This window comes from Coffea eugenioides, chromosome 3 (assembly GCF_003713205.1).
Source record: "Coffea eugenioides isolate CCC68of chromosome 3, Ceug_1.0, whole genome shotgun sequence".
Lineage (NCBI taxonomy): Eukaryota > Viridiplantae > Streptophyta > Magnoliopsida > Gentianales > Rubiaceae > Coffea > Coffea eugenioides.
The window spans coordinates 5,151,662-5,222,534 of record NC_040037.1 but is presented as its reverse complement, the minus strand read 5'-3'; the positions used below and the strand labels follow the sequence as shown (position 1 = coordinate 5,222,534).

Sequence of the window (70,873 nt, the reverse complement as noted above, 5' to 3'; positions counted from 1 at the left end):
GTACCTTGGTGATTCTATTTTTTCTTTTTTGTTTTTCTTTAAATAAACGTTATTGATTGACAAATGGACCAGAAGATTTTTTTTTTTAAAAATACTGTAGCACTTTTTCTTTGAAAAAAAATATTGTAGTATTTTTTTTATATGACGTATGTGAAAAAAAAAGTGATTGAAAAATATATTTATAATACAAATAAATAAATTTATGTAAATAATCCACTGTCTAAACACACTCTTTAATGATCTCCACTTCCAATTCTTTCATCCTCAAACTTAAAACGGTTTAGTCGCCCGCATACTTTTCTTTCTTTCTTCTTCTTCTTCTATCCGATCAAACAATGCATACTAGTAGTCAATGACTTAAATGTTCACTTTTATGGTTCGTTTTGCTAAATCAATGATAGAGAGAGAGGGGTATTAAATGAGAGCCAGAAGGCCCATGACCATGTCGAAATTTGATGCCAAAAAAATGAGGAACTTGCACGCAAAAAGGACTAGGAAAATATCAGAACCAATAGAACAACTTGATGAATAGGAAAGCAAACAATAATGACCAGTTAATTAGAGAAGACGAGTTCAAGTAAGAAAATTTAGGATCCTATCCAGTGAATTGCTTTTTTGCTTTTCTTCTTTTAGACTGATTCGAGTTTGCAGTAGATAAAAATCCGTGGCATTAGTCTAATGACAACACGAGGAATCGAGGATATACAAGTAAAGAATATTCGTCGATCTTTTGTGTGCTAGGCTGCTAAGAAAAATTTTCTTTTAGTCTTCAATCTTTTGTGTGCTAGGCTGCTAAGATAAATTTTCTTTTAGTTCTGCCCATTTTTCACCTCATAATTTCTACAGTGCAAAATTGGTTCTGGCCCTTTGTAGAAGGACCCTTCCACTAAGGTAAAGAAAATCTAGTAACCCAGCAAAATTTTCACAAATTTTTAGTTATTTATCCCACCTCATGCACAGGGGAGGAGACAAAGAATATACACAGTAGTTGTGAACCTCATAGCTTAAAAGTTTTCAAGAAAAAAAGCCCTCGAATTGATAGCGTCGGCTAGCTACACTAGACAACAAAATCAGTGGACGAGGAATAGTAAAAAAAAATGCTAATGAATATTGACAACGATCTTGGAATAGCAAAGAAAACCTTATTATGCTAAGAGAGGCGTGCTAAATCGATTGCCTTCTTAGTATTTTCAGAAAAAAGATAAAAAGACTTGATGATGCAATAAACTGTTAGGAAAATATGAATGTTACATGAAATTGAATGCGACGTGTAAAAATTATGCAGCACCCCTCAAGTTGCAGGTGTGTATACTTGCCTTGTCACTCCATCTCCTACTTGCGGAATATCTGTTGGTCCATTTTTTGGAATTTGATTGCTTTATTCGTGTTCAAATGACAAAGGAAAGAGCTATAACATGAGACAGAAAAGTTGGCATGGGATAATGTTCATCTATAGATTCCCAGTATCAGAGCATCTCCAAGCAACGAAAGGATAGTTTGAAGCCAGCAAATGGTTTTTGTATATGGCTTTCATCACTTAGATTTTAACAACTGAAACAAAAAGAACGGCATGGGCATGATTTGATTATTTTAGGTTGGGTAGCACATCAAAGGAATCTTAATGTTTGGGGTCACTTTGACAAGAGATGCTGTGGTAGGACAAGATAACCTTCAAAACTAATGAGATAAGATTAATTTGTGTGACATATAAATGTTGTTTAACATTGATTTAAAAACAATGATTAGTCACTAACCTGGCTAAGGCCCTCAAGCTGCTGCAGATTGAATTTTTCAAAGGGTGGTGGTGGTACGTGCTCTTTAAAGTCAATTAATTAATTGCCTTTTGTGTTTTGTTCTTTTCTCTTGGCATATATATATAAAGTTCCATGAGGAGGTGGCCATGCATGTTGGTCTGCATGAATCGCGTGGGGGGGGATGTCTTTGGACAATTGTTAATCCCTAAATTTCAATTTTTAGTTAGCTTAATTAGCCTCTTAATAAATGAATTTAGCTTTTCCACAATTCAAAAATAGAAAAAAAAAAGAACTGGGATTATTTGCAAATCAAATAAAATGCTGGGTAATTAATAAAGTATCTTCCATCATCATCATAGTCATAATGACTATAAAATTACAAAAGTTCTACAACATTCATGTGATCATAGCACTCAGCTGAGAAAGCCAAATGAGGATCCAATATGGTAAAACAGATTTGTCAAGACTTTTTTTTTTCTCAACACCCCTTTAAGTTGACGTAACCTAAGTCCTGCAATTTAAATGTGTACAAACTAAAATTCCTAATTCCAACTTTGGCTTTTCCCATGGCTGCTCACGTACAGTTTCCTAATTGGATCAAGATTCTGTGGTATGTAGGAGTTTCCTAATTGGATCCCACCTAGGAATTTGTTGTTTGTGCCCCCCATCCATGTTAGTGGTCAAAAACGTCACCTAGATAAAAAAGAATTCCAACTTCTCAATCTAAAATTATACTACACAACCAGAAGAGCCCTCTTACTTAAAACTCTGGTAAATCAGGTAATTCCCCAGCTCTAATGAATAGATCGTACCAAAAGTCCATGCCATCATCAAAATTTGAAATGTAGGCATTGACATCTTCATCACTAGCAGCCACAGGAGATAATGGAAATTGAAATTGCATGTCATTAGTGGCCAGGCCATCATGAATTTCTGATTGCACATTTGCATTGTCTACTGGGAATTCCTCTGACCAAAAGCTTTCATCAATTTGAGGAAAATACTCTGGTGAGTCCATTTTTTCTTGCTTGATGGCCGCCGAATCGTTCTCTGTCACTGTTGAGAGTTCACTAGAGGAATGTTGTGGTGACACCGGGGCACATCCGAGGCTGGTAGTAACTTTTCCATCTTGGTGATGATGATCATCAGTGAAATTGGATTCATCAGGCTGATCATCAATTGTCACTGGAGTTCTGGGATCTGATCTTTGAACTTGGGTGGACTGTTTCTTGATGTCCTGAGAAGTAGCCTGATGATTTTTGAGCCTTTTCTTCAAGTGGGTATGCCAGACATTTTTTATTTCATTGTCTGTTCTGCCCGGGAGTCTAGCTGCAATTGCAGACCATCTGAAAATAGGACAAAGAATTGTACATAAGATATTTGCACGAGCCCTGCAACTGTTCTTTGTTTATGTACTAGATGACAACCAAAAAGCTCGAGCCACAAGCTTTGATTATTAAGACACAAAAAAAAAATTAAAAAAAAGGACACAAAATCCTAAGAAGATAGGAGCCATTCATTTATTATCGTATACCATACACAGTTTGGATTTGTTTATAAATTCATATGGGTTTTACTAGATCCTATGTGAGTACAATACAAGTCCATTACCATTTATTACATGGGAAGGGAATCTTTCTATCTCAAAACTTTTGCTGAATTTTTTAAGTCTCCTCTTTAAATCAAATACAGGGTTAAACCAAAACGTGAAGCTGCAAGCTAGCTCTGATTACAAGACTGATTAATTATTGATTTAATAATAGTTACCAATGACCTCTATTTTGTAACCTTCAGCAATGCTTGGCTCTCTCAATCAGCCTCAAATATTCATCATGACTCAGTACAATGGAAGGAGGTGTTGTTGGTGCTTTCTTCTGTTAATCCACATGTATTTGTCTATTTATGATTAATCAGATAATGTGAAGGTGTTGTGATGCATGTGAAAGAAATAAAATGCATGTACACAGTACACTAGATGACTCCTGGAAATGACAGAAAAGTGGAATTCAATCCATTGCTTTCCATTCCTGTGTTGAATGCAATAATTTGCACTGAAGGGACACAAAAAGTGAAAAATATTTGACTAGGTGTTAACTCTTCACACCTGTTCCCAAGCGTTTCATGTAACTTGATGATGGTGTCTTCTTCCTCCTTGCTGAAATTCCCCCTCTTTATATCTGGCCTCAAGTAGTTTGTCCAACGAAGTCTGCAACTCTTCCCACATCTTAAGAGCCCTATAGAAGAATTGGAACAAATTAGCTATATCAGCGTTTAATATGAATACATCTCCAAAAAACAGTCTGTTCCCAAGAATGTTTAAATCCTCTTTGAAGTTCTACTCGCATTTTTATGTCTTCAACTGGGAAAATTCATCAATTAATCTACACACTGTGCGTGCCAGGATCAACAAGGGATGAATGAACACTGAGGATTGATGTGTTTTCACACGTTCTTGCATTCCACTTCTTTCTATATTGATGCTGTGAGTGGAAGAATACAACAAGAAACAGAAGAAGAATCTACAGGAAATTTGTGTTTACCAGCTTGTTTTGGAAGAGCCCTCCAATTTCCATGGCCATTTTTCTGAATGTGGGAGACCAGAACCTGGTCTTCTTCAGGTGTCCATGGCCCTTTCTTGAGTCCCATTTTTTCACAGCATGGAGCCCTCACCATCTCTGAAACTTTTATATACTTCTATTGATGAATCAGGAGGAGGAGGAGATGCTGGAATTCTTTCTTTCTCTGCTTTTCAATATAGTAATGCAGCTGCCGTCTCAGTCTCTGTTTCTCTCTCTCTCTGTCCCGTGCAAATGTAGTAGTCTCAGAGCTTAAGGGGCGAAAGTTGGGTATTTATCGTGAAAATATTCCACATATTACAAGACTAGCGAGAGAGTCCAACAAGAGCATCTACCCTGGAAAAGTCTTTACCTGTGACTTCCGCGAAATTGGATCCATCTTTTCTCTCCTAATGTGTGCACTTTGTGAATTCCATTTGAATATTTAGGAAACTTAAGGTCAATCTCTTTACATTTATCACTTCATTCTAAATATGATGATTTACTCGTGCTAAGTCTTAATTCGCTGAATCCATAGAGTTTAATTTGTTTGATGATAAACGGTTGATTTTAGCTAAACCCTTACTTTGGAAAGGAATTTTCCACCAAAAAATCTTTACATTTTTCATGAACACATTTCTCAATCACTTTTACTTCATATATATCAAATCACTACAGTACATTTTCTACAAAAACTCCAAAAAATTACAATCTAAACACAATGAAAGTCTAGTACTTAAAAAGTTTAGTAGAAGAATACATAGTACTTAAATTTTATGTGGTGTGCACGAGGTGACAAACACCCCGAATTTACATCCCTTGATTCGAAATTCACGTCTCTAATGCATTAATAACTTGTACTATTAGCACTGAAACTTGTACAAGATGAGATTTTAAGGTGTAGCGCATGAATTTAGCTCTTCCTTTTATATATATATATTTTTGAATTGAACATATAAAACAAAAATGATTCAACATATTTTCCAAAATATCTTCTTACAAAATTAACTAATTCAAGGGTTTCGCATATTTGCTCCCTTTTCTACAAAACACTGTGTATTGGCTGGCACAAGTAAATTGAGCTTGACGAAGTTTTTAAACAGAAGAACAAATTATCTGGGTAGCCACTGGCTTTTTGGAATAGTCGAGTTTTGACAACTCAACTATTAATAATATGTTTTTATCCACTGACCCCATTAAAAGTATAAATTTTGGACCATTCTGTTTGATTTTACTGTCAAATGTAACTATTAATAGTATGTCTTATGGATTGTCTGCAGACCATTAAATTCAGTAGAGTTAACAATAGAATGAAACGGAATGGCAAAAAATTTACACTTTTTATAATTTAATGAATAAAAATATAATATTATTAATAGTTGAGCGTCCAAATTTTTAGTATTCAAAAATTTCAATGACTACCTGGGTAATTTGGTCTAAATAGAAAAGAAAGCGTTGTTTTTTTGGGAAAAAAACAATAAGTGGGCGGGGCCACAAGCCGGAAGATTGAAGAAGACCATCACATGCACCTTATAAAATGGGTCCTTGATATAAGAGTGGGGTGAGGTGACCAATGAGCGTCAACGAATGACGACACCATTAGATCTCATATAAAAGTCCGCACCGTTTCATTTGTATTTTTTCATCCTTTTTTTTTTTTTTTTTTTTTTTTTTTTGGATAAAAAACATCATGCGCACCACCGATGGCGACAAGTACAAAACAAATACTACTTGATTGATACTACAGATCTAACAAAATAGCAAATCCATAGAAATATTATACTAACATACAAAATAATACTTTGTAAGCCGAATATCATCTAAACCACACTGCTTGCTTCCTCTCAAATCTGATAATAAATTGATTCAATTCCAAATGTTAAGGTGAGACCTGATGACAAGTTGGAAACTCTCATCTTAACAGACTAATGCAAGAAACAGACTAATTACTAATTATAAAAACAGATCAATTATAAAAACGCTAACTAGAGATCCCTAAGGGAGGAAGAAAGTTTCACTAGAGAAGAGGAGAAACCCTCGTTAAGAAACCTACGATAGACTTGACTGTAAACACAAATTTAAAAGGGAAAAAAAGGCATCGAGCCGGTCATTCTTTTTCATATATTTGGTAGGTCTATTCAATTGTTTTCATTCGTTGTAACTAGTAAAATGAGCCAGTCAATTTGGAACAAACAACACAAATTGACCTTTTTCATTTCTTTAATTTGTAGTCACCTATCGATCGAACCTCTAGCCAGTAATAATTTAAGGGTTTATTTGGATTACAATTTTTCAAAAAAAAAAAAAAATTGTTATGTTTTTCATAGACATATTTTTCAATCATATTTTTATCTCACATACATCAAATCATTACAGTAATTTTCTACAGAAAAAGTCTAGAAAAATGCAATTCAAACAAAGTCTAACTGTACACGAGAAATTTTGTGCAGTGGCTCCTTTTTAATAAATGCTGTTTCTTAATGTTCGATCTTAAGCCTCAAAACTTTGAATGTTCTGATTTGCTCAGCTAATGCAATTTTTGAAGTTTACTCTACTAGAAGGTTTTTTTTTTATTTATTTAATAAAAAAAGGTTATATTTAAATTACGTTTCTGGGATTAATACAACAAATTACAATCAACTCCTACACTTTGTGAGAAAAACCAACAAGAAGTTTCAATGTACCACAAGTTATGCATTTAATTTCCCCATTTTTTTTTCTTCTACACACCCTTTGATTTTCTTCTCGTTAATCTCTATAAAGATTTGTTTACCAGAGCAACTTGATGGGGTTGGAAAATCTTTCAAAATTGGGCTGCAATTAGAAATGTATGTAGCTCTAGAAATGCACATTGTCGTTCTTCCATGATTTGTGACAGATATACAGTTGGTTTCTTAACATAAATTAACCATTTGCAGACAATTAAAGCAGCCATACAATTTTATTAAATTGTGTAAAAACCATTATATTAAAATAACGACCAGGACTTCCCCAAATTTTCTGCACGTGATAGCTGTCTTGGACTGTTGAATTGTAGGCAGTTGATAGCATGCACTTGACAAAAACATGATAAGGAAAATACAGAAGAAAGAATGAGAAGGGAAAAAAAAAACACACACACACACACACAATTTTACCAATTCTACTAACTACTTCTTGCCCTAAAATTAAAAGGGCACTTTTCATTTTTTTCCCCATTATTACAATTTTTTTTTTACCTCTAATTGCCCCCTTATTATTATAAAAACTTTCTTGTGGTGGCCCTTTCAATATTTATTGCACGTGCGTTTTACGAATTCTAAGTCAGGAACAGTCAAACAACGTGCTCATAGACAGTAGTAGTAACTAACGAGTTTCATGTCTTTGAAAATTCTTATTTCCTTGTCTTTTTTTTTTTTTCCTCTCAATTGCCTTTTTCTTTGTCTTTTATTCTATATATATACACAACCATATAGCTGTTTCTGATGACTGATTTTTGAAACGTCAACCTGACTTTGTGATAGCTGGAAAGGGTTCCAGAAGACATGCATATACCATATAGGACTAGCTAGACAGTAGTGTGTGTGGTTCTTGGAAATTCACGTATGAATAAGGTTATTGACTGTTATGACACCATTCCCTTTTTAAACAGGCAAAATGGATTCACGTATTCCCTCCTTTACATATTGTACAAATTTGATCTTATATTTTATACATTACACATTTGGGAGTTGTTGTTTGGATTGCCAAATTATCCTAAATAATATTTCGTTTGCATCATAAACACATTTCTCAATTCACTTTTTTATATTTTCAATTATTTTTTGTCTCACGTACATCACATCACAAAAAGTATTACAGTAATTATTCCAAATAATATTTCAAATAATACTCTATCCAAACACTATTGTTAACATTATCCAAAATTTTCTTTTTCTTTTTTTTTTTAAAAAAGCAACATTTCTCTTCTTTGTACCAGTACTTTAGCAATATTACAGAAATTAACTACACTCAATCTTTTTGATTAAATTGATGCTAATGGTGTCAATTTTGCAAATACAGCCGAGGCGCACATTAAATGAAGAATTGTTCATCAGTATAGTACTAGAATTATTTATGGCATGTGGCCAGCCATTTTTGGGATCGCTTGCACCTCTTCCAAAAAGAAAAAAGAGTGCAAGTTGCAACTTTCTTGGGGAATTGTCTGTGGAAATTATTGTTGCAGAAAGAGAAAGAATTCACGCGCAATCTTCTTGTTGCTAAAGACCAAACTGCACTACAAAGGACAGTCCATTTATACTTGTGTGTGTGTGTGTGTGTTTTTTTTTTGGTGAAGAATCCGTCTACTTTGTTCTGATTCTTGGTCAAATCCGGCCTAATCATGAACTTGGGTTACGATAAAAATGAGTTTTCTTCCCAGAATATCATTGCACGCAGTTCATCTTAATTAGGTTTTATTCCATTTGCTGCACTAGAACTAGAAGATGTTGTATCCAGTGACTGCATCTGATTATGTGCCTCCGATCACTTCCATCCAAGTTCATTGCCTGCCAAAAATCTGTACATTGCATGTAGAGAAGTTTTGAAATCGCAAAATTTTTGACTTCTAATGAAAAGATTAAATAATTTGATCTTTCTTACTTTACCGGCTCCAAAAGAATGTCCAATTTTGCATTCTTAATTCTTTTTCATATGAGATGAAAATTTTAGACAGACAGTAAAAATTGAACCATTCTCGTATTTGAGGAGTAGCTTTTTATTTCCAAACACAAAATACCACATCCAGATTAATACTTGATCACCTTGAACTCCGTCATGTTGGTGATCGATTAGTTTAATTGAGAAGTTAACCCACGTTTGCCACAGTAAATAGTTGAAATAAAAGCAATTACCATAAGCAGATTTTAAAATCGAGAAAAAGTTAAGCCAGACAAAACATTTCTTACCTTTTCACTATTCTGGCGGAAAGTACTCATCAAATGACGATTGACGACATTATTGAGTACACTAAAGCAGCTGGTACTTTTTGACCTCTAAATTAGCTTTTGCTAATACATTACATTAAATCTGGATCCAATTATCCATAAAGCTTCGAGCAAAACAAAAACTCAAGGTCTCAAAACCGCACGCCAAAATCTGCAGCAACCAAAGATGCGTATAGATGAATCAGTTTTCAATTCAAGTACCATTTCTTGATGTTCGAGCATGGAAGCAAGTAACCCCGCCGTACCACAAGAGTCAAATGTTTATGACTTTTGTAAACTGCTAAGGATGTTGCCAAGAAAAACCACTTGATTTCGGCACTACTTGGACTTGGAGAATACTTCCTTAGATCCTTCTGGTTCACACCTGTTTAGACTACTTTATGATATCGTTTATTCTTAGTTTTCGTAAAGGTTTAAGTTTGACGACAACAATAATTGTTAATATTGCTCAATTAATGAGTACCAAACAACACGTCTACCTGTCTTCGTGCATTTATTTCGTCAATAGGAACCTGTTATAATGAATATTAGTAAAGAATAGTTAGCATTTAAGCTCGCGAAGTAGACTAAAAAAAAAAAAAAAAGGAAAATCCTTGTGGAATGAGAGGTATGTATTTCTTGCTTAAGTGCTGGTTATTGTTGAGAAAAAGTTTTAAAACATGGGGCGAATATCCTACCTAGAAACTTTGAAAATTTTCCCCATGAAAGCCAAGGGTAGGTTTTTGGTGTTGCAATGGCATTCCACCTGGATCAATTTCCTTCTTTCAGAAGTCAGTTTTTTCGGTGTTATATAGGTTCACATGATCCCAACTTAAAAGGGATCATCGGATCTCCCTTTTAATCTTTGGTCTCCCATTGGCATCCATAAATAATATATCGGTGCTGCTTCATGAGAATCATGAGTTGAAGTTCATGAGCTGGCCGACTAGCCCACTGTCCAGCATATATATATATATATCTTGAGCATGAAACATCAAGATGCATAAGAATTCTACGTCTTATTTATAAGAACAAGAAGATGCATAATAAGATTACAATGCCCAGCATGTGTTTATCTACATAAAACAGTTAATGAGTCTGAGCATTCAACTCAAATATCAAGCAGATTGTCGGAGATGGGAGAATTGGGCAAAAGCACATCTTTTTTGGACCTCCAATTCTCCCTTGATAGCCAAAAAAAGGAACTATATATGTTTGACAATAATTAAAATTTTGGTTTTCTTCCAATGAATATCTGTCTTAATTTTCAAACATTATTAGAACATTTTTTACATTCAAAACTTTTACGAAACTAATGATCCAAGCAGATAAGCAATTAAGCTTCCTGGCTGTGTATAACAACCAATGATATAGATACTTTAAAACTAAAAAAATAAAGGAAAACGGCATTAATATTTGCAAATGGTGTCCTAGCTGGTGAATATATTCTTTGGTCTAATTCAGCAGGTTGCATGGTTGTAACTAAACATCTTGACGTGAGCTGCAATGTTATTGCATGACAGTTTAGCACGAACTTGAGATAAAAACAGAAAACACATTATTATAATCAAAGCATTCTTTAAGTTGAGGTGCATGCAAACAAAAACATTTGTGGATTTTGGGGGAGAATTGATGTTGGTCAGAGTCAATGTTTTGGGCTGCTTTCGTTTCAACACCGCACGTTTTGCGGCTTGTACGTCTGTGCTTACCTAGTTTTGACTTCTTTTTTTTTTATATATATAATCAAATATCAATTATCTACAATTACACATATTCCTATTCCTACGTTCTTAGGAAGGGGATAGACTCGACTGAGTCATTGAGAATCGAAAGAGGCTAAATCATCTCTAAATTAGAAGGATTCCTTTTGGCACCCGCTGAATGTGAAAAATGTCACATATAAGTCACAATTGATGGAAGACAAAAATTCGACTTATTCGATTATGTGATCTTTATCTAACATTTTGTTGTCTCGCTTTTTTTTTTTTGTTAAGAAAAGATGTTTGGATAAATTCGGACTCAATTACCACCATAGATCAGATCATATTTTTGGGATCATAAGTCACTTACAGAAAAAAAAAAGAGAAGAGGTTACTTGTGTTTTATTAAGGTTACATATAATTTTCCTTTGCGAGGAGTTTCTTTTGGTAATACAGACGGAATGGAAAGAAATATACAATTCAATTTGTATCTACGATATATGTCATTGCGTCATAATGTTGTTGGAAAGGCTCAAGGTACTGAACACATTTTCCCATTCAAAAAAATGTGCTTAGAAATTTGGGTTCTACTTATCAGAGATTTTCTTGAAGAACTTCATTTATACTTAACAAAGAATTTCTTGACAAAAATCATGAGAACTTCATTTATAATTAGCAATTTTAGATGAAACTCGTAATACTTAGTGCTGGATATAAAACTAAACGGTATTGTATAATGGATCTACTTTTCTTCATTCTTGTGTTTAACTTTGAACTAGAAAATAAATCTGAAGGTTTAAAGTTCGTTGATGATTTTTACTGGTGAACTTTTGAGGCATAAAATATAAGCACAACCTGTTTATTTTCTAAGAACAATCCTGATATGATATATAAACGGTCATAATTGATCAATATTACATAAGAAAAATCTTTACATAATTGCAGTTGAATAAGATTAGATTAAAAACCAAAGTAAACTCCGGAGACTTCAGAAAGGAAGTTTAATTGAGTATTTATATAAATATTTCAAAGTAAACCCTTCTTAGTGCTCACCACATAAAAAAGAAAAACAAAGAGAAAAGTAATTACTGTAAGTTTATGAGCTTTATAGGAATTTTTTTTTTTTTAATAGCACGGGAAGGATGGAGTTTGAGAAATGGGAAGGGAGAAGGGAGATTAAAATTAACCCAAGACGTCTAAGTTTTGAAATCTTAGCCTTAGCCATTAGACTAAGGCCTCCTCTATAGCTTTATAGGAACTTAACAATTAAGAAAATAATCTGGTAATTGGAATGTTGATCTTTTTTATTTGACTTCATCTGAATGGTTTTAAAGGTGAATGGTCAGCTAAAAACTTTTGACGGTTTTGATAATTGATCGTTCAACGATGTTAATATAAAATCAACCTTGAGCCTAACTAATTATGTATGCCATTAATTAATGAGAGAGAGCATAAGTAAGTCAAATTTGATAGCTAGAATTGCCAAGAACATAATTAAGTTAAACTAATCTCCCTCAAATTTTTGACGAAAGTTTATAATTAAGCACAACTTGGTATCCTCCAAAATGACGAGAGGGATTAATTCCATGTTTTAGCCAAAATTAATAAGCAAGCTAAGCAAAGAATATAAACAATTACCATCACTTACACATAATACTATATGCTAATTAATCAAGCATATCCCGGTCGCTAATGTCATTGATTAATTTGTCCGACTTGGCATCTTTTCATTCTGTTTTTTTTTTTGGGGCTAACAAACAAACTAAGCACCACTTGGTATCCCTTCAATAATTTTTGCCAACTATACTTGGGGTACAAAATAAATGTAATTCTCTCTCTCTCTTTTGTATTTTTTTTTTGGATCATCAAACAAATGTAGTTTTCATAATTTTTTCTTTTTTAGCAAGAAAATGAGATTGAAGTTTTCTTTTTTAAATTCTCGCAGAGAAGGGTCGGAGAATTTAAGAAGCAGAGAAAGAGAAGGGAAAAATGAGACCGAAGTTGATGAACATAATGATTAATAAAACACAAATAAGAACTGCCAAAAACATAGATCGCTAAGGACAATTACTGCCGACGTAGTATGGGGTCAATTCATCACAAAGTCATAGTTTTGGTTTTTACTTTCAAAAAATATCAGCAAGAAAGCGACATCTTCAATGGGGATACCGTAACATAATGGAATACTAATGAAAGTGTTTTACAGGCAAATAATGAAAGTGATTTAGTGCAAACGTAGCTACTTGTTGACTAATGAGCAGCTGCGTTAATGCTTCTTTAGTGGAAAGCAGGAGGAAGATTTTTCCTACAGAAAAAGATTGTGTCATGACCTAAAAGTAAAAAATGGTAGAAGCCGTCAGCTGTCATTCACTAGAGAGAGATCATGAAAAAATAAATAAATAAATAAATAAATATTGGCACTGGTGTAAGCACCTTAGACCTAAGAATTAAAATGAATAAAAAAAAAAAATCTTGGACCTAAGAATACTTATGAAACTGAGATGACTGAGTCAACAGTATATTCAGTCGGAATTTCGACTAAATATATGTGGATTAGTCAATGACAATGAAAGCACCTTGTTGGGGACTTCTTTTTGATTGGTATGATGGAATCCAAGGAGAGGATTACAATTTGGATAATCAGCTGCGTTAACAAAAGTGATTAGGAAAAAACTATCACAAGTATGGTCAACTATTTCTTCTTTTTTTTTTTCTTAATTTTTGAAATTTGAAATTTTTTTTTTTTTTTATGATAAGGTTATGGAAGGAACCTTCGAGGTAGAAGTATTACAAACAAATTACAGCTCAACAATATTGCTAGTTAACCCGCAAATGATGACTTGAATATTAGCATAGATGGAGTAGTTAAAAAAGCTCGCACATGGTCAAGTTTGAATTCAATACTAATCTCTCAATAAACTATTTTTAGTAGTTACGGGGTGATTCTTTTTTTTTTTTTAAGGGTAATTCTTAGAGAAATTAGCTAACACTAAGTGCATAATCCTGGTAGAGTATTAGCAAACACAAAGTGCATAACAACATATTATAAAATCGGGCCCAAGACAAAAAATCGAAGAGTTGTCATGTAATTAGAGCACGTTTTCATTTGTTTTCCATTAATTGAAAAATTACCTGGAGGGAAGTTGAAGTTGATGTAAGACTTATCATTAATTAGAAAGTTCACTTTGAATGTACTATCTGAGTTTTGAGTGAGTCATTTATGGTGTTCGCCAAGTAGAATCGGTAAATGCTCTTATTCGTGTACTCGTTTTTATTAAAGTGTTTGAATTTATGTATTAGTACAAATTGGGGTAAGGTCGGGTTGGATGGTAAGGTGAAAGGGATCGTAAGTATAAAATTCTGAATTGAAAACCTCCTACTTATCAAATAATAATAATAATAAGCAACTAATGGCCAATCTATAATGTCACAGAAACGTCGTAGACCCTCTTTGGTAATCTGCTCAATAATAAACCTTGTAAACTCTTTTCCCTGATTAAGCAGCTGGGTTAACCTAGATTATCTGAAATTGGTAAAAGCCTTCCTTGTAAATGTGTTTGAATTTTCTCAACTCGTGTGGAGACCATGTCGAACGAGCCACGAGCATGACTGCATGAGAACTTACTAGGAACAGCAGACAAATGTATTTCATGAAAGGACGTCATTAGCATGGCATCATTCTCTTCTAGCCACAAAAAAGAAAAGCAATAAAAATTTGAACATGCAAAATCGAAGAGAATGAAGAGCAAGAAAGATCAAGCCCAGAAGACTAGAGTTGGTTTCCAAATCTACTGACTTGGTAATTGTTGTGCACAATTGGCGCGGCTGGTTCAACTTCTCTCATTTATGTCCTGGCTAGGACTACTTCCAACTTATGACTACTGCCAACTACTATATTGAAGACATTTTAAACTCTGGCACTGTGCACGATAAGCTAACTGATTTGGAAGCGGCATCTCTTTGAAATTTCAAAGAGTTTTGTACTCCGTACAACCAAATGATGAGGCTTGATATAACTCCTTGAAGTGACTAATTTAAATTGGCATTTGGTGAGGAGTTAAATGACCCAAGTATGACAATTATGATTAAACTTCTATGTAGTGACAGTGTCCATGCTATTATTATTGGATGCATGATAATTGATCTGAATTTGAAATCCAAAATTTGTCTGTGTGTCATGCAACTAACGATAACAGTGTATAGACTATCAGTGTATATAAGATTAATTTTAGCGATTAGGCGTGTTGATCGGTAAAATAGTTCTTCGACGCAAATGTTGATTGACTTTTAGGATTGACGTACGAAGGTTGTCTTTATAACAAGTACCATGTAAAAGATGGACTTCTTCAGAAAATGGTTCTAGTCAAAACTAATCCTCCAATATTTCTGTTCTTGGCAGTTAAAACTACTGAAAATCCCAATCAAACTCTGGTAGTTGATAAAGACACTTGCTCCACTGATTATTTAGTCAATTATGGACAACGAAACAATCCCATTCTCCACTTAATTTTTGCATTCGGTGCAATGATAATGCATCGTTATCTTTTCCTTTTCATGGCATTATCTGTTACTAAATGTCTGAGCTAACCATGGCCTCTTACGCTTCAAGTAGTTGAAACAGAAACATGCAGAGGACTGGTTCAGAACAAGTTTGAAAATGTAAAAGGAGAATGTTGGTTACTCAAGAGGCCAGCATTGCAATTTTCTGGAAGACAACAACGTTTCTGATGACTGCTTCTCCTACTGAAGTATCATAACGTCTCTTTAACAACTGCAACTTTCAAGCATTATCTTAAGAGAAACAGCTAATCTTAAGTATTCTCTTCTGGAAAACACCTAATCTACATTCAATAATTTTAGCATTAAAGTGTCCACACTCACCTTGTTTCCTAGGTAGTTGCTACATTTATTGTAACAATACCTGTTTTCAAGTCATCAAGATCAACAAAATTTGGCATACATGGCAGCCATAAGTCGCGATTCCGTTTTCCTTTAAGCATGATCAAATCAACTAGCAATATGGATCACTGTGCATAGAAAAATTCCAGTATCAAATTAAAAGCAGCAGCAAATCTCAAAGATGATTGGACAACTTTAGTTTAAACAAGCACAGCTTTTTATTATTCCTCTCATACTGTTACATGGTTTATGGAAACACTAAGATTATACATCTGGCTGAGTTGACAGAAAAACTCCACTTCAGCCATCACCTACTGAGACAATTAGTATTTAGTTATTAAGCAAATAATATTAGTACAATTCATACGTTTAACTTAGCTAAGGGTGATACTATGGAATCAAACTACTTCATGCTACGATTAAATTACAAAATCTCGGTAACCAATTAGCTATCTCAAATTCAGATCATGATCATCTTCGGCATCAACATCTGCATCATTTGAGAGCCTAATTTTCTTTCCATCTCTTTGTCCTGTTCTTCCCTTCTTTGGTTTTCTGCTGAAAGAAGAATTTCAATTTCACTTTGCCATAGATATAAAAAGGTTGGAAGATAACAAAAACGATAACCGCCTCATTTAACATTCAGCATTTGGTGAGATAAACCAACGAAATGATTATAAACCTTTCAAAGCTGTCCTGACACCAAACGAATAGAAAGGTCTCTAAACATGTACAGGAACAAAAAGTAAACTTACGGCCCATTAATGGCTTTGCCTCCACCCTTGGGCCGAACTTGACCAAGATCTGATTTCCCATCTGTGTCCAATGATAATCAAGCACATAACTGGACTACGTGAGTGACTATGAATGATAACACACTCAACATCATAGGAAGCAATTACCTTCTTGCCCAGTTCCAAGCTCTTCTGTCTGAACAAAGACAAAGACAAAGAGCATATTAGTCTCAGAACAATTGTCCTACTTAATTAAAATCCCAAGTAACATGGCATTCAATGTCTTAATTTGATAAGACAAGCAATATTACCATGGTAAACACAAAAAACTTAGAGAAGGAAACTAGCAATAGATAGGAGGTATACATGATGTAAAACTCTACCTCTAGTATAAAGACATGAAGGTTATAGCACTCCAAGTCCAAGACATGTTTGAATCTATGATGATTTTCATCTCCAGAGAGGGGCTTGAAGAAACAGTTTCATAGCACTATTGAAGTTAAATACTTGAGCACAAATTTCAGTAGAAAGCTAAGTTTTCTTGTTCTACACTAAGGCTCTTAGACTTTCCTCCTTGCCAAAATCACGATTACAAATCACTTCAAATTGCAAAAACCTTAAAAAAAAAAGAACCCTTCTTCTTCTAAATTCGCAAGCATGCAATTATAAAGTAAAAGGAGGAGCTTGGCAGCACAAAACTCTTACAGGAAATTAGCCATGAAGAAAATATCCCAGATGCATAAAGAGAAATATCATCAAACACAAAGTTAGCTAATCAGATAATTAAGAAGAAACCTGCTGGTAGATGCTACATCATACAGATTAGCCAAAAAAGTCTCAAATATTACCTGAAGCTAGAGCATATTCCTAATCTTAGTGCTTATGCAAATCAAGACATGCTCTCAGATGTATAACTAGATAACAAAATTGAGACACCTAACCTCAAAAATCGAACCCTAGAACTCAGAGAATCAGATTCGAATGAAACAATAAAAGAGTGCTATACACCTATATATACACAGCAAAAGCCACGTAAATGTGCAGAAAACATTCATGTGGTGATCACTTCTCCATTCTAGAATAAGTTACCAAGACGGTGAAGTAGGAATTTTACAACATACTTCAATATTGAACTATCTCACATACCACAGGTGAAGTCACAGAGGACAATGAAAACACCCTATCTTCAGGCTGAAACTTTTTGCTTCTCTTAAGGCTGTGACACAATACACAAAGAGGTTACATCAAAAGCACCAGCAATTAACCTAAAATGTCAACAGTAAGCAGTCCTTTCAAAAGATGCAAAAAGAATTAGAAAAAAAAAAAGATTCGGCAGATGTATAAATACTAAACAACAGGTCTATCCACACCACTTGAAGTAACAAGAATACAAACATGTGTAAATTGGGTGGGCAGGTCGGGAAGAGGTGCTAGCGGAGAGGAAAATAAGACTGATCAAACGAAAAGTGAAGACTGCATAGAAAGTTGCATACTTTGCTGTGTTTTTCGATGCTGAAAGGAACCCATCGAAACCTTTGAAGGCATTACCAAAATTGCTTGTTTCTTGCAAATAACTCGTCTCTAACTCATAAACCTACAAGAATCATTCTCCACAACCTTAAACTCTTAAAATACCAGAAATTTTACATCAAAAAGCAACCTGCGTTACAAGCAAGCAGCCCTCATAAAAGCAAAACAATCAAACCCCGTCACCTATACATAGTCACTCCCCAGTATGCAAACACATATACAGAAGTGCACAAAGTTTCAGCACAGCTGCCTCAGAGTAAACAACAGAGAATGTCTAAAAACAGAGCTCAGATGCAAAACCTAACCTGTGTAATTCTAACTTTTGCTCATCATATTCAATGCTTGGTTAATGCTACTAATTACCAGGTACTTATATAAAAATTCTTACTCTTTACTTCCGTTCTCAAGGATTTAAAACAAAAAGAACTGAGGGTCCGCATAGCCTGCTGTACAAGGGGTTCTGTTTCTGTCTTACAACACGGATTCAATTCTCACTGCCTACGTATCCTTACAAATCTTCCTTCCCTGTCCAATCCTTCTAAAAGGATGTAAGAACAAAAAAAACCAAAAGTGGCTTTACTTACTATCTTATTTTCACAGGCAATCAGTCTTACAGTACTTTCAGCAGGTATAATTTCTATTCTATACATCCAAAAATAAATAAATAGGTAAATGAAAGAACAAATTTTGACAGTAAAACAAGCCCTGAACGGATAACATATGAAGAATCACTTGAAGATGTAAACACCACATCAAATTTACCTGCTTTTCAACATTTCGGAGCTCTTCTTGAAGCTTTTCTCTCGTACTCAGTAGAGAAGTGAGCATGGCCTTAGGGTTATGGGAACCTCTATGCCCTAAATTATGGGGAAAATCATCAAATCCAATTCTTTAACAAAAACCGAATTAATTAAAAGGGAATAAAACACTTGTATTTAGGTTCAAGAAGTAATATCTTTTTATGCATAAGATTGAGTGGCCAATAAAATTGAAGTGAAGAGTGCAATTAGGGATTGCAAGAAAAATGAGCAGCAATATTCACCTTGAAATTCCATTTTGGCGCATTCAGTTGGGAATAGATAACGGTAATTTGAATATGGAGGGACGTTGAGCCGAATCGAGGAGGGAGTTTTCCGGCTTATCCTTTTAATTATTATGCCTCATTTACTCCACAACTTATTATTCTCTTCAGTGCGTGGCATTGGGTTGTTTCCCCTAATTTAGACTTTCCTCTACGAAATTTGAAAGTTTTCGTTTTTTGCCCCCCAAAAATTTTAAATTTGAGGGCATATACACTGTGCAAACAAGTCAAACTTAATCCAGTAGTTTGCAAACTTACTAGGTCAAAACTCGAGGTCGAGTTCAAACTCGCTTTAGCCAAATTCAAGCTCGAGTTTGAGTAGTTCAAGCTATTTGACAAGTCAAGTTTGAGATTAATATGTGAAGTTTAAAATTGCGTCAAGTTTAATCAAACTCAATCAACCTTCACACACACACACACACACATATATATATATATATATATATATTTTGAAATTTTTTTATTTATTAGTATGAAATGTTTATTTTGTCAATTGGTTAATGTTATATAAAATATAAATTTACATTTATTAAACTCGATTAGGTTTGATGAGCACACACTCAAGCTTGAGCTCTAGCTTAAGTAATGCAAAACAAAATCGAATTTGAGTTCGAGTTCGAATAGTGCACTACTCGAATTCGACTCGATTCAATTGCACCCTAATATACACCAAATTAGAAGTTGATATAGATCATGCCATAGTCGAAGATGACTAGGCTTCTTTCGAGAAAAAAAAAGATGATTAATTAGGCTCAATAGAAGCTTGGTTAGGATTAGTTTGACGGCTAATCAAATCAAGCTCAAAAAACATTGCCTTGTTTTGAATTAATTGGAAAATCTCAAAATCATCAAAAGATTTCTTAGTGAACATTTAAAATTTTGATAAATGTAGAACTTTTATTTCAGTAAAATTTCATTGAGCCTTATAGGCACCAAAATAAAAAAATCAAGGGAAGAATATTTAACACATAATATATATATATATATGGAAGAAGAGGAGATTATTATTAATTACTGAAATTTGAAACGCATCCAACTATGATATATTGACAAGGGCATAAAATTATGCATGTAATTGCCTCTACAAAAATCAAGACCCTCATTAATATCTTTTCACGTTTTTAAATGCAATAGAAAAACCACCCGATGTGTTACGCGCAACATTTGGTGAATAAGAAACAACCAGGGCAAATACTAATTAGTCTCACAAAGAACTATAAATTAATGGCAATGACTATGACTGTAAACAAATTAAACAGCACGTGAGCGCTTGTGAGTCTGGCTCGATCAAATCTCAATTCGAACTCGATCAACATCGAACTCGAGTCAAGTTTGAGCACAAAAAAATGCAGTTCATTAGCTTGCGAGTCGCTCAATGATATATATAATATAAATTAATTTTTATTTTAATAGTAAAATTACATATATATTTTTTTAATATTTTATTATTTGTTAAGGTCAATTACTATTTTATTCATTTTTTCAAAAAAAAAATTATTTTTTATTTTTTAAGGTCAAGTAGGCTCGACATCGAGCTTGTCGAGTTGGAATTCAAATTTGAACTTGGTAAAATTGAGTCAAGACTCAACTCAATCATGTCAAAGTTGGACTCTATTTGACCCGTTTGATGCCCTAACAATGACGACCAAGAACGGAACATTAGTGGCGCGAAACTAATTTTAGAAGAGGAGGGACAACCCGTGGCTTTTTAGGAGAAAAGTCACAATTTATTCTTCAGGACATGCACATGACTGTAAAACAATTATACTCTCCCAAATCACTCGTCCTATTCAGTCACTAGAGGTTTCCACATTCCACGGTAAAATATTGGATGTGCAAACCACTATAAAATAAGCAAACAACATAATACCATAGCAAATCTCCCCTCCAATCGTTAGAGGTTTCCAAAGTAAAATATTGGATGAGAGTTGCTTGGTGAAACTCTACCATTTAACTCAGAAAAAATGATAGATATGCCATGCAAGTTTTGGAGCTAGCTTTCCAACACGCAGAACTACAATATATATGAACATCATTTGTATAATTCCTTATCTTTATGCATTTTTTTTCAGACGTCTGCGGAACGCTGAAATTGAAAGAGAAAAACCCCCCGTGACGACTCAAATGAAAGGGGTGAGAGTTTAATTCTTCTCCATTTACTGGATTTTAAAGTAGTGTATCTTCATCTTTACATGACATTAATTGCAAACCATTATATGCAGCAAAAACGGCTTCTTAATACTAGCTAATTCTTGTGAAATATATGTGTTGTCACTTAGATAATATAAATTGCTCTTTCCCTTCGGCAACATGCATTGAATTCAAAACTTGTAATTCTAGACTAGAGATGCAAAAAACGATCGACTATATTGAATGGACACAAGAGATGAAGTAGCCATATACTTACTATTCAGATAATCTTGTGGCATTTGTCTGAATTTCGACCAAGTGATCGTATTGAATGGACACCACTTTCATGTTCAATGTGCTCAACATTACTACCATTTATTTGTGTTGAACCACGTCATCTATATGATATTGATTTCACTTTGGAGTCACTTAATTACAGGGCTAATCCTCCCGTTGTCTTTTGTACTGTCTCCTTTGCTTATGTTTTTATTACAAGAAAGCAAGAGAAGAAGAGGCCTTCGTAGTCTTTTGCATTGCCTCATTTGCTCGTGTTTTTGCAAGAAAGCAACAGAAGAAGAGGCTTTTGTAGTTTTGAACCGACCAGCGTCCAAAAACAACTGCAATAAAACACCCGCTATGAGGGGGTGCAAGCGATGAAACACTCCAAGAACCGTATAAATACAAAGTGATTGAAGATCCGTGAATGAGACCTAGCATGCGAATCAGCAAACTTGAGATTTATGCTAAGTCATTATGGACTTGAGTTTCTTGAATAGGATAGTCGTTCAGATCGCTTGAATTTAGTGGGCATCTCAAACTTCATTACTTAATATAAGCCACGTAACAAATTCAAAGACAAATTCAGGAACTCAAAACTATCTATTTATTGTAGGGTATTAATTTCCCAACTAACTTTTGAAGGTTTTAGAAGAAATTTTGCAAAAAGAATTGCAACATGTTCCCATCCATCCAAGCTTCGAGTCATACAAATCCCTGAGGTCATTTTTAACTTGATTTAGTTTTGGTTTCAACTTCCTCTTCTAATTCGTGCATTGATAGATTTAGTTTTGAGTTCAACTTCCTCTTCTAATTCGTGCACGAGTAAATTTGATCTTTAAATTCATCCATTGTTGATTTAATCTCTAATACTATACCATCTGGGGAGTACTCCGTTTGGATTAGCAGTTTTTGGGGGTGTTTTTGAAAAATTTTGCTGTAGCAGAGTTTTTAGATTATATTTTGGGATATTTTCAGAAAATATTTTGGGATATTTAAGAGTAGAAGAGTTTCTAGAATATATTTTGAGATATTTTTTAAAATTTTAAAAAAATTTAAACTAATTTTTAGATTACCTTTTAGAGTACTTTTTAAAAATTTTATTGTATTTAAAAAACTAATTTTTGAAAAACGCTCCCATCCAAAACAGTATGTTACTAAACACAAAAATAATTACCAACTTCATATCAAGTATAACTTTAATTTGTTCCACGTACAACTAAATACGATTTTTGGTCAAAGTTTAATGGTTTGTATCGTTGGTGGAATGCATAAGATCTTATTTCTTTTCAGGTACTAATATATATAGTATAAAATTGTGTTATGTGAGTCATGTGGATCATAAAGCATCTTGACTTCAATTGACATCTATTCATAAATGATAAAGAATAGGAGGAAACACATTACTAGAATTAATTGACAAATACCATAAGGCTAGGCTATTTAAAAACAGCTCCAGCATTTGTCTAGTGCAACAGAAGCAATAAACAAATGATTCAACGGTAGCGTTTTCTTTTACTGTTTACTGGACGCATGTTAAGATGGAGTTCAGTTTTCATATTTTGAAAAGCTAATTTGAACTCCCACTGTCCAATTTTCATATTGATGGGATCATATTACTTCTATCCTAATTTCTTCTCCTACCCTATCCTGTGTTCACATGCAAGGATGTTGGGCACAATTGTCGTACTACTCCAAAAGGTTAGCTTCTCTTTTTCTAAATCTACACGGCAGTTTTTTAATTTGTTTTTCATATTCTTATTTCAATTTCAATTTTTGCAGATTTTGATGAGCACAAGTGAGGTTTCATTGCATCATCTGAATGCTAGATGCTGTTATGCATTTGTTGAAATATACGAGAAAACTTTACTCCTTCTATGGTGGCTATATGAGCTATTTTTAGTAGACTTTTTGAAGTATTAGTGTCCTATTTATGAGACATTGTAGTTATATTCAATTTTTGATTATTTTTGAAGTTTGGGATTTATTTATTTATTTTGGATTTGAAGTTTGGAATCTGTTCATATTACACTGTTAAATTGATCTTTGGCATCATATAATTTCTTGAAATTTTGTAGAAAAATATATAATACATATTAGTGAAAATTTTTAAATTAACCATTTTGATGTGTAATGGAATAATTAATTGGTTTTAGAATATAAGAGAAAATCTAGTAAGGTTAACTCATTGGCAAGGAGAAGAAATTAAGGAGGGGATAATATAGTTTCATCAAAATAAAAATATAATAGTGGGAGTGCAAATAATAAATGAGGAGCACAAATAACATTACCCTTTTGAAAAAATAATATTAATTAAAAAAGTATAGAAATGTAACATAGTTAATAATTGTCAGTGTGCAAATTCATAAGATAAGTTAAGTGTGATTTAGGTATATTAATGGTCACCGTTTAAAAAACCTATTGTCAGCATGGTAGGCACTTGAACTATCATAGTAATTGGTTTCCTTTCTTGGGAGTTTTGCTTCTGAATGCTTCTGGCATTTTTGCAAGTAATACGTCTTCATCTCACCAAGAAAGGAAAGAAACGGCAAAGGGTATGGCAGTTAGATCCTGTGATGACTTGTTTTTGAGTGTTGTTTTCACTTTGAATAAAAAACTCCAAAAATTTTGTTAAAAGCATATTTTGGAGCACATATTTATATACACAATTGATTAAATTAAAGTATTCACCTACATTTGTTGTCTCGTTACCTTTAGTAAATTTTTTATTTAAAAGTGTTATTTTTAGTTCCGTCAAAAAATGTGTTATTTTTAGAAGAGTTTTTAAAATGGAACTGTTTTTCAAATATAATAAAAATTTTTAAAAAATACTCTAAAAGGTAATTTAAAAATTAGTTTAAAATTTTTAAAAATTTTTAAAAATTTTTAAAAATATCTCAAAATATATTCTAGAAACTCTTTTACTCTTAAATATCTCAAAATATTTTCTGAAAATATCTCAAAATATGATTTAAAAACTCTGCTACAGCAAAATTTTTCAAAAACACTCCAAAAAACAGCTAATCCAAACGGAGCTGTTTTTTGGAAAGTGCTATATTTGAATTTCTAATTTTTTATAGGATTTCTTAAAATGTGATATATGTGATAAAGAATGTGATTAAAACATGGGTTAAATAATTATTTTTTAAAAAAGAAAAACTTGTTAATTAGGGGTTTAATCGATAACTTTTCTAAAATATTTTTTAATAATAATAAAAAAGGTTGTTCAAGAGCCTCAATCAATTAGAAAGAGTTGTGAAAGAAAGGTAGACGGACAAAAGAAAGGGTAATTTGGACTTTCTATGCAATTAGATGAGAATTAATGTAAGGGAAAATCGTCCAAAACGTCTCTCACATTTTGTAAAATAACTTTTTTCGTCCCTCACTTTTAAAAGTGTAATTTTATGTCCCTTACATATTCACATCGGTCAAATTTAGTCCCTAACTAGGTTTCCGACCATTTTTTGGCCGGAATCCATCACGTACAAGGCACGTGATCATTTTTGAAGGGTAAATTTGTCAAATTATATTTTACAGATCTGATCTATAGTCCTCCACATTTTATAAAATAAATTTTTTTGTCCCTCACATTTTATAAAATGACTTTTTTCATCCCTCACATTTCACAAAATGAATTTCTCCATCTCTCACATTTCAAAAAATGAATTTTTCATTTCTCACTAATTATGTGTGTGAATACATTTTTTTAAAACATATGTATATGTCTATTTGATTTTGCTTAATAATAATAGCATAAACACATATATGTAATTGGGCCCAACTTATGGGCTATCTTCTCTTTTTGTATGGATTATGACTAATATTTACCAATAGAACCTTAATTTACATATTCTTATTGTATTTTGACCGAAAATAGTTTTATTGGCCAACTTGACAATGAATATAAGATTTTTTACTAACTAATACCAGATGAAGGTATAATATATGGTATTCGTATTGTTAAATGAAATCAAATAGACACATACATATATTTATGCTATTCGTATTATTAAGCAAAATCAAATAGACATATACACGTGTTTTAAACAAAATGTATTCGCGCGCGCGCGCCCACACACACACACACACATATATATATATATATATATTAGGATTTCCCTCACACACATAATTAGTGAGGGATGAAAATATTCATTTTTTGAAATGTGAGGGATGGAGAAATTCATTTTGTGAAGTATGAGAGATGAAAAAATAATTTTATAAAATGTAAAGGACGAAAAAATTTATTTTATAAATTGTGGAGAACTATAGATTAGATTATGTAAAATATAATTTGACAAATTTACCCTTAAAAAATGATCACGTGCCTTGCACGTGATGGATTCCGGCCAAAAAATGATCGGAAACCTAGTTAGGGACTAAATTTGACCGATGTAAATATGTAAGGGACATAAAATTACACTTTTAAAAGTGAGGGACGAAAAAAGTTATTTTACAAAATGTGAAAGACGTTTTGAACGATTTTCCCTTAACGTAAATAGCTGTTGTTTCCAGTGTCTGGGAAAAAAAATCCAAATTATACTTCCAAAAATCGAATAAAAGTCAAATCCCGTTTCGAAACGATTAAAATGTATGAATTGACTTATCTATTTAGTAATTTGAAAAGAAATTCACCACTTGTATGCATCATATTCATTCTCTAAGAAAAAACAATTCTTGGGTGGGTACTTTTTATTCTCTTTTTCTTCACAATACATGTAACTCTCACTTATTCTCTGGTCTGAAGCTACACAAATCCATCAGCGCATCTGCTCATCATCTTCTCTCTTCGGTAGCCATGTCTTTCAGCAGAGCCACGTCTTTCAGCAGGGGGGTAAGATCTCAATTTAGCTGATTTTCAGTTTTTTTTTGTTTCTTCTAACTTTTTATTCTACTGATCTTGTGTTCCGATTTGTTGCATGGATCAAATTCTTATGTTTATCTGATGTATAAAGTATTGCAGCTAAAGGTTTAATCTTTTTTTGATTTAATAGTTGGGCTTCCTTTGTTTTTTTTTTTTTTTTCCTTTTAAAGAAGAAATTGGGTCTGAGTATCTAGATTGGAACTTTTGAGCTTTGGTTTTGTGTGCTACTTAGTGGGTTTTTGCTAATTATTGAGTGAAGTAAATTCCTCCAAGATCTTTTTACCAAAAAAAAAAATCCTCCAAGGTCTCGGTTATTTGTGTTTATAGAGAAGAATATTTTTTTTATTGTATTTCTGTGCTTTATTCATCTGAGTGATGGCTTTAGAGTTTTCTGTGTGATGAATCTCTTGATCTTGGAAGTTTTTGATCTGATGTGTCTGTATGTGGGTGTGGTCAATATGTGAATATGCCATGTACCATGTATTATAGAAGCTCAGTTTTGATGGTACTCGTTATTAGTATTCATGAGGATTTATTGACTGGAATTCTTCTGTGATTTTGTATCATATGTTTTAGTTTGTGATTGAAGACATTGGCATGTTATTGGGGATGAAATGATCCCTCCATGTATGTGGAATTCCTGGAGCTGGGCCTTTAAGCCGAAGTTGTTGGAGAAAGATCACTAATCTAGTACATTTTATATGATTTTTGCTGTTTCTGGTTTCAAGGTTTCAATGTTTGGGATCCTAAAACTCAGTATGAGTTTCCTTGGTTAGTGCTATAGGGTCTTGAGAATATCTGGGCAATAATCTCTTTACTGTTGTTTTTGCTGTAGTTTATACTCTTCCAGTGGAAGGATAACTAACTCCATATGAATTGGGAACTTTCTGGAATTTTCAAACTGTTATCTTGATGAGTGCTTCAATCTGTAAGCGTTAACTTCTCACAAAAATGAAGTATCCAAAACAGTGTCAACATTTTTGGTTTTTCAGCTCTGTTGCGTGCTTTGTGAAGATGGAGATTACTTAAAGAAGCATTACCTTTGATTTCCCTTATTATTGCCTCTGTAATTTGCTACAACTTCTTGAGTTTTGTGTGGTGAAAGGATGAATCCTGCAAAAGGATGCAGCTGTTGGTTTTCCATTTGTGTTCACAAAATTACGTCCTAATGCTTGGGTTTCCAATTTACTTAAGTCTCATTTCTTCTTGGAGCAAAAACATGATTCTTATTTTACAATTTCAGCCCAATGCATCATCTGGCATGGGTGTTGCTGAACATTGCAAAAGCACATACCTCGAATTGCAGAGGAAAAAGGTGCACCGCTATGTGATTTTCAAGATTGATGAGATGAAAAAAGAAGTGGTGGTTGAAAAAACTGGGAGCCCATCTGAGAGCTATGAAGATTTCACTGCATCTCTACCTGAGAATGATTGCCGATATGCAGTATACGACTTTGATTATGTTACTGCTGAGAACTGTCAAAAGAGCAAGATCTTTTTCATTGCATGGTCAGTTTTAACTTATATGTGGTGTGTTCATTTTTTCTCGTCTGAAAGTTCTGTTGTTCATGTTGCCTTTAAAGAACGCTGAATCAAGAAACACCAGTCAGTTGATAATTTTAACATTAGCACATAAGAGTTCTCATCTTTCCGTCCTGTCCTTGCATTGATGATTTATGTTCTGTTTCTGTTTTTATGTAGCCCTGAAAAGTTGTGACACTGGATAAGGAATTGTCCACGCCTAAGCAATAAATAGAAGATGCTGACTTGTATTCTGCTGTCTGCTATCTGCTTTCACATAAAGATTTGTCAGATAGTGGATAATGAATTATTGACATCTAGGCTGCATGTTGATCAAGAATCTCTCTCTCTCTCTCTCTTGCGGTGACGAACAGACTCTCACACTTAATAAACATTCTGTATTCGTTTATCATTTTGTCGTCGTTGACATCATCTGCAAATTCTATGTACTCTATACTTCACTTGCTCTGTGTTTAGAACTGAGAGTATTGCTCCACACTGCTTCTGGATTCTAATTAGTGTTTCTGATTGGACCAATCATTTTTCTTGGACTGGATTGAGTCCTGCCTTAGTAGGAGAAAAGTCTTCTAATTGTCAAAGCTGTTTCTTATTTTTTTTCTTAAGCTGCAGCTATTATGCTGCAGAATGATTATTAGAGGCTTTTGAAGTTTGCTCATGAGTAGCTATTTCTTATTTCTTTTTCATGCTGCAACTAATATGCTGATGAATGATAAATAGAGCTTTTTAAGTTTGTTCATCAGTGTTCTCTACATGTGCTACGTTAGAAACTTAGCATACACCATCTAGTTACTAGAGAACACGATATGGTGCTTGACTTTTGTTTTCCAGGTCTCCATCTGTGTCCAGGATCCGTCCGAAAATGCTGTATGCTACATCTAAGGATAGGTTCCGAAGGGAGCTGCAGGGTATCCATTATGAGATCCAGGCCACTGATCCTACTGAAATGGAGCTTGATGTTCTCAGAGAACGAGCAAATTAAACCACACCCTTTCTATTTCTCAAGGGCTTCTTTCTACCTCTGGGAAAATTACTCATGTCATTTTAACTGTAAGACGGGTTGGGCTTTAATCATTAATGTTGTGCAGAACCTGTTTCTGACAACATATAGGCTCATCATAAATAATCGTTTCCCTGGGAAGGCTGATTAGGAGCTCTTGCATATTGTATCCCAACCTGTGGGGATTATTGGGGTTCCTCATTTTCATGATGCTTCTCAGATGGAAGATGGGTATGGTTACTGATTATATAATATTACTAGCATTACTTTGTATTTTATGAACGGCGTTGACTTGTTTAATTCTTTGTCGGGTGGTTCCTGGAAATTTACTTCACAAATGAAAATTGTGTGTTTTGATTTCACCGCAGTTTTGTATACAAAGCAATTGGGCTACTTCCAGTGGTTAAGAGCTAGCCTTGCATTATAACAGGCGTTGGTTTAACAATATATGCAGAACCACTGAAAGTCAAGTGGCTAATACAAGTTTTTTCCATCTTCAACACAGAGTACTGATTGCCTTTAAATGGGACCCAACCTTATCTACCCTTGTCTTATTTACCAAACAAAAGAGAGACTTCTTGATTCTGACATACGAGGAAGAAATGACTATGCAAAAAAGATATAAGCAGGCCAGATGCTGAACAGCATATTTCAATTTGCAAGACTATACGCTTGATAACAGAGAGAAATGACGGGGCCTGGTGTTGATCTTGCTCTTGGAACCCTCCGTGATTTACCAATGGGAGAAGTCAAGTTCTTATCTGGAGTCAGTAGCCAAGTTAAAGATGTGCAAGCAGAGCTCAAGCAAATGCAGTGTTTCCTAGAGGACGATGATAGGATAAAATATGAAAAGCAAAGCGTCCAAAATTTCGTTAAAGAAATCAAGAAGCTTTCTTATCGGATTGAGGATGTTGTGGAAACAAATGCAGCTGAGGTTATACTGAAAAGAAGAAAAATGGGAATTAAGGACTTTCTCAATCGAGTAGCTTGCTCATCCTGTGAATGCTATAGTATCCATGAAGTTGGAACAGAGATTAATGATATCAAAACAGACGTAGTAAATCTGATATCAAGGATGGCAACCTAAGGCATCAAAGAAAATGTGATATCACGAATGGAAACCTATGGCATCAAAGCAGTGTTGGAGAGGGGGGAATCTAGTTCTGGTGGGAAAAGTGAGAGCAAAAAATGGTTGAGAAAAACTTGTGCTCATGGAGTGGAGGAACGTTTTATCGGGATGGAAGAGGAGATAAGTGCATTGGTATCAATGTTGCTTGATGATAATAGGAAATTCGGAGTTGTTTCAATTTGTGGAATGGCCCGATTGGGTGCATGATTCGCGATCACAGTTAGCGGTCTGTGTCGTGGTCGCGGTTGTTCTACATTTGTTGTTGCAGTATATCGGTTGAATATCAGGTTATATACACGTTATAGCACATAAAAATTTTCAAAACAACGCGGCAGTACCATACATACTACTTGCTTTAATTTGTAGGAGTAATATTCTTTGATATGGATGACAATGGGGTGGACTTGGAGCGGGGAGCCATATATCTCCCCTTGCCCGGCATTGCCCCGCCCCCTGGCCCCATCGCTCCCCTTGCACGTTGTGGGCATCCGTCCCAATTGCCATCGAAGAACTAGTCAACAAAGTGCAGCTGAAGATTTAAAGCTCGTGTAACATGTAACTCTTCCCAAAAAAAAAAATAAATCAACTTTGTGATATCGATTGTTCCGCACTCAAGAAAACAATTAATGGCAGAAAATGTAGTCAATCTAGCTTTGGAAACCCTTCGGGAATTATAAGTTCAAGAATTGAGATTCTTATCAGGAGTTGGCAGAGAAGTGAAGGAAGTTCAATCCCTGCTGCAGCGGATGCAGTGTTTCCTGGAGGACGTGGATAAAAGGAAACATGAAGAGTCCAGCTTCCGTAATTATGTAAAACAGATCAGGGATCTGGCCTATCGGATTGAAAATGTTGTCGAGACTTATGCTGCTAAAGTTGCATCGAAAAGGGGAAGGAAGGACATCTGCAGCATGCTCAAAAGATTTGCTTGTATGCTGAGAGAATCCACAAGCCTTCACAAGGTTGGTTCCCAGATTGCAGATATCAAAACAGAGATCAGCAACCTCACAGCGAGCATGGAATCTTTTGGCATAAAAGCTGCAATGGATAATGAGAGTTCAGATGCAAGAAATGAAAGAAGAAAATGGTTGAGGCAAAGGTACGCCCACGAGGTTGAGGAAGACTTTGTTGGGATGAAAAAGGACATCAATCAACTGGTATCGCTAATGCTTGATCATGCCAAGAGGGATGCTCGAGTCGTTTCAATATATGGGATGGGTGGCTTAGGAAAGACAGCTCTTGCCCGAAAAATCTACCACCACCGGGAACGCAGTTTCAAAGGCTTTGCTTGGGTTTGTATATCCGAGGTTTTATAACCCAAGTTTGCAAAACCCATGAACTAACTTCAATATCCTGAAGCAGCTTGCTCCAGAAAAGAAGGACGAGATTTCTCGAATGGGAGAGAGGGAAGTTGTGGAGGAGCTTTACAAGGTGCAGAAAGTGAAAAGTTGTCTAGTTGTTGTTGATGACATATGGAGGGTGGATGATTGGAATAGCCTTAGACCTGCCTTCCCAATTGCTGAGGCAAGCCTCAGCAAGATTTTGCTCACAACTCGCAAAGAAAATGTAGCCAAGGTTGGCATCCTGTATCCACTTGGATTTCTAAATAAAGAGGAGAGTTGGGAATTGCTCCAGAAGAAGGCATTCTGCAGAAGAGATCCTGGAGGTTAGCCTATACCAGAAATTCCGGTTACTAGATAAGTTTTGAAATATCTGCATGGTACTATTTCAGATGTTAATGTTTTGATTGGCAAAATTTCCTCTGGGTATCAGAAAAGCTTTAGTTTTTTTGGAGGTCTGGATAAATTTCAATGCTTCAAGGCTTGTAGAACTAGGTAACGATACGTTAGTGAATGAGAATTGTCAGTTCATTAGCATTAATTTAGGCACTTTGATGCAGGTCATTTCTACACTAAGTAGTAATTCTGTCAACCACAAATCTGCCACTAGATAAAATACCTGTACAGTGGCAACAATTTGCTGCATTGTGGACGTCCCATCACGAAAACATTTCGCATTTAGCGATTCAATTAAATTAATTAATCTTTTAAACAACCTATTTTCAGACTCAAGAATTGAACCAAAGCTCGTGGAAGACTTGGGAAGAGAAATGGTGGCCAAATGTGGAGACGAACCTTTAGCAATCTCTGTCATTGGAGGCATTTTGCGTGAAAAGAATTGCTTAGATGGTTGGAAGAAGGTGCACAAAGTCATTGATTCGTACTTAAGGAGGAGCGAAAGCAGTGAAGGAGATCAAGCAATAGTGCAAGTATTGACCTTAAGTTATGATGACTTGCCTTATCATTTGAAACCATGCTTTCTTTATATGAGCCATTATCCAGAAGATAAAATGATACAAGCAGAAGAATTGTGTTTGTGTTGGATGGCAGAAGGCATAGTTTCATCAAGGGATCAAGGAAAAGAAGAAACACTGATGGATGTAGCAGAACGCTACTTCAATGAACTGGCGAGCAGATCTTTAGTGCAGGTGCAAGCGGATGAACAGTTTGCAGGATCAATGCAATTTTGCCGCCTACATGACCTTATGCGAGAGCTGTATCTGGCAAAGAGTGAAGAAGAAGAGTTCTTCCAGATGGAAAACCACATTCACAGAGGCCTCATTCTTTCAATTCTAATAATTACAAGGATCATTCATTTGATTATAATGTCATACAAGAATCTGCTCAACAACTTCGATCCCTTTTGTTATTCAGCTCAGGGTAGATGATCTTTTGTTGCCAAGTGAGTTGATGAAACTAAAGCTTCTTAGAGTTCTTTACCTTTCAGGTGTCCGTTTCAATAAACTACCTCAACGTTTTGGTAGCTTGATCCATTTGAGGTTTCTATGCATAAAAGACTGTGGAGTGAAGGAGTTGCCATCATCCATCTGCGACTTGCCATTCTTACGGACCCTTGATCTCAGAGATGATATAACCAATGAGGGTGACTGTGCATTACCCAATGCTTTGTGGAAATTGAAGCAATTGAGACACCTTTATCTTAATCGGAAGTATCATGCAGTAGGAGGAGAAAAATTGACATTGCATGGCCTGGATAAGTTGGAGACATTGGAAGGAATTGCATGTGAACACATGGAAATTTCAGATCTTTATAAGCTGAAAAATCTGCGATACCTCTATCATGCAAAAGTTAATGGAAACGAGAGCATCTCCAAGATGATCAACTACATTGAGGCTGCTAAAGACTTACGTGTCCATCTAAGTTCAGACGCAGGTTTTGTTCTTCTCAAAAAGCTTTTGATGAATTGCAACATTTATGAGTTAAGTATACATGCATCTAGTGCTCTGTGCGGCAAATTACCCAAGCAAGCATCTCATTTGTGTCCAAGTCTCCAATCTTTGACCTTGTCAGGCTGCGAAATTGGGGATGATCCAATGGACGCTCTGGAGAGGCTTCCCAATCTAAGAATATTGAAGCTGGGAATGCTGTCCTTTGTTGGAAAAAACATGGTTTGTCATGCCAGTGGCTTCCCTCAACTCAGGCATCTTTTCATTGACAATATGCCTGCCTTAGAAAACTGGACGGTGGAAGGAGGATCCATGCCACATCTTTCTACTCTAACCATTTGGGATTGCAACAAGTTGTTGAGTTGGATAACTTCTAGAGCTAAAGAATCCTCTACTTAACAATGGATTAATCTTTGTAACATGTTGATCAAAACCCAAAAATTCACTTTCTGAATCCTTGGTTGTACTAAAGAATAGTTTATCAAAGTCCAGATTCTACTCTTATCATATGATTGTGAATGAAAATTTAGATATTTGGGATAAGACTCCAGATGTTACATTGAAGCATTTATGCTGTACAATGAACTTGGCTTTAGTTTCCAAACCGGGCAATAAGAATATACGTACAATTTGCAGGCAGAAGTCCATAGATGTTATCCTCGTCTGGCACTTTAGGAGACGCAAATTATTAAAAGAACAAAAAAAAAAACAATACTATAAAATGATTTTTACAAAAAAAGAGAGAAAAAAGGCATATTTACTGCTGCAATATTAGGATTGGTAAAAACAATTGGGTGACGGGTATTGGGAATTTTATTCAGTACTATTACTTGATTTTTGTAGATCTTTTTTTTTTTTTTCAAAGAGAAAATTAGTTTTAACCCGAGATGACTAGAAAGTTTGAAAACATTTTGTATTGCCATAAATATTCTCATAAGCTAAGACATATAGGTTATGTTCCAATTAGTTTTTAATGAATACATTGATTCCTTTATTGATCCCTCAAAACCTAAATCAATTCCAAAACTTGGCCCTGATGCTTTTTATAGATGAAATAACTAGGCACACCATATTTGGTCCCACGATATGTTAGTTCTTCTAGATGTATTGTAATTGTTTATAGAAAAAAAATTTTAAAAAAAAAACCACATTTGCATACATATATATATATATATATATATGTATGTATTTGATAAATAAAATTTTGAGTTAACGTAACATTTTTTTAGAGGCAGTGTTCCGTCCTTATCAATGAAGTTGACATGTATTGTAACTTGATAATATTTGATTTTAACAATTACAATGAATATGTATGAATATGATTGGGACAAATGATGGTGAGGATCACTCCAATTTAATTTTATATGATAAAATTTTTTAAATATTATTTTACTTGTATCAAAAATAAATTTACTAATTAACTTTTATTTTTTAATAATTGATTTATCTTATATATGTCATATTACAAAAAATATTATAATAATTATTTCAGATAATTACTTGAAATAATCTCCTATCCAAATACAGCATCAATTGGCAGTGATTCAACGTGTAACTCCGCATCCTATAGTAAAAGTACTCAATAATGAATTATACAATTTACAGTAGTGCTTTGACAACGAATGTACAATTATTTTGGTGGTGACTGGGGGCTTATCTTGATCTTTTGTGCAATCCTCATAGGCCAGTAATAATGCAATCAATCTCGGCTATATTCATCTTCATGATGTCCCCACACAGCCCACAAAAAAGGGATAATTTCGAAAACCTCCTCTAAGGTTTTTAATAATTTCATCTAGTTAGGTTTTGAAAATTACACATACCTCCCTTCAGTTATTATTTTGGAAACAAAATTTTATTCAATGGTCATATTTTTGAATAAAAATTGCACATACCTCCCTTCAAATTAACATTTTGGAAACAAAGAATTATTCAGTGGTCAAAATTTTGAATGAATAATCCAAAATACTCTCGTGAAATTGTGAAGTTTATTTTACTTTTCTATAAAATTCTTAAAAAGTTTGAAACCTATATAATTTCATAAACCCACTTTCGACCCTGATTATTACTATTTTAAACCTTACATAATCCCACATTCCAAATCAATAGCACTATCTCCGTGACTAGCATCATTATTAGTCCCTAAATTTCAAAACCTCAATCTAAAAAAAATCAGCACCATTAAACTAAAAAAAATTTCATCAAATGCATTAATATAACATCCTATTCTTCAAATATTGAAGCATCAACACCAATTCCATCCTTTTTAAACCTTTAACCCGCATCTTTTCCTATTCAATTGTAGATTCTCCAAGCAAAATTAAAATATAACTGTGTGAAATGTATTCATATGCATAAGATTATGAGCTGATTATTTAAATGCATGAAAATATTGATATTTTAAAATTATTATGGTCATTTTATATGGTTAATGGAGGTAAGTGTAACATTAAAAACAAAGATAGCCATACTAGCTGAAATTATAAGAAATCTCGAGATGCTTTCTGAAATTATCCCAAAAAGTCCACAAAAAGCTTGGCAGATTCCTCTGGAGGACTGACAAAGTTACACCGAATCAGTACACAGTCAAAAATCTTGATTACTTTGCTTTTCTCTCTCCAAAATCTACCTTGATAGTTACTGCTGTGTGGTTGTTTAATAATTTCCTATTCTAGTTGTTACTTGCGGTCCTCTGGATAATATTGTTTAATATTAATATGATCCCCCGAAGTAGTCATGTTTGATTTGTCTTGATTTCACTGCGCATGAGTGTTTTGATCACAGCCCCCTTCTGCTCTAATCTTTTAAGACTGTGTCAGTAGCTCTTCATACTCCATTGGGTTATCTCTGGTAGGTGATTCTTGATTGATTAGCCCTCCAAGCTTTGATCTTTTTGTCATAGTTTCTGAATTAGCAATATAGCCATGCATATGGATTTTATGTCTGAAGTCTGATGAAATTGCATGAAAAGTGGAAGTATATTCAGTTAATATATCAAGCTATATGGAGTAATTGAGCATTTGAGATGATGATCAAGATCTGAACTTGAGAGTATGAGGTCAAGTCTATTGCTTTCTGAGTGGATCTGTAGCGGGATTCTTGTGATTAGTGATAATCGTTGCACGGATGCAGAGGAGCTGGAATCTTGATGAGGTTCCATAACTTGAGGGGTTTTCTGAGAAACACTGTTGTTTAGAAACCATTGATTTTTTTCATAAGTCCAATTTCAGGGATCCGAGGAACTATGGATGGTAAGGCTAAGACCATCGTGTGGTTTAGGAGGGATTTGAGGATTGAGGATAATCCTGCCTTAGCTGCTGCTGCTAGAGATGGTTGTGTATTCCCTGTTTTTATATGGTGTCCTAAAGAAGAAGGTCAGTTTTATCCTGGTAGAGTGTCAAGGTGGTGGCTAAAGCAGTCTCTCATCCAATTGGAACTGTCATTGAGATCCCTTGGGGCTAAATTGGTGCTGATCAAAGCTCAGAGTACTTTGGAAGCTCTTTTGGAATGCATTGGTGCTGCTGGGGCAACGAAAGTAGTTTATAATCATCTTTATGGTAAGCCATTGTTCACTGCTCTTTTACACTTCCAATTTGTGCTTATTCCTTGATTTATGAAGCATAGAATCGGAAGTTTGAATGCCCTTTTGTCAGTTTATGGTATTCTTCTTGGACTTCTCCTCTTTAATTTATGGCTACTAAATAGCTAGATTAGGATAATAATGAGAAGATGCTGTATATTTGCAAGAGAAGGCCAATATAGATCATACATCAGAAGTTTGGGGCAAGAGATAGATATACAGCACCTACATATATTCCCGCACAGTGTGAAATTAGCATGGGTGACAATTGAGTTAGAACTGGCAGCTTAGAGTATCTATGGTATTGGACAAAGGCAGATGCCTGAAGTGAATTTAAATCTTACTTTCAAATGGCTGTAACTTCCGGAGTTGGGGCAGTTCGACAGGCCAGCACATGGATCAAGAGTACCCTAAACATTGCATGCAATTTGTCTACTGGAATTAGGCCTGTTTTGGTCCTACAATTTGGTATTTTTGATGACATCGCAAGAGTTTTTCTAAATTTTTTTTAAGTCAATTTCTGATATATGGTTTTCTAAGTCAAAGAAGTTGCCTTCCATTTGGCATAAAGTTCTTCACTTTATTTCTTTCTTTTAAGTGTGAGTTTTGATAATTTTTTGAACCAAAAAAATTCGTAAGTTCTCTTGATTTCAGAATTTGCATTCTGGGTATTAACTTTTTAAGAATTTCACATGGCCTATTAATACTGTATGCGACTCCCAAGTGGTTGCAGTATATGTAGTAACCATCCATCGACAAGGTTACCTTTTTCAACCGCACTATATGTATATTTTCTGCCTTGGAGATTGTATCTTTCCTGATTAGATACATCTGCTTTACCCTGTTAGAATCTTCTGTGTCACCCCCTGATTCAGTGATGTAGAATAGAAGCAAGAGCTTTAATTGCAGCCTGGGCATTAATGTTTTGTGGTTCCAGTCTCCACTACGGAGATCCCTTAAGAGATAATTCAGATTTCTGCTTGATTTTTATAGGCAGGACTCTTTAGTTGAATAATTAAATTGGTCTTTTATTTTCTTTGCACTCTTTGTTCTCAGATCCTGTCTCGCTGGTTCGTGATCATGATATTAAGCAGAAATTAGGGGAGCTCGGCATTTCTGTGCAAAGTTATAATGGAGAGTTGTTATATGAACCATGGGAAGTATATGGTGATGATGGACATGCTTTTACAACATTTGATGCATTTTGGGATAAATGCGTGCACATGCAAAATGAACCAGCTTCACAACTTCCTCCGTGGCGATTAGATCTATGTGCAGGTAAGCGTATCAGTCCACAAGATCATTAATCAGTTGTCTTGCAGAACCTTTCTTGTAATGATTTCTATAGCACCTTACGAATTGGTCAGTTGATCAACTTACTAATTGGTCTCTGTAGCACCTTTTTTTGGATGGATACACTGAAGAGAAGAGAAAATGATCTGTTGAAAAGGAAATAACTAAAAAAGGAAGAAGAAGGACCTGAGAGTAGAGAAAATGCAAATTTAAATATGGAAAGAAAAAGAGCTTTATGAACTCATTTCTGCTTTTTGCAGGATCAGTTGATGGGCATTCAATTGATGAGCTGGGTCTAGAAGATGAATCAGAAAAGTCAAGTAATGCTTTGCTTGGAAGAGGATGGTCACCTGGTTGGAGCAATGCTGACAAAGCCTTAACAGAATTTGTAGAAAACCATTTGTGTGATTATTCAAAGGACAGGCTCAGGGTTGCAGGGAACTCCACATCCCTCTTATCCCCACATTTGCATTTTGGTGAATTAAGTGTGAGGAAAGTTTTCCATCTAGTACGTATGAAACATTTGCTATGGTCAAAGGAAGGGAACCATGATCAAGAAGAGAGTGCTAATCTATTCCTCAGGGCTATTGGCCTTAGAGAATATTCTCGCTATCTATGTTTCAACTTCCCATTTACTCATGAGAGGTCATTGCTAAGCACCTTAAAATTTTTCCCGTGGCACGCTGATCAGTCACATTTTAAGGCTTGGCGACAGGGTCGAACTGGATATCCTTTAGTTGATGCGGGTATGAGAGAACTTTGGGCAACTGGATGGATCCACAACAGAATCAGAGTAATTGTTTCAAGTTTCTTTGTCAAGTTTCTGCTTCTTCCGTGGCAGTGGGGTATGAAGTATTTTTGGGATACCCTTTTGGATGCAGATTTGGAAAGTGATATTCTTGGTTGGCAGTATATATCTGGGAGCTTGCCGGATGGACATGAGCTTGAGCGCTTAGATAGCCCAGAGGTGAGAGCAGTATCTGGAACTTATGCGATGGTTACGTGTTCTTCCAACTGATTTGGTGATTTTCTTTCTTTTTGTTCGTATTTAGCATGATTTTTCACCAATTTTGTCAACTTTTATCTGGTTAGCTTCAAGTAAAGAATTCTCTTATCAGTTTTCTGGGAGTGACACCATTTCATTCTCAAGTGTACGTTTTTGCCTTAACATATATACTGAAAATGTTTATTTAGTTTTCTGGGTGCTGCGTCAATCACCATCCAGTATAATTGATTCTGTTGAGATTATTGATTGATGGCACCCTACGGCAAGCTTGAAAAACTGATGCTTCAATTTTCCTTGTGTTCATTTCGGAATCTCTGAGCAGGTTCAAGGATTTAAATTTGATCCTGAGGGTGAATATGTGAGGCATTGGCTGCCTGAGCTAGCGAGAATGCCTGCTGAGTGGATCCATCATCCATGGGATGCACCTATTTCTGTGCTTAAAGCCTCAGGAGTGGAGTTGGGATTAAATTATCCAAAACCAATAGTTGATATAGATGTGGCAAGGGATCGTCTAATTGAAGCTATATTCACCATGAGAGGGAAGGAAGCAACTGCAAGAGCTACAAATTTTAATGGAACAGATGAAGTTGTCTTTGACAACTCTGAAACTAGTGAAATTGTAGGTAATCCAAAGGCTATCTTAAAGGAAAAGCTTCCTTGTCCTACTAGTTCATCTCATGATCAGAGGGTTCCATCCCTGCAAAATTCTAAGAATGTTATATTGAATAGAAAGAGACCAATGCCTGCTGAAGATAAACAACCTCTGAGAGATAATGTACATAATTGTAATCATAATGGTGCGACCTCAAAAACGGATGATGACTTGCGCTCTACTGCTGAATCTTCTTCAACAAAAAAGCAGACCACCAGTAGCAGAACTTCGTTTTCTGTTCCACAAGCTGTTTCCTTACCGTTGAAAGTTAAACCTTTTCCAGAGTGTGAATCTTCTGGTCCAGTGGAAGAGGAGATTGACACTGAAGAGACATCAAGAGAAAACAGTTAGTAAAATTGCATGACTTCTTTGTCAAAAGGCATTTTTTTGTTCTTGCAGTTAAAATTAGTTGCAATGATAGTATTTGTTCTGTGGCTCTCACTATTGATACATCTGATGTAAATACTTGAATCCTCGGCACTGACTGCATATAGAAGAACAAATGTCAATTTTATGCATGTGCTACCATTGTTTGGTTTTTCTTTTTGGATTTTGCAACACGCGCACAGATAAAATCCCCAAAATTTCCTCTAATGGCTGTTTATTCTATAGGATGGCTGCTATACTAAATGAGGCACATTGAGACATACTCTGATTCAATGATGAATCAGCTGAGTCCATTTCACTTTTCTTTGTACTCTTGATTTGTTTTCCAGTTAAACAATTAGTTTGTATCCAGCTGGGTTAGACATATTGTCATCATCAATGCTTCTAGGGATAATGAATATTTTTAATGACTAAACAATGAAAGTAAGAATTAGATTCCATGAAGGCATTACTGATAAGCAAGTTGAAGTAATGAAAAACATTCTCTTTAGCAAGTTCAGGTTGCTTTGTATCTACAACCTGTGATGATAACACAAACAAACAGGCCAGAGTGCGTCATTTGCACATACACAAGCATCTGACAGGACATACTGAGAGAGTCCATATAAGTGCAATGAAAGGTCATGGTAAATTCCCCATAAATCCTTATACTATATAAGAATGAGTTGTGGTCAGAGAGGGGTTTGAATTTTAACCGCATGGATAGGAGGTTTTTGGGAATATGAAATGTTGTGTAGGTTTTTTAAAACTTTTGGTACAACTGAGGGCAGCATGTGTTTAGGTATATTTACCGAAATGGCTTCATTTTGGTACATTTAAAGCTTTGATTTATGGAGACATCTGGGTATATCTGGAATATATAATTATTTTGCAACCGTTTTTACATTGAGTACAACTCATATAAGCTTATGTGTTGGTGTAATTACTGAAATGGTGTTATTGATACATTTAATTGAAGCGTGGCTTTTGTTGTGCAATTAACACAAAGACATATTAATACGTTGTGCAATTAACACGTTGCTATAACTAGTCGTTAGAGGGTATTCTTTTGTTTGAAACAACTTATGTCTCCTTTTGGACAATTTTCAACTGACATCTGTAGGGGTCTTTTGGAAAGGTAAAATTGTAAAAGTATTGATAAAGCAAAGTGTACAAGGGTGTGCTGCAATTAGAATGTACTGTTAGTAGTTTTGTCATATTTGATGACTATTTTTTTCCCGAATGTACTATTATTTGTCCAATGAAAATCCTTTTTAACCACAGGCACCAAACACCCGCATGATGCGCGGCACTCCCCCCTAGTAAAGATATATATGAAGAAGAAATTGTAAATTTAGCTGATAAATGTACTTTCAAATGAGGCATCAGTTAGTGATCTCTTTTGGTTTTTTTATGCAGGAGCTGTAGGAGTCTGATGCCATAGAGCTTTGAAACCCTGCCAAACTTTCATGTTGATAGGAAAGTGTTAATAAAATGTGGATGATGCTTGCTGAGTCACTGAAGATTTACTAATGTGGTATGACTTAAACTAGTCTTCTTGTATATATATGCATATCTCAAATCTACCGCTTGTCTCTTATTCAAGTACTGAAACGGAGAGAAATGGCAATGTAGAAGTTGACACAGTTTATGAATGACACGTGTTTTCGTCATAACTACATAGTCTATCTTAAGTTTTGCTCATCAGACGTGCAAGAATTTTAGTCTTCACTACTTTTCAGCTATTTTCTTATAATTTGCACATGTATTGCCGAACTTACAGTTTAGAACAGTAGTAATGCAGATGTTTATGTGCTGAAAACGCATGACTCAACTATTTATTGTTCTTAATGATGTATTTGTTCATGCTTGTACTGTTCAAGTCAATAAAAGCCAAAGTAGTGGTACTGTTAGATTATGCAATCATAAGTATGTAGATTTACAGGTTGATTTAAGTTAATACGCTCTGAGTTGGGCTGAATCAGATGCCAACTACTTCAATAATCAATATCATGGACTACGTAATTGCCCTGAAGTCCTGAACCCGTGAAACCAAGTAAAAGAGGTACTACTGTGCTGAATAATGAGATTCAACTGCCAATGTTCATTATACCATCATTGCATTCCAGTGTCTTCCTTTCTCTAGGATAAATGGTATTTCAGTTTATGCTAGAGAAAGCAGTTAGATAACATAATATCTCACGACCCTTAATGTAATCATTATTAAAACATAGTAAAGTATACAGTACAAAACCAGAATCAAATATGCTTTGATTTGTATACGTATGTGCTCTTTAATACACATTTTTCAGGTGGAATAGTCTCAAGAACAATCGGCAGAAAAGCATTATTATGAACTATCTAGCTGTCTACTGGAATATTGCTGAGTACTACTAGTATTATCATCACCTACGAGGCTGCTTGCCGGCCAGAAGAAACAAATGAGCAGGATAGAGTTTGATTCTTGTATTTCCTTTCTTTAGAATTGACACGTTTCCTAAATTTGTTTGTATGTTTTTTCTCCGGGTTAATTTTATTTTGCACCTTTCAACTATATCCTAGTTCTTACTTTGGTCCCTGAACTCTAAACTAGGATATTTTAGTTCCTAAACTTTACCCTGACTCCTACTTTGTTTCCTAAACTATAAACTAGGAAACCTTGGTCCCTAAACTTTATCCCGATTTCCCCTTTGTTCTCTAAACTCCTTTGTTATTTTCTAATTTTGGGGTTTTTTTTAGGTTATTGGTTAATCTAATTTTCCTTTCATGCTCTTGTAACATGCAACCCTGCCGCTCAAGTTGCTAATATTTCATTACTTTTGGGGATTCTGTTAACGATTGTACTTAAGTGGGATGTTTTACATAGTTTAGGGACTAAAGTGGAAATTCAAGCATAGTTGAATGGTGCAAAATGGAATTAACTCCTCTTCTCTACTGACTCCGCTTGAATCTTCAAGAAGGTATTCATTTTATGGCTTTGAGTCTCATTGAACTTTCAGAAAGTTTGGCCTAGAATAGAAGTAAGAAATCTCAAACTACAATATTGAGTCACCATACTCTATCATAGTACTATATAGTAACGAAATCTGATAGTTATCTAGAATAGAGTAAGTTATTCTGCTTGCTATTCTTTCATGAAATCATAAGTGTTTGTGATGGCAAGTTCTGATCTGTATTGTTTCAAATTGATACAAGGCTCCAACAAAAGCAAACGTCCTTGTATCACTTCAGAAAGTAATCGAAATGCAGAATGTAAGATGCAATTTATTTGGCTAATCATTCTTTTGGAAGCAGAAACAACTTCTTGCACATTACAAGTATAAACCATCTTCATGAATGCTATCATTTTCGTGTTTCTTTACCGATATTCTGTCGAATCAAGAAGCTACACAAGATATACATACTATGAATTCATTATGAAGTAGCTTTTCTTTCTGGACCATAATATCCATGGTTGGCAATCTGATTTGTAGCATATGTAAGAACAACATAGCTTAATCAGTCGTCATTTTCATCTTTATGTGGTTGTTTCTTGCTTTGTATCTCATGTCGTCCGTACTCTCAACATATATGTCGATTTGTAAAGAGCCAAAACTTCAGATAAAACCCCTTCCCGTCGTCGAAAAGTCAGCAAGGGAGGATTGAGGCACGAGACTCTACAGAAATCTTGACATATACACATAGCCTGTATCTAATATATATATATATAAACCCATATCAGCCTCACTCTGAGACTCACAATTATGTGAGATTGTCCATAACAAAACCTCTTCAACACTGGAAGGGCTAAAACTTTATGACAAAATCTTTTAAAGATTCAAGTTGTCTTCATCAGCTGCAGCTGCTTCTGATGTGGATATTTTTCTTGTCTGTTAAATAATGCTTCAAAAGTTTTGCTATTCATTCGTGGGACAGATCTTTCTAGCTTTTCATTTGTTAGGGTCTGGTGTTTACTGTCTTGATAAAAAGTAGTGGACGGCATTGAAAACATGAAATAATGTGTACGGCAGGTAAGTGGATCATGCATTCGTACCAAAAAGAAAGATGATGATGAAAAATCGCACTAAATGTACTCTTCAAGCATGACCGTTTCTTAAATGTATATCGAAACAGCAATTACTGCAATGTGTTTTTTAAAGTAAGAGGGAGAGCCAGGAATCTACAAATTTACTTATGAGTTACTTTTTTTCCCCCTCATATAATGCTAATTTAGCGACTATTGACGAGGGTTAAAAGTAGAACAGGAACTTCGTGCACCAAAACTGGACCTTATCAATTACAAAGAAGGGACAGAAGTGGCTAAATCATAGAAGGTTCTTTTTTTTTTAAGAGTTAATCACTATCACGGTTGAATGCATTGACATGTGTTAAATTCGAATTTATGCATTTAATGGTGATAATGTAAAACCGTAAACTTAGATTCATGCATTTCATAAAAACGGTGAGTGTATAGAAGATTAATTCTTTTTTTTTTTTTAAATTTCCTACACAGTTTTTGTTTTGCCTATTGTAATGTTGAAGCTCATATAAGAGTTACGAGATTTGGCAAGATTTCAAAATTTTAATTTGTTTGAAATTTAAGGTGTAAAGTGCTATTATATGTTTTAACCATCAAATCTTTATAAAATCTATTCAAAGAGAGAGAGAGAGAGTAAGAGAAATATATCAAGATTCAAAATTTTCGCTTCAAATGATCTGTCTCGACTTAACCTCCAATAGAATCCTAAGAGCTATTGATTATTAAATTTATCCACAACAAAATCTCAAGAGTTATTAATCAATATACATGGCAATTAAATAGGTATGGGATAGACGGGACAAAGACAAAATTCAAAACAAACAATTTCAAGTGAAAATTTTAAGTATTGAGTCACATATTTGTTATCGAGTTTTTTTTTTTTCAATAATATCATTTTTTTTTAGAATTCTTTTGAAAATGTACCCTTATTTAGAATAACACTAGAGAAACGGAATCATAATGATTATTAGTAAATCAAAATTTTTTTTTCTCAATTTTCAGCATAATGAAAAATAATTGTGAAGTGTGTTATGAACGGGAAAATCGCCAATTTAGTCCCTAAACTTTTTTTTTCCGTCAATTTAGTCCCTATATATTATTTCTAGCCAATTGGATCCCTAAACCTATATATCGGTTCCAATCAAGGATCTTTGCAGCGGCGCCACCGTATAATTTCCATTAGGTTCATAATCGTGCAATACAAAAGGGGCATTTTAGGGAATTCCATTCTGGCGCCTTTTCCAATTAAAAAGTAAATCGATGTAAAGCCCAAATCTAGGTACTACCTCTCTTGCACCAAAGAGAGCTGTCCAATTTTTGCAGACCCGCGTAGAAAAAGCACTGTAATTCAATGCATTCGAGAAAGAATTGGGACAAAGCATCCTCAAGCTCAGCCAGTGATCAATTTATTAACACCGTCAAAGGATCAAATGGTTCAGAAACAGGAAACTCGATTTATGAAGGAAACGAGAAATACTACAGTGGAGACAACATCGTGCGATGCTATTGCCAAGAACAATGCCGAATTGTGACTGCTTGGACAGAGGCAAATCCATCAAGAAGGTTTCATGGTTGCAGAAATTATGGGGTAATTTTTTTGTATGTGCATAAAGTTTAGAATTTGTTAAAATATTTCTTGTCTTTTAACTATGAAATGGTGGTAAATGCAGAAACGTGGTGCTTGCAGATTTTTTTTGTGGTATGATCCACCCATACCCCAAAAGATGAAAAATATAATGGGTGCACTTTTAAGGGACCTGAGAAGTGTTGAGAGAGAAAACGCAGCATTATTGATTGAAATGAACAAGTTGAAGGCAAAAGTGAAAATATTGTTTATAATTTGTATCTGTTTTGGCGTTTTACTTGTTTTTGTACTTGGAGGCAAGGAAAGGAAGAAACAAGGTTTGCTGGAATTGAAGATGTTGCAGTAGTTTTGAAGAATGTATGGAATTGTATGGTTCATCTGTACTTTAAAATGAAGTAAATACAATTGAGTTTTCATCTATGTTTGACTCTGTTTTGCTTCTGGATTTGTTATTACTCTGTTTTGCATCTGGATTGCTCATGTAAGTTTCTGTGACAAGTTCAATGTTATGCTGACAATGTTGACTGAAGTGGAAGAATTGCAGAAGTGATGGCCATTAAAAAATTGGGTAAACAACAAAAAAGCCCCCTGTGGTTAGGCAATCATACATAAAAACCCCTTGTGGTTTCATATCATACCAGTCGATACCCCGTGGTTTGAATTAACCTGAAAAGTGGACGGAAATCGTCAAATATTCGGCGTGTGTCTTAAACGAACTGCAAAGGCGCGTGCATATGCGAAAAACAGATTTCCACCACAAACTTTCACCTGATATGCCTATTTTAGCCTTCACTCTTTAATAATAAGAGACCAGCTTCCGTTTCTTCTGAGTCTTCATTCAATCTGTTTCCAGATTATTCAGTAACTACTGTAGACACCAAATTTTTAGTGTATTTTTATTTACTGTTATTTTTATTTTTCATGCTAGTTTTTATTTACTTTTAGTCTTTTATTTTTGTTTTAAGTCATTTTAGCATAGAATTTATTTTTAAAAAAAAAAGGGGGAAACCCGCAAGCGGGTTTCAGGCTATTTAACAAATTACTTAAAAAAAAAAAAATTTTTTTACATGCAAGCTGCGTTGAGTTGCATATGCCCATCGGAGGGCCCTAGGATGCCCAGCAAACCTCCCCTCTCATCCTCACCCTTCAGGTGAGGGTTTGAGAGTATGTGTTTGATATAAATAGAACAGAAAAGCAGCTTTTAGTCATTTTACATAAGGGGGAAACCCGCAAGCGGGTTTCAGGCAGGCTATTTAACAAATTACTTTAAAAAAAAAAATTTTACATGCAAGTTGCATTCTTCAAAAGGGTATTTTCGTCTATTCACTCAGGAAACCCGCAAGCGGGTTTCAGGCAGGCTATTTAACAAATTACTTAAAAAAAAAAAAAATTTACATGCAAGCTGCGTTCTTCAAAAGGGTATTTTCGTCTATTCACTCAGCTCCGTCTGTTTTGCCGATTTCCGTCCACTTTTCAGGTTAATTCAAACCACGGGGTATCGACTGGTATGATATGAAACCACAGGGGACTTTTATGTATGATTGCTTAACCACAGGGGGCTTTTTTGTTGTTTACCCTAAAAAATTGTTGCTCAGTCGAGTCATTTGCTTTCTTATGCCCTCCGATTCCTTATTTAACACGATTTGCTTTGATTTTATTTAGCAGATCATCGACTCAAGCCCTGGATTTTGTCCAAGACATTTTTTGTTTTCATTTTGAATTTTTGGGTGTGTATTTATCGCAGACTTGTTTCGTTTACTTTTTAATTGGAAAAGGCGCCAGAATGGAATTCCCTAAAATGCCCCTTTTGTATTGCACGATTATGAACCTAATGGAAATTATACGGTGGCGCCGCTGCAAAGATCCTTGATTGGAACCGATATATAGGTTTAGAGATCCAATTGGCTAGAAATAATATATAGGGACTAAATTGACGGAAAAAAAAAGTTTAGGGACTAAATTGGCGATTTTCCCGTTATGAACTGGAAAGCAATTACCCTAGGAAAAGTACATTTGTTGAAGTCCAGTGAATGAATAAAGGACTTAAAGAGTGATGTTCCCAGTCGACCAACTAGGCCTTATGCCATTGTACGGGATTGGTTGTTGCTGTTATGGAGGGCCAAATACAGGCCTTAATCAACCGCACATTTAATATTATAAGATACTTCAATTCCATTTTACCACTTCTATCGCCACAAAATCTGTTCCTCATTTATCTGTCCCAGAGTTTGAATCTGTTACTTGCCTTAATTCCTTCCAAGACTATGTTCATTTAGACTATAACAAATTAGTTAATGAATCTATTTACATCTCAGAACATTCATTGAATGTGATATTTTACCCTACCGCACATCAGACACCACAAATCTTCCTGGTGATGGGTTTCTCCTCTTTAGATGAAGCCCCCTCTATGGTATGATCTATATAGTACATTAAAAAAAAATCAAGATAAATCAAGACGATGAATCACGATTCTAGAATTATATTACAGGGTCCGTTTAACATATGTTTATTGGGCACTCGTTAAGTTGTCAAAATGTACTTTTAGAAATGTAGATTAATTAAGAAAATTATATAAATACTATGAAAAGTAATAATGGTTAGTGTGTGTATATGTACATATATTTAGAATATATGACGCGGAATTTAGGTGTGTTAAGAAATATCCATTAACACCCATTGGGAATAAAAATCTTATATAAATATCTACCGTTACTAATTTTCCAATTCTCCTATCATTGTCCTTGATTTAGTTTAAAAAAAAAAAGGAAAGATTATCCACAATTAAACACAATTAGCTGATAAGGAGGATATTGGATTAATTAAAAAAAGTTATGAATCCATTTTTCAATATTTAAGATACCAAAAAATAGAACCCTACTCCTAATCCTAAGCAAATCTTGTTTCCCTTCCAAAGCAAAACACTACATCAAAATCCAATTCAAACTGAAACCGTTACTTTACCAGTGCTACACTGCTACGTGGCCTTCTTCCATTGGCCGCAGGGCCCAGAAATGGAATATTCCCTCCACAAAATTCCCTTTTCCCTCGACAACTCTTCAACTGTATAACAACCTCAAAGTACCCTAACCTTGACAAAACCGAAGCCTAAGTTCAGATAAAAGAAGTGAAGAAAAAAGAAAAAAGACTGCAGACAGTAATAAAAAGAGAAAAAAACTAATGAGCGAGGCATTGAACAGAGACTACAGAGTGAGCGAGGAGCTAGGAAAGGGAAGATTTGGGGTGGTTTTCAAGGCTTATTCGTCAAATTCTGGGGAGCCCTTTGCTGTAAAATCCATTGATAAGAGACTAATAGCTGATGATTCTGTGGATAGACAATGCCTGTACAATGAAGCTAAGGTTATGCAGTTGTTGTCACCTAATCCACATGTTTTAAGGATTTTCCATGTTTTCGAGGATGAGTGTTTCTTGCACATTGTCCTAGAGCTTTGCAATGGTTCTGATCTTTACCAAAGGATTGCTGCAAGGAGAGTTTTTTCTGAAGCTGAAGCCATCGTTGTTATGGTATGTTGCTGTTATCACATTATTCTTGAGGGTTATCTATCTATCAGATAAGAATGCATAAAACCATATTTTTTGGATGGAAAATGTATTTTGTTTAAAATTGTGTATGTTGAATAGAAGAAATTGTTGTTTATTAGGATTTGATTGTTTTAAACCATTCTGGTCCAGTAGTTTTAGATAAAAAGTCAGACGCGCAAAAGTTCTCTTTTCGTTCTAGTTTTTGTGGCATAAATGCTATTTTCATTGGAGCTGATTTTATTTTTCCCACTAGGTTGATTGGTATTTTTTGGCATTTGGCACTTTAACTTTGATTTTACTGAGTGGACAAGGTTTTCGTCCAAAAACCAAGAATTACACTTTCTCCTCTGCAGATCTTTGGCAAACTAAAAATGCCTTTCTAAAAGCACTTTGTCTTGTTTTCCTCTGTTTTTTTGTACGGGAAACTCCCAGAGCGCCAATCTTTTTTCCCTTTCCTCCCAGGGCAAGTGGTTGAAACAAACCAAGAATTTTACTTTGAGTTTCTTTACTTTTATCATCTCTGAATTTTGGTCAAGAGGGTATGACACTAAATGCATGAAAAAAAAGCATAAAATATCGTTTACTTGAATAATTTCAGCAATTTGGACATCGAACAATCTCTGATCGCGTCTCTTACTCAATGCATCTAGAAGGATTAATAATTGCTCAGCTCGATCATTTGTTAAAAAAGTTGGCATAAAAATACCTGATGTGCAATGTTGAATATTAATGCTTCCTTTGTTTAAATGAGTCATATAGCATTGTTTCTGAATCTGATTTTGCATGTAGCATGTACCGTTCACATAGGAACAAAATATTTTCTCCTAGATTTTGGTCAATGCTATCCAAACAATGTCAACTATGATATGTTGTCATTTTACTATTTTCAAATCAGCAAACTTATATTTTCATGGCCATTTTTCTAAAATCATCTACAGAGACCATTGGATGGAGGCAATAGCACATTGTCACACTAGGGATCGTCCATCGCGACATCAAGCCTGATAATGTACTTATTTAATGACTGGAATGAACTTAAGCTAGCTGATTTGGCTCAGCAGAATTCATTGATGATGGACAACTAATATCTGGAGTAGTGGGGACTTTCCTTATTATGTGGCCCTGAGGTAGTAGCTGGTAGAGCCATTATGATGAAAAGGTGATGTGTGGAGTGCTTGGTGTGATCTTGTACATAATGCTGGGCTGGATTTCCACATTTCTATGGTGATTCAGCCCCAGAGATTTTTTGAGGCTGTTCCTCAGCGGCAAAATGTGAGGTTTCCTACGAGGAGTGCTTCATTTCACTGTCTCCCGAAGCCAAGTATTTGCTTTAGCAAAGAATGCCTTAGCAAAGATGTATTCAGAAGATTTTCTGCTGAGGAAGTGCTCAGTAAGTATAGATATGCTGATTTTAATCTGAATGTTCTCCTGTTTAATCGTTTAGGAAATATGATCTTGTTCTATGTACATATTTTTTATTTCACCTCCAGTTATGAACTTGTCAATGGAACAGCTTCTAGTATCTTTTGATAATGTTAACTCTGTTTGGATCCACTAGTTTTTCAAAAATTAGTTTTTCAAATATTATAAAAATTTTTGAAAAGTACTTTAAAAAGTAGTCAAAATTTTTTTAATATTCAAAAAATATCCCCAAATATATTTTAAAAACTCTACTACTCTTAAATATTCCAAAATATTGTCTAAAAATATCCCAAAATATACTCTAAAAACTCTGCTACAGTAAAATTTTTCAAAAACACCCGTTGTTTCTTCTTATATATCTCAGCAACACTGCATCTTAGTTTTGTTTCTTAATTGTGGGATGGATGGAAGGGGGGGGGGGGAGCAGATGAAAGATTGATGCTGTAGTCTATAGACACAATGGTGATCATCTCTTCTGTTCCTTGAATAAGGATCTTGACACTGACCTTTTCTATTAATAACAGTTACTATTTTTCTACAATGATCTGTGTGTAATTTGTTGTCCTTTTAAGCAGAGGAAAAGAGAGACGTAAAACATTATGGAGTGTTAGTATGAGTTTAAACATTCCGAGATTGGATTTTTGAGTTCCAAAAATGAACTTGACTTAACAGACCTTTCAGATCAGCTTAAATTACTATGTCAATTCTTACTCCATGTCTTGATATCTCTGAAATGCAAGGATTAATTTATGGTCTAGAAATTCCATATATTATTAACTTTCGGTATAAATTAACTGGAATTTCGATCCTCTGATCTGTTACTTCAGGGCATCCATGGATGACAGGGGAAGGAGGTGGTGAAATCAGACCCGTGGCTGTTGAAGAAGCTAGACCAGTGGCTGTTATAAGTTGAAGCTTCTATATCCCCTGACCTATGTATAATCTCAAACTGTACAGGCACCTCGTTGTCTAAATTCCTATCTACCTATCTACTTATTATTAGGGCTGCTTTCTTCTATAAATTTTGCAGAAAGCATAGGCTTAATATTTTGGAGCTCAAGTTAAAGAGCGGAAGCCTAGATGAGACTTAATAAATCTTGATCTTTGCAGTGTCAATGTTAAATGATGATCAGAGCTCGTAAAGGGTTATCTGAATTTGTTCACAAAAGTTCATCAATAAGTTATATCTACTTGTGTTGTTTTCATCCTCTACTTGGGATTTTACTCTTCTTGTCAATCAATTTTTATATCCTTCAACAAGTCATGCTGCATCAACTTTCTCGAATCAGGAATAACATAGTTGACATGGTGATTTGAACGGTCATAAACACTTCCAAACCAATTGACTTTGTTTTAATATGTGACTAACCTTACCTTGCTTAACCTAGTTTTGGCTAGGCCACCAGGCGTTACAAAAACAATGGTAGGTTAGGGACACAAATTGGAGCCATCAGGGAAGATGGCTACAATTTTGAGTGGTTAAAGCATTAGTTTTAGTCATAGGCTTTTCCGAATTTGCTTCCATTGGTACAGGACAAGAACACGAATTTGCTTCCATTGGAGGATGGAGATTTTTTTTTCCTTCTTTTTTTTTTTATTAAGTCTGTCTTCTTTACTGGCGGTCAATACAATTTCTCATGATTCTGGTCCAGGGCCTCCTGGATGCCTGATCACTAATGATATAGTGCAGAGAGAAAATATGGCAGAGAAGAAGCATCCCTTTATCTGCTGATTGAGTTATTCTTGTTATTCTTTTTCTTGATGATAGCTTGCTATGTTCTTGTTTGACAGTAAGCACCAAAATAGTTCTTTTTGTCATATATATTTTTCTATATATATGCTAATTAATTGCAATTATCAACCATCAAAACCATACTAAATGACTAGGATTTGAACATTAAGCATCAGATTTCTCCTAAAATAAATAATCATTATGTGAACACAATCCAAAAGTTATTTCTCCTATATACACTACAGTGTAGTTTGGGCATTTCGAAAAACACCTTTCTCAAAATCATGCCCAAAAAAAGGGAGCTAGAAAACTCTAACCCAATTTAGAGAAGAATGGGTATTTAGACTCAAGCTCGGTATAACCAAAGTAGGGGTGAGATTTAATCTAACAGCTTAAATCGAATTTGCGAGCAGTTCGATCAACTGCTCGACTCGAACTCAGCGTTGACCGAGTTCGATTCAAACTCAAGCTGCTCGATCGAGTCTTCGTGTCAAGTTTGAGCACTGTTATGAAAGACTCGAAGGCTTGACTAGATCTATCGAGTTTTCTATTAAATATTGTGTTTGGATTGCATTTTCCGTCATTTTTTATGGGAAAATTATTATAGCGATTTGATATATGTGAGAGAAAAAGGTGATAGGGAAATGTGATCACGGAAAATGACGATATTTTCCGACGGAAACAAGCAATCCAAACAAGGCCTTAATTATTATATTACTTTTTTCCAAATTACAATTTTAGGTTTATTTCTCCCATATAAGTAGGTTTTGCCAGTCGAGCTTGGCTAAGCTTTAAGTTGAGCACAAACTCTTATTTCAAAAGCAATGTAAAAAATATTTATATCGTATTACTGTTAAGTGTTTTTAAACTATTACCAAGTAATATACTCGTATTCTGAAACTAGCAAATATATATATATATATATATATATAAAAATTCCCTTTTTTTTTGTGTGTGTGAATATGCACACACTTATAAGATAAGAAAATTCTATGATTTCTTTAGGAGTAAATAATAAACATGAATCAAAATATGTATATGTCTCATTTGGGCTAAGCTTAGCAACGGCCAGCACCACTCACATTAAATTCAGGCTTAAAAAAATAAAGCAAAACACGATCCTATTACTGACTATATTGAGGTTTTGTGCCTAATTAATTTGCTTTGCGCCAATCTAAATGTTTTATTGGTGTAATTTGACACTTAAACAAATGAAAATATAAGAGTGCTAGGATGCAATTTTTTTTAAGTGTAGGTAAGAGATCTCAAATTCGGAACCTCTCACCTAAACTCCCTCTCCCGTACCACCCAAATTTGCAATGAAAAATTTTAGATTCTCAGTTTCTATTATACTCTTCCATTAAGGCAAATATCTGAATGAAATTTTAAAGATAATGTGGATGATCTTAACTCATCAATTTGTACCATATCCTAACTTTTATTGGATAATTGTTAATTATCCTAACCTGTCAAACTTTGCGCTAGAAGTTTAAAGCTAAGCCACTTTCCAGATTGCCTAGCTAGGTAATATTTGTTCTAACTTCCTCATAATATTTGTTAATTATCCTAACCTGTCAAACTTTGCGCTAGAAGTTTAAAGCTAAGCCACTTTCCAGATTGCCTAGCTAGGTAATATTTGTTCTAACTTCCTCATAATTTGTAGCAGTACTTTGTAGCTTTTGTGATGGCAATGGCGGATTTAGCATGGACACTAGGGCACGAGCCCCACTGGCTTCCAAAAAATTCTTGGAGTTCCGTTGAAAAAATAAGAACCCATTTGGATTTAGCTATGTTAAACAAGAAGCCATAGGAAAAATTTAAAATCTATCTTCTAATAAAATAAAAACCTTAATTGCTAGGAAGTTCATACAAATGTTGTTGACAGTCTTAGTTGGAAGAGCCCTAGCAAAAGCTACAAGCTCAATGTCGATGGGAGAAGTTTTGGGATTGAAGGGTTGATCCTTGATGCAAAAGGTAATTGGGTTTGTGGATGTATGGGTCAATCTCCTAAGCCATATCAGCCAAACTAGTCCAGTTAAGAGCTCTACACTGTGGCCTGAAGATTGCAAAGCAACACAAAACCAAAATTTCAAAAATAGAAGTCAACGAGCAATGGATCATAGATTCATTTATGATAGGATTTCAAGGAGGATACAATGTTCAGATTGTCCGAAAATTCATAAGATTCAGGAGATTAAGAAGATTCATGAAATTCTGCCTAAGTTCAAGGACTTGAAGGGGCCCTCAAGCATGATTCTAATAGGGATAACCTCCTCGAGGATTCAACGATCTGAATCCACCAATACTTGTGAAACAAATGCATTGAAATTACAATATCTTTCTGCTCGATTTTGACTTAAATTTCTCCAAGCTGTGCTAAATTGGGCAGATTTGTTCTTAACTTTTTTGTTGTACTAAGGTCTTTGGTTATCTAGAACTTCTCCTCTTTGGTGGATTTGTTTGATGGCTATGGCTAGAAGATGTATGGTATTTGGTTTGCTTGTGACTCATGACCTAGTTAGGATGAGACAGTCATAACTGACTTGATCTGTTAACTGGTTAAGGTAAGACATACACAACTAACCTGGAGCATGATTTGTCAACTGGTTAAGATAAGATAGCCACAACTAATCTAGGGTTAGCTATGAAGGACTAAAGATTGATGATCACCAACTGGTTAAGATAAGACAGCCACAACTAACTTGGAGTTAGCTATGGAGGACTAGAGATTGATGATCCAAATCTTTCCTAAATGATCCATGAGGTCAAATAGCTGACTTGGAGTTAGCTATGAGGACTAAAGATTGATTATCCAAATCTTTCTAAATGATCCATCAACCGGTTGAGGTAAAATAGCCACAAGTGACTTGGAGTATGATGTATCAACTAATTAAGGTAAGATAGGCACAACTAAAGATTGATAATCATCAACTGATTAAGATAAGAAATCCATAACTGAATTGGAGTTAGCTGTGAAACTAAAGATTGATGATCCAAATCTTTTCAAAATGATCCATTAATTGTTTAAGGCAAAATAGTCACAACTGACTAATTTGAAGTATAGGGGGAGCGATGCGTTGGGTGGCATGGGGAAGGGAATGTAAATGGAAGGTCTCGGGTTCAAATTCTATTGCTTGCACTAAATTTTTTTTTTTAAAATGTTTTAAAAAAACTAACTTGGAGTATGATCAAAACACTAGGAGAGATGGTTTCTAGAGCATTACCCTTTCCTCCAATTTTCTGCCCAAAAAAAAAAAGAAAAGATCCAGTTTTATGCTCCAAAAATAAAGAAAAGAAAAAAGTTAGACGAAAATTTTTAAGAGAAAAAACCCCAAATCAAAGATACTTGGAGTTGGAAGCCTCGCAAGAGAGGAGATTGAGTACTAGAGCTAGTACCAGAAATAGGGTGCTGAGCTAGGAGATATAATTTCTTCCAACTTTGAAGGAAGGAAATGAAACTAGTGTGTCTAATTTCTTACTAAAGATTGATGATCATCAACTGACCTACTAAAGATTGATGATCTTCAACTGGTTAAGATAAGACAGCCACAGCTGACTTTTGAGGTTAGCTGTGGAGGGCTAAAGATTGATGATCCAAATTAAAGCATCCATCAACTGGTTAAGGCAGCCACAACTGACTTGGAGTTAGCAGTGGAGGACAAAAATTGATGATCCAAATTAAAAGATCCATCATCGACTGGTTAAGGTAAAATAGCCACAACTGATTTGGAGTATGATCCGTCAACTAGATTAAGGTAAAATAGCCACAATTAACTTGACTTGGAGTTAGCTGTGGAGGACTAAAGTATAATCTCTCACTTACAATTCTTCATCATGCCACCCAATCTATCCCTCCCTCTATTTAGCATAAAATTTATTTGTGAAAAATATATGTATTCCATCTTGTATAATCATTCTTTATTTATTTGGTAATGCATATATTTTTAACTCATGTTAGAGTACATTTATGTCCATTAATTAAATATTTGTGTAGGTTTTCAAAATATCACCAAATAAAATTTTGTTAGAGGTTTCTAATTTTTTCCCTTATTGTTAACTATAAATCTTAATTTGATATTTCAATAATTATTATGTATTTCAAACCACATGTATGATCAGGTAAGTATATTTTGTATGTGCCGTGTAGATATAATCAGAATTGCAAGAGAAGCTCATTAATTAATTTTAAAACATTTAAGAGCCATGATACAATATTTTAAATTTTTTATTTTTCGTAGTCAATTCTTCTCATATGTCTTGCTTTTATTTTAATTTAGTTATTCATTTTTTTGTATAGATATTCTACTTTTGTTTTAGGGGCCTAAAAATTTAACTAATTTATATATGGACATAATGCCATGTCAAATACAAAATGACATTAATAGAAAATTTATTTTTATTTGTGTATAATCAGTATCTCTTTAATTTTTATGGCATTAACCATAATTAAAATCCCTTTATCAATAAATAATATAATTATGGACGGCAATGCATTTTGATTTTTTAGTTTCGATCTCTATTTCGGCAATTCTTTTTCCTTTTCGTGATTTGGTAGACATTATTAGATTATTACTAATATTATTTACTTGACTCATTTTATCTGCTACTTGCAAATTAGAGACGTAAAGTTTCATCTTTTTACATTGTACAGCTTCAAACCAAAATGGGAATATCTTGTCAAAGCAACCAAAAAATGAGAATTGCAATTTGCAACATTTAAATGCAGTTTGAGATAAGAAGACAAAAGACAAGCCAAAATGGGTAATGAAATTAGAAGAATAAAGCTTTTCCATTTCCAAGTATAATCAAACCTTAAAAAAAACATGAATGTGAGATTTTTATTTTTATTTTTACATCCACCATTGATAAGGATTCTGCAGTCCTTGAATTTTTGTTCGACCGTGGCGCAGAAGTTCTATGAGAAACACCAGCCTATTAAGATTAGCAAGCTGGTTCTTTTGATGCCTTTCATTTCTGTTGGTTTGTTTTCCTCTGATAATTCAAGAAACTGAGAGAAATGGCGGAAAGAAGAAAACCATGCAAGTTTGCTCAAGTCTTTACAATATATAAATCTGCTCTACAATATATGGATCCCATGGATAAATTAATTTCTCCGATAATATCCTCTACTACTGTTTATCTATTATTTCAACTTCATCAATATTCTCGTAATTTCAAATTGTTCAATAAGATTATTGTACAAGGTGAATGTGGATTTCCATCAGTAAAGTTATGGCATGCTTTCTTTAGATAGATGTGTCCATGTACATTAGCATTCTATTCTTTATCCTTTTATTTTTGGCTTTTAGTTTTTTGGTGACGCTCAAAGTACTATACATAAAATGACATCAAAAAATGACCCAAAAAAAAACCAAAAAATTGAAAAATTCAACTCAAATCATAGACACTTTGATACCAAAAACGCTATTAGTCTTAGTTAGATTAGAGTCTTAATTAGTGGAAGCTAGTCTTAGTTTTTTGGTGATACCCAAAGTACTCTCCTCTCCAATAATTAAAGTCAATGCGTTCAAACAACAGTCAATGGTGATAGTTGTTACACAAATCGAAGCATCAAATCTAAATTATGGTGACAAGTAAAATGATAAAGCGCTTCTATGTAAAACTGTCCCAATGCGTTACTCCCAATTTATTTGTTAACAAAAGATTCTTCATTAGCCACAATTCCAATTTTAATTCCAAGATCGTCAAAAATATTAATATGAATACTAGGAAACAGTTATCTAAGGCCAAAAAAAGTTATTGTTATTTATACTTAACTTGTTTTTGGAGAATATAGGAAAGGACAATTAGTTAGCAATTCGAAGACATATTATGCAAGAGTGAAATAAAAAGGAAAAAAATTATGTCAACATAATCTATTGACATAGTATATGATTAGATGATTTGCCAAATTAAATTGGATACAAATAATGAATGTAAAATAAATGATTTAGTGGCCACATGTAGCACTATTATTAAAGTAGGATATTATGGTTGTTCATAATAACAAAAAAGAATGTTAAACAATATAGTAATCATACGGTGTTAAATAGCGTAATAGAATCATACACACAACACGTGAAATATTATTAGTTGTACAAACGAGTACCACACCACGGCATGATTTGTGTAAAAGAAAAAAAAAATCACAATAAAAGAATAATTAAGCATAATCCAAATGTCTATCCACGTCTGGTGATGGACTAATCAAGTGAAAATTTTCAAAGGCCATCTTTTGCGTATCATCCTATAGAAATTCAATCTTTAAAATCCTACACTTATTTTTCTCCAAAAAAAAAAAAAATTCGTGCACTTACTTTAATGAAATAGCAAATATAAAGGAAATATCATCATACCTGTGCAATGATTATATGACCTTTGCCCTCGTTGCATCATATTACAAAATTTTCTATGGTTAAAAAGCCCAATTCTTTACTGGTTCCTTGAAGTGAAATTTCACTATTAACAAATGATAATCAAACATGACAAGAGCAGAAGTAGAAGGCAGAAGGTAAGGAAGAAAACTTTTTTTTTCACAAAAAAAAAAAAAAAGGGAAAGGAAGAAAACTAATGTAGGCTATAATTAATTCAACACAAAAGATTCTTCTTTTATAAGAGCATCTATTTTTGTTCACAACTCACACTTACTATGGCAACTCGAATTTAGGCATTGAACTATTCTTATTATACAAGAGAGTAACACAGCCATAGGAGATTAGGAAAAAAGAAAAGGAAAAAGAACCTTATCCATATTTCATCTTAAGATGAACCCTAAGGCCAGAGAGCTTAGAAATCTGAATCTTAAGCTCTGAAGACACAAACACGAAACCATGCTTAAAAATAATTTATTTCAAAATGGAACTGTTCTATTATCACTTGCTCCTTGCAGCCTCGTATCAGTTGCAGTTTCATTTTCTTCTTCATTCTCTTTAGAGATCTCTTCCAAAGATTTTCCTTTAGCCTCAGGCACCAAGAATGTGAACATCATTCCAAGGGCGTTAACACAGCCCAAAACAATAAGGGAGTTCTTCACACCAATACCAGGTGGATAGCCAGCATCAGTCTTTTTTGGATCAGTGGATTGAGCAGCATACAGAAATCCGAATGCTCCGACAATAGCTCCTGCCTTCCCAGCAGCTGCTGATATACCGTGGCACGTGGACCTTAACCTTGCTGGGAAAATTTCTGCTGGAACAACAAATGTTGTCGCATTAGGACCGAAATTTGCAAAGAAGAAGGTCAGTGAGTACATGATCACAAAGCCAATCCTGTTGTCCCTGTGAGTCCAGTGATTATAAGGAATAGCCAGGGCAAACATAAACACAGTCATAAAGAAAAATCCCATCAATTGAATGGCAAATCGTCCTATTTTGTCGATCAGTGCTACTGTGAACCAGTATCCCGGGACAGTACTGCAGAGAGCAATAAGAGTTTGAGCCCTTGCAATTTTGTAAACTTCTTCAATAGCACTCATTGTTTGGGCCGGTGGGATCCAACCAATGGCACTGAAGATGTCCTTCTGAAAAAGATTCTGACTGTAAAATGCAATATCCAACAAGAACCATGTGGTAGCTGTTCCCAGCAAATGAAGTCCATGGCGCTTGAGGAACTTCTTACTCCACAAACCAAAATCATTTCCAGGCTCCTGGGCATGCTTCTCAACCTTCTCCGGTTCTGCCTCGAGTTCAACTTGCAATACCTTGGACATATCACTAGCAGCCTGTTTGGCATTTTTTGCAACTAAGGCCGTGTAACGGGCAGTTTCAGGCATTTTCATTCGCCAATAGTACGTAAGAGCAGCTGGAATTGCACCAAACATAACAATTATGCGCCAAACATAATCAGCTTCAGACACAGTTGAACCAAGAGCATCATCTTTATATGCAGGAGAAGGAAATCCAGCCTTGAAGGCGGCAGAAACAATAATTGCCACCATCCCACCAGCTAGAATTCCAAAACCTTGCATGGCAAACACTGCAGCAATAAAGGCTCCTCTGGTCTTCTTGTTAGCATACTCAGACATGATTGTGGCAGAAAGGGGGTAATCACCACCAATACCGAATCCTAGCCAGAAGCGGAAGAAGCAAAGAGTGGCCATAACAGCCTTTGGTTTATCCCCAAAGGAAAGGCCGGATGCAATTGAGGCAATAACCATGAGCATGAGGGTCATGCCATAGACTCTTTTTCTCCCCATCTTGTCACCAAGCCAACCGAAGAACAATTGGCCAGCAAGGGTGCCACAAAAGGCAACACCATTGACAGCAGCTGCAACATTTGGAGGCAGAGTGCCAGGTTTGGGTGCATTAGGGACATGATAATAAATCCGGCCGAGCAATTTGGTGACTAAAGAGATGCAGAAGAGATCATAGGCATCAGTGAAGAAGCCCATGCCAGCAATCACAATAGCAGTAAAATGGTACCATTGTGTTTTGGCAGAATCAAGTGCATTAAGCACCTGCAATTGTTGCTGAGGCATGATTACTCAACTTCCTTCACTCTTTACAACTTTTATGCTGCTAGCAATTTCTGAAACTCTTATATCCTGTAAGATGGCACATAAAAGAACAAGAATTAGAACATCTCGCACCACAAATCAAAGAATTTCTTGTGACTTACAAATTATAACAGCTCTTCCATGATAAGGGGCCAGAAAAACTATATTCAGCTGTGGGGCATACTTGTGGTTTCATTAGTGTAACAAGTTGGGAAGGTAGACATATCTCAAATAAAAACAAATATAGGCATGCCCTTTTTTCCTTGCCACGGTTTTGACACACTTCCTATGCATGCAAGAATTTTCAAAGTTGGTGGCCCAATTTGTCACCTTTCTGATGGCGACTAAGATGTAGTATTTAATTTGACAATTCAACGATACCATCTGCACCCAACATAAAGCTTAGATTTCGAGAAACTTGCAGCAATTATTTGTGTACATTAAAAATTGTGTCATATAATTATCTATGGAAAATTTGATTATACCCCACTGCCAGTCTAACATGGTACGGTGTAATGGCTCTTGGTCTAGAGTACACCCTTTCCCACTAAATCTGCAACAAGAAAAATTAAAAGAAAAAAGCCCAAATACACACACACACACACGCCTCCCACAGACACTCCTTTCTTTCTTTCTTTCCTTTTTTTTTTTTTTGGGTTCCTTTTGAACCCCTTTGTGCTTAACCACCTTTTAAAGTTCTTTAAAAGAAAAGTTGCTACGTAATTAATCGAAAAGGAATCACTAACATGGTGTTTAAGTATAATTTCCATAAAAAAAATCTCCAATTCTGCAGGAAGGGGATAAAAAAAAAAAGACAAAATGGGCTTCTCAACATTAGAAACAGGGCATGTGAACCAGGACTAAGCGGACAAAATAGTAGTGGTTGTAAAAAGTGAAACCAAAAGGCTACAAAAAACTTAATCGAACAAAAATAATAGAATTACGCGTTTTTATGGGTTGATATATACAGGAGAAAAGATTCTGAAGTGTTTAAAAATACAAGAAATTACGATTCTTTGAATCTGCAAGACTGTAGTTCTTGAAGGAAAAGATAAAAGCAAATTTCCCACCAACCCCACAATCCCCTTCCCTCTGGCCTCTATCCAGGAGACCCCAGAAAGAAGAGCGGGAAAAATTACCCAGAAATAGGAAGAAGAATAAATGTGAAAAATCAAATTAACAAGTGTCCAAGAGACAAGGCTGCTATATGGATTGAAAATGGATGGTGGAATTACAAACTCCATCATCTGTTTTAGCTTGTCAATATCAGTGATGAAGTGAAATGAGGAAACTAAATAAAAAAAGAAGAAGAAGAAGAAGAAGGTGCATAGTTGAATATGCAGTGAAGTTTGTTTTCAGCATATATGTAGACCACAAAACTCATCTATGGAATTAAATATAAACTTTCATAAAGTCCCAAGTCGAATTCCACCATAAAAATATTGCCAGTCCTTAACCGGTTTCATTCTCCTCCTCCTCTTAAAACTTAAACTCAAAAAAAAAAATTGTCTAAAAGTTTTGCAGCTAAAATAATGGATAGAACCAGTATTACCATTTTTTGCTTCAGTCCGTATAAAAATTACTAATTAAAAAAAAATCGTGCAAACCAGTGTGTGAACCACATGCATGGCAAGTTCTCTGCACTGCAAATCTTGGATAACAAAAATCCCGACAATAAAAAAAAGGAAAGAATAGAGCAACTGACCTTTAAAGAACTCGGGTAGAGTTTCAGAAAAATGCACCGTCAAAGGTGGAATAGCTATGGGGTTGTGATATACACTCGGTTTGATAGAAACTTATGGGACGTAATGTCTAAGAAATCCGGCCAAAGAAGGAAAAATGTTCTTGCATTTATGAGGTAGTATAGCCTTGGACTAAAGACACACTGATGATGGAAAATGGAAATAAAAGAGAGCAGAAGAAAAGCTCAATAAGAGCTGTATCTGTGTATGAGGATTGTAGTCTAGGAGAGATTATGGATTTATATAGTCTAAAGAGCACGAGCAACCCGTAGGAAGCGGGCATGGGCAGGCGGCAGGGAGCGGCGTGGGGACTAGGTTTAACTGCGTGGCTGTGGATGGTTCCGCTTTAACTGCAGTAAATAGGTGAAGTCTTATCAGGCATGACCCGAAAAATATTATAAAAATAAAAACTCATAATTATCTATGCATCTAAAATATATCGTATTTATTTTTTAATGCACTAATATTCATCACCTCTTTCGCACTAGATATGGAGACTCCGTGTGAATTAATTGTGTTTGGATTGCATTTTCCGTCATTTTTCATGGAAAAATTACTGTAGCGATTTGATATATGTGAGGGAAAAAGGTGATAGGGAAATGTGATCACGGAAAACGACAATATTTTTCGACGGAAACAAGCAATCCAAGCATGGCTCTTAGGGGATTTTTCCGGAAGAAGGAGGGGAAAGGTGATGGCGGTGTAGCAGGTAATTGTGGTGGAAGATGAAAATATTATAGTATTTGGTAATTATTTTATTTTTTCTGTAAATTGTATTTGACATATTGTATGCATTTTTTGAGTTATTTTTGGAGTTGGTACTACAGAATCTGCAAACTAAAACTGTTTTTTATCCAATCCACGGGGAGCTATTTTTCAAAACATTAATATTTAAAAAAATTTCCTTTTGAATTGCTATTTTCTGAAATTTCTATAGAAAAATGTGCTTTAGCGATTTGATATATATGAGATAAAAAGATAATTTAAAAATATGTTTATGAAAAATATAAAAAATTTTTTGAAAAAAAATGACTTTCCAAATAAGTTGGATTAAGAGGTGTCAAGTGGATAATAGCTTACATAAATCCGAAATTCAAAAGTAAAATGCAAGTCACTTGCTCAAGGTGTCCATTTTAATACACTGATTTACCTTTATTATGCCTTTTGCATTGAAATACACGTGTGATTTAAATTTATTTTGCAAAAAATTAATACTTGAGAAATCTATTATATGTTTACGATAACTAGTACCATTGAACAAACAAATCCAAAACTAGTAAAGAAAATCACGGAATCCTACTAGTCTTTTGGTCAAGGTATCTGTCAAGCATATTCTTACCCTCGACCTCGAACCACAAAATGAGATGGGTTCGAAACCAATAGGATTTTGACGAGTTAATGCTTGGAATCCGAAATACCCAACGTGGCAATATCTGAGTCCCAACAGGGGTTGATTTGTTATTTTTTCGTTGTTTTTGGGGTGCAAATGTGAATGGTATTTTATGGTCAGCATTCAACGGATGTCTGTCTGGTCCTCCACATGAAATCAGCTGAAACGTGTTTGTTTCTTCATCTGCCCACTTTTTGCCCTGTGTTGACTACCGTCCTGTGATTGATGTAGTATAATTGAGAGCCATTTTTCTTCAAAAGATGTTTTGTTAACCAAATTAATTGACTAATATAATATGTTCGTTTACTTTTAGGGATAATTGCAGAAACCTCCCCTGACTTTTATAGTAATAGCATCGACCTCCCCAATCAATTTTGAAATAGCACTGACCTCCCCTATCAAAAGTTGGAGGCAATTTAATAGGCAAAAGTGAGTCAATTTACTAAAGTACCCCTGACATGATTTAATTTTACCAAATGAATGTGATGAGTACTTTCATCAAACCCAACAAAACATTTGTTAATAAAAATTACACTAAATTAACTATTTCTGCATGGTTTAACTAATTAATTAAATAACTAAATAACTAATAATCTAATTAATTAATAACTAATTATCTAATTAACTATTAACTAATTAACTAATTATCTAATTGTTAATAGTTATTAACTAATCAAACTATTTTTGCATAGTTAAACTAATCAACTATTAACTAATTATCTAATTAACTATTAACTAATTATCTAATTAATTAATTAACTAATTAACTAATTTCTATTTATCTAATTAACTAATTAAGTAATTATCTAATTAACTAATTAACTAAAGCTGTTGTCTGTCCGAAACTAACAAACTATTTGCATGTTAAACTAATTAACTAATTAACTGCTTAACTAATTAACTACCTAATTATCTAATTAATTAATTAACTAATTTTTGTTTATCTAATTAACTAATTATCTAATTAACTAAAGTTGTTGTCTATCCAAAACTAACAAACTATTTACATGTTAAACTAATTAACTAATTAACTGCTTAACTAATTAACTAATTAACTAAAGCTGTTGTCTATCCGAAACTAACAAACTATTTGCATGTTAAACTAATTAACTAATTAACTAAAACTGCTGTCTATCCGAAACTAACAAACTATTTGCATGTTAAACTAATTAACTAATTAACTAACTGACTAATTAACAAACTATTTGCATGTTAAACTATATGCAGTACGCATTATCTATTTAAAGTATCGGCTCTTTACGGGTATTTTACTTTCAAACATTTAATTTATGATAAAAACATCAATGTTTGTAAGTATAATTCAAAAAGTCAGTGCAAATGTCAGAAATCTCAGGGGAGGTTTCTGCAATTATCCCTTACTCTTAATATGTTATAAAACAAAATGATTTTTTTCTAAAAGATGTTGAATAAGCACCCGTTTATATACACATAACATATTATAATATCACTCTTTCTGTTAGAAATATAAAATATGAAAAAAAACCGTGGTACGAAGACATATTAATAATTTATCAACTTTAGTCTAATTTCAACAAAAAAATTATATAAATTTCCTATTGTGTCCGTCTCTGTATACGTCCACCATTAGACTTCTCCGATGTCAGAATACGGAAATTATTCTAGAATTGATGGACTATACTATCAGACTTTTTTGAGCATGGATAAGAATATGCCTGAGAATTCAATTAGTTTCACTCTCTTTTTTTTTTTTATTGTCATTTTTTCTTATGGGATGGTTGCTTGGTGTCCTCCAAAATACATTGATTGCATGTATAATAACTCGTGACAGGTATAGGTTACAAGTTATAACCTTTCCTTTTTTTTTTTTTCCCCTTTCTTTTAAAAAACGATGTAATTATTTGCATGACTGAACTTAGTGAATTATACTCATAGGATCACAGTAAAACCAAAAAATAATAATAATAATCTCACGCGCAGATTTGAACTCATACTAATTCTTTTTCCTTGGTAGGTAATCCGTGACTTCTAATGAACTCCCTTTTCTTCTGTTTACACTTGAACTTATGTTTAATTGGGTAACTAATCAAAGGAGTTGATTTATGTCTTGAAAAAGACTTCTCAATCACTTCATGATAAGAGTTTTGGTCCCGGCAAAAGAGGGTAAGAAGAGCGTAGAAAGAGAGAGACGGGAGAATTAAAGAAAAAAAAAAGAGGGAAAAAAAAACACTTTATGTTAGCTCGACACGGACTCGGGGCACGGACGGTTGCACCTGCAACCGTTCCGGGCAATTTTGGTCATTATCAACTGCGCGTAACTTTCTTTGTACATCGTGTAACTTTTTTTTCACAGGATGTATTTTCAGAACAGATAGTGGTGGGCCCCACACTTGACGCGGAAATCGAGTTACATGGTGTAATCTCAGCCGCACAAAATTTTGAGGGCAAATCTTGACCCTTAACCGGCCCCAAATCCGCTCGACACTTACGTCATAGAATACATTAAAGTAATACCTACTTTTTGGTACTAGTTATTTATTATTCTAACTTTTAATTTGACAATGCTCGTGTTTTGTAAAATATCAAGCAATTACGTGGCTATGCTACAAATAACAAACTATAACCAAAGCAAGTATCAATGATAGGATTAAGACAACTAATTTGAACAAAATGTTTTGACCAGATATGATGTTACATCCGTACATAACTGCATATATGTATTTAACTAACCAAAAGCTTTTGTTTTTTCACGGTATGCACTCGTTTTTTGTTGCAATTGACAGGCACGAAAAAATATATGCGTTAAACTATTTGCAGAAATTACATTAGACATCTCCAAATCGCCGAAACCTTTGATTCTTGTACCGATGAGATAAAATAAAATAGATAAATTGGCGTCATCAAGATCATAAGCAATGGATCTTGTGCCTAAAATACAATTAAGTATGTGTTAATTTATTTATAATCAGTAGACACTTGTCTAGTTCGTCATTTGCAAAATGCGAAGATTTGTTTGTAAATTGCTCCTCGTCTGTAATAATAAATGGGCGAGCGGGTGGGCTGGGCTCTGAGTGGTTGCACGTTAATTAGGTGGGCCCCGGAATCCTTAAGGCACATGAACAAAGTCATGAGTCAACGGCCCAACCCGGTTTTAATGATGGGAAACCGTGAGACGAAAAGGGTTTGTCCTTTTCGACGTGGGTCCCACATCCTTTAACTTAAAGTAGAGCACTCGTAAAGTAAACGACATCGGAAATGGCTGGCACATTGCATCAAGTTTGACCACGCGTTTTTGCCCTCTTGACCGTTGCTACTTGTTCCCCCCCTCATACCTTAGTTAAGAAACACACACACACCGGATATAAACTGAACCCACAACCCAACCCAAAAGGCATGCTGACTTATGGGTTGGAGTCGAGGAGCTTATATCCAACACACACACACCTCTCTCTATCGATGTGGGAGGGAGAACAAGGAGGGAAAGGGGACGGGGATGGCTTAGAGCCTTAAGGAAGAACCCACACCACACACCAACACACCTCGCCTTGATTTTGTTTCCTCTCATACCTTAGTTAAGAAACACACACACACCGGATATAAACTGAACCCACAACCCAACCCAAAAGGCATGCTGACTTATGGGTTGGAGTCGAGGAGCTTATATCCAACAGAGTGTTGCTACTTGTTGGTATAAAAATTAGTTGGTTTTTAATTGCTATGGCATTTAATTATTTGTAAATATTAAAAAATTAAAAAAAAAGATTAAAACAGAGTGTTGAAGAGATTATTCATTAGTGGGGCTTTTGCAGTTCACAAGTATAATATATGTAGTAGTTCGAATATTAGTTGGTTTTCTTAAAAAAGAAAATGCTTACATTAATTTCATCCTTCATTGTATCAAGTCTTAGGCTTTTACTCTGCTCTTAAATAATATTAGTATAGTAACGTCTATCCAGAGAAACATAATTGAAATTTGAAACTTTGTTTTATATGAGGCTTCATTTGGATTGAAGAATTTGACAAAAGATTTGAAATCCACTAAAATCGCTTTAGTTGTTTGGATTGTTTAAGAAGAATTTGGAATTGTAATTCACCAATTATTTAAATACACTTTAAACGCTAGAATAATTAATAATTTACAAATTCAAATGCCTTCTAAATAATTTAAGCACCTACAGAAATTTGAGAGGATTGCAAATCCTTCGTCAGATCTCCCGATCCAAATGTAGCTAATAATGACTATTTTATCTTACCGCGTTTGTAGCATAGACATTAATTAGCATACCTAATAAAGGCTAGGAGTGCTCAATTTGTTTTATATCGTCATATTCGAGTTCGACTTGACATGCAGGAAAGATACTCGAACTCGAACTCAAGTGAGTAGCATTATTTTGTGGTGTTCAAACTCGATGCAATGCACATAGAACTTGAACTCGACTTGTATGGGGTTCAAGTCAATGCGAGCTTTATCAATCTTGACTCAGGAAGATTTGGGAATTTCATTTTTCTTGACAATTTTTTAGCATGAAAACATTATTACCCTTTAAAAAATTTCATATGACCTGAAACATTTCGTAATTTCAACCACTCTTGTGAGCACAAGGGTAATTTCATAATAATAATATATTAAAGAATTAAAATTTAAAAACTTGATAAGGCTCGACAAGCTTTGTTACTAAATACTAGAACTCGATAGTTGCTAGATCCATCGAGTTACTCGAACTCGGTCAATCCAAATTCGAGTGGAGTTTTTGACCGAACTGCTCGTGAACAGTTCGATTCGATTACAACCCTAATTATCATAGAGTTTGGTTCGATCACAGCCCCAATTATCATCTATGCACGACAAACTAGTACACGAATCAGGGACCACAACCATGCTCTTCCGGGCAACTCGGTTCAATTACAACCCTAACTTTATCATCTATGCACGACAAAATAGTACATGAATGAGGGACCAAAACTGTGCTCTTCCTCGTCTTTTATTCTTTTCTCTTCTTTCTTGTACTTTGGCTCATCTTAGTCGGGCGGGGCTCACCCTTCCTTGGGAAATTACACATCATTTTCCCAGCATCTCATCCTCATTGTGAGCACAAACTCTTTATCCCATCATCTTCCCCTCATTCATCATTTATGTAGTCAACAAGAACTTGAAGTAGCTAGTGTACATTATATTGCACTAGCTAGTCAACTGTGTCATATCACACTAGTGTAATTTTTTTCATGCTGCCAATCAATTTCCAAACTCATCTTTGTGTCGACCTAATTGCTAATGGTAGGGGTGTGCAACGAATTCGAATTCGGTAATTTGGAAGTTTGAATTCGAAATTTTTCAAAATTTTAGCATAAGAATTACCGATCGATTTCGATTTCGAATTCACCAGTTCTGATTTCGAGTTCGATTCTGAATTCACCGAATTCGAAAACATTTTTTTCCGTTTTTGTTAGATGTATTGTTATATAATATAAATTTTATATTACATATATTATAAAAAATATTACTATATATATAAATATATATTATAAAATGAAATTGAAATAAAAAAATATTATTATTATATATATTTATAAAACGAAATTGAAATAAAAAATATTATTATATATATAAATATAGATTAATATATATATTATAAAACGAAATTGGAATCAAAAATTTCGATTTCGATTTCCGATTTCAAATTTTGAATTCAAAATCAGAAATTCCGATTTCAAAAACTCCATTACTGAATTCGAACCAAATTCGCATAATTCGAAATCAGAAATTCTGATTTCAGTGCCAAATTCATAATTACCGATTTCAAAAATTCTGAATTCAATTCAAATTCGGTAGATAAATCGGAATTTTTCAATTTTGCATGCTCCTAGCCAATGGTACCATATCCCAGGCATCAATTGCTATAGTAAATGGCTATGGTGAATTTATATGGGGTGTAAATGAAGTTATGGGGAAACTATACCACGCTTCTCATGTCATTTTCGAAGCATTGGCTAATTGATTGTGCCCATCCTACATAAATTCTCAGGGCCTTTTTTTTCTTTTTTTTGGTGGTTTCAAGGCTCTGATGTAACAGTATATCGTTGGAGTCCTTGGGTTCCTGACTATGTATAGACAAGAAAAGCATGAAATTTTGGGCCAATGATACCTTAAAAATGATAAAACATTTTTATTAGGGTCACTTTGGTGTGGACGAAGTTGGTTACACGCTGAATTATTGGCACACTAAATTTTTTTTCCAAACATATCAAGCATCTTTTTCACGTTTCCGCCTTTTTCAGAGTGCTTTGGTACGCATATATATAAAGAGACACAAACACATCCATTGAAACATTGGTCTAGGTCCACATGAGCATTTTCTCTCTTTTTTCTCTTCTAGTAAGTCAATGCATTTGTAGCGGAAATGGGGCAGGAACGGTTGTCACTGACAACCGTTCCTGAAGGTTCACGGCCACGATGTGGCCTCAAAAATTTGTGCGGCTCAGATTACACCATGTAACTCGATTTTCACGCCATGTGTGGGACCCACAAAAAAGTGTTGTAAAATTACGTCGTGTGCAAAGTAAGTTACATCGTGTACAATGAAAGTTACGCGCCGTGAAAAATAAATACAACCCGCACAAACGGTTGCATGCCCCTTGTCCCATTTGTAGCATAGGCACTATTAGCATACACAACAAACGCTAGGAGTGCTCAA

General features: G+C 34.6%; 7 protein-coding genes, 1 long non-coding RNA gene and 1 pseudogene across 9 annotated transcripts; 6 read left to right on the top strand and 3 right to left on the bottom strand.

Annotated features, from left to right (window-relative positions):
- Positions 1–2,510: 2,510 nt before the first annotated feature.
- LOC113765401 (transcription factor MYB4-like) lies at positions 2,511–4,550 on the bottom strand. Its single transcript, XM_027309563.1, has 3 exons — positions 4,295–4,550; positions 3,859–3,988; positions 2,511–3,100 (listed from the first exon to the last, which is right to left on the bottom strand). The coding sequence occupies exons 1-3, from the start codon at positions 4,425–4,427 to the stop codon at positions 2,515–2,517; spliced, it is 849 nt and encodes a 282-aa protein (XP_027165364.1). The 5' UTR covers positions 4,428–4,550; the 3' UTR covers positions 2,511–2,514.
- Positions 4,551–16,050: 11,500 nt separating this feature from the next.
- LOC113765514 (chromatin modification-related protein MEAF6-like) lies at positions 16,051–19,245 on the bottom strand. Its single transcript, XM_027309728.1, has 7 exons — positions 19,158–19,245; positions 18,878–18,972; positions 18,079–18,179; positions 17,732–17,801; positions 16,754–16,781; positions 16,607–16,667; positions 16,051–16,409 (listed from the first exon to the last, which is right to left on the bottom strand). The coding sequence occupies exons 1-7, from the start codon at positions 19,168–19,170 to the stop codon at positions 16,301–16,303; spliced, it is 477 nt and encodes a 158-aa protein (XP_027165529.1). The 5' UTR covers positions 19,171–19,245; the 3' UTR covers positions 16,051–16,300.
- A 6,991-nt stretch (positions 19,246–26,236) lies between these two features.
- Positions 26,237–29,367, top strand: LOC113765118 (actin-depolymerizing factor-like). Its single transcript, XM_027309179.1, has 3 exons — positions 26,237–26,436; positions 27,710–27,975; positions 28,837–29,367. The coding sequence occupies exons 1-3, from the start codon at positions 26,245–26,247 to the stop codon at positions 28,985–28,987; spliced, it is 609 nt and encodes a 202-aa protein (XP_027164980.1). The 5' UTR covers positions 26,237–26,244; the 3' UTR covers positions 28,988–29,367.
- A 752-nt stretch (positions 29,368–30,119) lies between these two features.
- Positions 30,120–33,778, top strand: LOC113765821 (probable disease resistance protein RXW24L). The gene is made up of 5 exons (XM_027310070.1): positions 30,120–30,333; positions 30,837–31,423; positions 31,494–31,797; positions 32,198–32,851; positions 32,919–33,778. Exons 1-5 carry the CDS (start codon positions 30,120–30,122, stop codon positions 33,776–33,778), a joined length of 2,619 nt encoding a protein of 872 aa, XP_027165871.1.
- Positions 33,779–35,968: 2,190 nt separating this feature from the next.
- On the top strand, positions 35,969–43,545 carry LOC113765142 (cryptochrome-1). 2 transcript variants are annotated; one of them, XR_003467702.1, is made up of 6 exons: positions 35,969–36,936; positions 38,016–38,237; positions 38,513–39,219; positions 39,581–40,256; positions 41,696–41,813; positions 42,589–43,545. XR_003467702.1 is itself a non-coding variant. In XM_027309220.1 (5 exons), exons 1-5 carry the CDS (start codon positions 36,624–36,626, stop codon positions 41,710–41,712), a joined length of 1,935 nt encoding a protein of 644 aa, XP_027165021.1. In that variant the 5' UTR covers positions 35,969–36,623; the 3' UTR covers positions 41,713–42,098. The 2 variants fall into 2 exon arrangements, 1 of the variants encoding a protein (XP_027165021.1); XM_027309220.1 differs by lacking the exon at positions 42,589–43,545 and having other exon boundaries at positions 41,696–42,098.
- Positions 43,546–45,360: 1,815 nt separating this feature from the next.
- Positions 45,361–46,225, top strand: LOC113765820. The gene is made up of 2 exons (XM_027310069.1): positions 45,361–45,882; positions 45,965–46,225. Exons 1-2 carry the CDS (start codon positions 45,646–45,648, stop codon positions 46,223–46,225), a joined length of 498 nt encoding a protein of 165 aa, XP_027165870.1. The 5' UTR covers positions 45,361–45,645.
- A 2,772-nt stretch (positions 46,226–48,997) lies between these two features.
- LOC113765068 lies at positions 48,998–50,980 on the top strand (annotated as a pseudogene).
- A 217-nt stretch (positions 50,981–51,197) lies between these two features.
- LOC113765627 lies at positions 51,198–52,068 on the top strand. Its single transcript, XR_003467747.1, has 2 exons — positions 51,198–51,306; positions 51,672–52,068. It is a non-coding gene; the product is annotated as an uncharacterized LOC113765627 (long non-coding RNA).
- Positions 52,069–59,159: 7,091 nt separating this feature from the next.
- On the bottom strand, positions 59,160–63,029 carry LOC113764828 (inorganic phosphate transporter 1-4-like). The gene is made up of 2 exons (XM_027308839.1): positions 62,776–63,029; positions 59,160–61,118 (listed from the first exon to the last, which is right to left on the bottom strand). Exon 2 carries the CDS (start codon positions 61,050–61,052, stop codon positions 59,427–59,429), a length of 1,626 nt encoding a protein of 541 aa, XP_027164640.1. The 5' UTR covers positions 61,053–61,118; positions 62,776–63,029; the 3' UTR covers positions 59,160–59,426.
- Between the last annotated feature and the right edge of the window lie 7,844 nt (positions 63,030–70,873).

Excerpts from the sequence above, each read along its gene's own strand:
- LOC113765401 (XM_027309563.1), bottom strand. The coding sequence starts at position 4,427 with ATGGTGAGGGCTCCATGCTGTGAAAAAATGGGACTCAAGAAAGGGCCA. Across the intron at positions 3,989-4,294 it reads GGCTCTTCCAAAACAAGCTG|GGCTCTTAAGATGTGGGAAG; the intron begins GTAAACACAAAT and ends ATTCTTCTATAG. Across the intron at positions 3,101-3,858 it reads CATGAAACGCTTGGGAACAG|ATGGTCTGCAATTGCAGCTA; the intron begins GTGTGAAGAGTT and ends TCCTATTTTCAG.
- LOC113765514 (XM_027309728.1), bottom strand. Across the intron at positions 18,180-18,877 it reads TCCGAAATGTTGAAAAGCAG|GTTTATGAGTTAGAGACGAG; the intron begins GTAAATTTGATG and ends TGATTCTTGTAG. Across the intron at positions 17,802-18,078 it reads GCATCGAAAAACACAGCAAA|CCTTAAGAGAAGCAAAAAGT; the intron begins GTATGCAACTTT and ends ATTGTGTCACAG.
- LOC113765118 (XM_027309179.1), top strand. The coding sequence starts at position 26,245 with ATGCATCATATTCATTCTCTAAGAAAAAACAATTCTTGGGTGGGTACT. Across the intron at positions 26,437-27,709 it reads CCACGTCTTTCAGCAGGGGG|CCCAATGCATCATCTGGCAT; the intron begins GTAAGATCTCAA and ends TTACAATTTCAG. Across the intron at positions 27,976-28,836 it reads AAGATCTTTTTCATTGCATG|GTCTCCATCTGTGTCCAGGA; the intron begins GTCAGTTTTAAC and ends TTTGTTTTCCAG.
- LOC113765821 (XM_027310070.1), top strand. The coding sequence starts at position 30,120 with ATGGAAACCTATGGCATCAAAGCAGTGTTGGAGAGGGGGGAATCTAGT. Across the intron at positions 30,334-30,836 it reads TTGTGGAATGGCCCGATTGG|GAGTTGGCAGAGAAGTGAAG; the intron begins GTGCATGATTCG and ends GATTCTTATCAG. Across the intron at positions 31,424-31,493 it reads GTTTCAAAGGCTTTGCTTGG|CTTGCTCCAGAAAAGAAGGA; the intron begins GTTTGTATATCC and ends ATCCTGAAGCAG.
- LOC113765142 (XM_027309220.1), top strand. The coding sequence starts at position 36,624 with ATGGATGGTAAGGCTAAGACCATCGTGTGGTTTAGGAGGGATTTGAGG. Across the intron at positions 36,937-38,015 it reads AGTTTATAATCATCTTTATG|ATCCTGTCTCGCTGGTTCGT; the intron begins GTAAGCCATTGT and ends CTTTGTTCTCAG. Across the intron at positions 38,238-38,512 it reads GCGATTAGATCTATGTGCAG|GATCAGTTGATGGGCATTCA; the intron begins GTAAGCGTATCA and ends TGCTTTTTGCAG.
- LOC113765820 (XM_027310069.1), top strand. The coding sequence starts at position 45,646 with ATGCATTCGAGAAAGAATTGGGACAAAGCATCCTCAAGCTCAGCCAGT. Across the intron at positions 45,883-45,964 it reads ATGGTTGCAGAAATTATGGG|AAACGTGGTGCTTGCAGATT; the intron begins GTAATTTTTTTG and ends TGGTAAATGCAG.
- LOC113764828 (XM_027308839.1), bottom strand. The coding sequence starts at position 61,052 with ATGCCTCAGCAACAATTGCAGGTGCTTAATGCACTTGATTCTGCCAAA.